Here is a 72,089-nt window from a genome sequence, read left to right as displayed (position 1 = left end):
AAAGTATCCAAGGAGCTAAAGAGACCTGCAACCCTGTAGGTGCAACATTATGAACTAACCAGTACCCCGGAGCTCTTGACTCCAGCTACATATGTATCAAAAGATGGCCTAGTTGGCCATCACTGGAAAGAGAGGCCCATTGGACACGCAAACTTTATATGCCCCAGTACAGGGGAACGCCAGGGCCAAAAAATGGGAATGGGTGGGTAGGGAAGGAGGGGGGGACTTTTGGGATAGCATTGGAAATGTAATTGAGGAAAATATGTAATAAAAAAACTATTTAAAAAAAAGAAGTTTTACAACTTGCCTATGACAAGAGAACATGGACCCTGCTCTCTAGAAACCTGGAGTCCCTTGTGCACGTCTGCTTGTGCCTGTGCTATTTTAAAATACACATCCACTCTTAATTCACCTTAGAGTCTTTTTTGCACAGATGTCCCTGTACAACGTACAGACTGTCTTTACTCAGGACTTACATGCTTTAATGAATCGTTCTTGCATACACTCACTCCTTCCAACTCTATTGAGAGGCTCTGGCCAAAGTTCTGATCATAGAATTGGGGTGACAAAGAAGGCTTGGCATCCTACTTTCAAGCGGTAGCTCTTTTTCTTTGGAATATGGAGACAGACAATTATCATAGCAACTTTACAAGTAATAGTACTGCCCATAGCAGCTTGTCCACATAGAAGACTAAAGACTCAAATATCTCCTAGCTATGTATTTTCCAAACTAGTTTGTGAGAACCTTGCACTGAAGGCTCAGGTATGTATGGGAGAAGTGGGTTATCTGTGGTCTTTTTTGCATGCTCTTTTCTGTTCCACCCTGCTTCAACAAAAGTGACGGTCTCACCATTCTCCAAAGACAAGTACACTGGACACTATGCCATTACAGGTGCATATCTCAGTCTACAGGGCACCTACTAAGATGCCCAAGCTTTTATGCCATAGAATGAAGAGATGGACTAGGAACCACACAGTTAGTGATAGAAAAAGAGGCAGTTCATGAAGGAATCGCACTCCTGAGAATGGAAGTGGACAGGAGACCTGGAACAGAACCAAGACCTGAGAAGTCACAGCCCCCTAACCCTTTATGTGCCATTTAATAGCATCCAGTTTTCCCACACTCAGAATTCAAAGAGCTATTCTAAAAACACATTCAGGTTTGTTCCATCTGTCCATTTGGCTTCTTTGACAAATTAATCTTGATGCCTCTCCATAGCCTGATTGCCTGGCCCAACTTCACTCCCCAGAGCTGTGTTTCCAGGAATCCTTTTGAATGATGAGAACCTGTCTTCTCTAATTTCTTCAGTGTTGATGAAAGGCATAGTTCCTACCTAGGGCAGCTATAACTCTCTCTTAATCTCTTGACTAGAAAGGAGAGTTTGGACTGCCTGTAATAGAATTTGGCTGGATATTCTGCATTATAGAGAATTAGTTTGAAACCATCATACCCTGGAAGACATAAATTTTAAAAGATTAGTGGTATCAGGCTTATGTAAAGGTAGCATAGTTATGCCAGTCACTGTCCCCAGAAAGGACAAGATCCAAAATAAGCCACAGCCATGCTTGTTCCAGAAAAGCTATCTTTGGTCAGGACATGGTCCCTTCAACCATGGATAAAATAAACTAGTGGTTGAGAATATGGAAAGTGGAAAGAATATGGAAAACTACAGTTTTTAAAAGGAACAGAATGGAAAAATAGATCAAAGGAAGCTAGTGTGAGATTGTAACTGTAACAGTGTGTAGCAACAGTATCAACATATGAGTGCATAAATAAAGCCAAAACACAAAGTAAGTTTACAACCACTTGTTTATTTTTAAAAATCTCATTTAAGAAGCCAAGATATCCTCTGCTTGAAGAGAAACTTTATGTCTTTAAGTCTTTAGCTAAATGTGCAAGTACCCTTGTCATTAAGGTGTTCACAAGGTTGCGGAGACTCAAAAATGTAAAGAATTCCAGAGAGTAACTATTGAGTGGTTGTTGTTTGTTTGTTTGTTTGTTTGTTTGTTTTTTAAGTCTGAGTAGGCTGAGTCTTTATGCACCCTGAGGAGGTGTCAGTAAAATCAGAGAACATTTATACTCTTTTTTGTTTGTTTGTTTTGTTTTGTTTTGGGAGGCAGTGTTTCTCTGTGTAGCCCTGGCTGTCCTGGAACTCACTCTGTAGACCAGGCTGGCCTCGAACTCAGAAATCCACCTGCCTCTGCCTCCCGAGTGCTGGGATTAAAGGCGTGCGCCACCACACCTGGCGAACATTTATACTCTTGACAAGAGTCTTCTGTCAGAATTGCTTTAGCTACTATAGTTTATAAGAACCTTAGATAGTCACTTTCTACAGATTTTAGGTGGTGAAGTAAACTATGGAAGAGTTTTGGAGCTCTGGATAAGGTGAGTCCCCCCACTGCTGTGCACTGTTATGCTTGTGTGGAGCAATCCCCAAAGCTGGCACTGGCAGCAACAGCTCCTTGGGCTTTGGGACATTTTCACTATACAAGTTCCTGAGTCAGTTTATTAAGTTAAAGAACAAAGCCCTGATATTGAGAAAGGAGTCAAATGACAGGAGGAAAGGGGATTTTCTTAGGAAACTCTGAGTGCCCCTGAACTTTGAAGGGAGCCCAGCCTCTTTTAAACAATAGGACATCTCCCTGTGTAGAGGGTGAAAAGGTGTTTCCTAGTTCCCTGCTGAGGGCAGCTCCTTTCCAGCACCCTGTTTTCCCATATCTGTGGCAAGCACTGCTCCTGTGTAATTTCTCTCCAGACCAGGGCTTTCTTGTGGTAGAAAGTGCTTATCTGTCCATGGAAATATTTTATTCCCTGGGGAAAAGCTATCAATTGAGCCCAGAACTTGTAACTTGCTTCCTCTAAGCCTAGATTGTCATTTTACTTCTGTTGTTGGAAACTTTAAATGCCAAATTTATTTACTGATTTATTTATTTCAGGTCTACCCTATTTTTACTTGTCTGTTTGTCTGTCTGTCTCTCTATGGGCACATGTATTTCAGTTCAGGTACCTGTAGAGGCCTGAAGAGGGCTTCAGATTTTCTAGAGCTAAAGTAATGGGCAGCTCTGAACTGCCCGGCCCATTGTGGGTCATCAAACTGAACTCAGTAAGAGCAATGTGTATTTAAGCCTCTTACTCATCCCTAAAGCATTCCCAAAACAAAATTTAAAAGTTAATTTGGATTATTTGGGTCTTATAATCTCTTTCAGTAATTTTTTTCCAAGACACGGGGACTTCTTCAGACTGCTTACAGACATAGGACTGAAACAGTGATCAACCAGATAATATCTTGACTAAGGCTGCTCAGTTACATAGACTTTTGTCCTCTGCTCTAAATTTTTAGTTACAATATGAATTAAAAGAGTAAAAGCAATTTGGGCTAACATGTAGAGAAAGTATATAAACATTAGGTGCACATAAAGATAGATTTTTAAATGTAAATGTTTTGTGACTTTGACTTAGATCTATCATTTGTTTCTTAGTTTAGAATGTTAATCTAATTATTTCCTAAATAGTATTAAGCAATCTTTAATGCCAAGTCTGACCTTGCAAAGATATAGCTCTTAATATAAAGTAAGAGACTTTGTATCTCATCAAAGGCATTGAACCTCAACTGATCAGTGACAAGATTCTAACTAGGCTGAGCAGGTATCAACAGCTTGTTGTCTTCTTAATGCTTTCCTGCCATTTACTTACTTGATATGTGCATATGTGTGTATGTGCATGAATGTGTGCCACAGGCTGGCGCTCTCTGGCTCTCTCTCTCTCTCTCTCTCTCTCTCTCTCTCTCTCTCTCTCTCTCTCTCTCTCTCTCATGTCTGTGTGTCTGTGCCTGTAATCTGAGTCTGTGTGTCTCTTTGTGTCTTTGTGTCAGAGGACAACTTGTGAGACTTGGTTCTCTCATTCCACAATGCAGATCATAGAAACCAATCTCAGGCCATGCCTTTATCTGCTGGACCACTTCACTAGCCCCAACAGCTTGTTTTTTAAATGACCAGGCTGTTTTTAGTTTTAACTTGGACATGAACTTTGTAACCCTATTCTTCTGGTTTTGTTGTTGCTAAAAGAAGAAAACAAAGGTATACAGGAAATAGTTTTTAATACCTCAATGTCACAACTATAAATTAGGTCTTATCTTAAAATATAAGATATTAGTTATTATTGTTTTCTTAAAGGCATAGTAACTTTAATTTTATTGAATATAGAGTAAACTTACGTAGATTCTAAATTTTATTGCTTATTGTGATTATATCACCTGAATTTTGATTGTGAAAAGGAAACTTAACATAAAGATTTTTGACAAATGTGTGCATGTAACCATCATCTTTTATATATTATAACCTTCATAAAAATATTGCATTTATCACTTGCATATTAAGAATATTCATGAAAAAGAAATCCATAGAAACTAGTCTACTAGGAGGATTTTAATGTACATTATTTGAAGGCATTTTCATTAACATAAAGTTTACATCTTTTATTTTTTTCTTACTCTTGATTTAATAGACAAAAGTATATGTAACTGAGCAGCCTTAGTCAAGATATTATCTGGTTGATCACTGTTTCAGTCCTATGTCTGTAATGATTGACTAAACATTTTTCCAGAACCTCATTTGAGTGGAAATCCTTATAAAAAATATGTATCCGATGTTAAATTTCATAGCTTAATAACTCCATTGAATGTTATTTTTATAAACAAGTAGCATTTTATAAAACATATGATAAATCAAAAAATACCATTTCAGTAGACTAGAAAAGTGCTGAAGTTTATAAGACAGCCTCTTAAGATATTTTACAAGGCCTTTAAAACAGCCCAAAACATGTGTGTGTGCAACACACACTTTTTTAAAATAGGCATGCAAAAATATCCTTAAGTCTACAATAAAAACTAATTCTTAAAAATGAAGTGACCATGTGTTTTTTTTACTCTACTATTCCTGGGAATTCTAGGAGCAGATTAGTCTTTGTCCTATGTTGTTTTAACACAAAATGACATATAAACTATGTCAAATACACAGGACACAATTTCACTAGCAAAGTGAATGGGTTTTATCCTGTCTCTTTGGAGAAAAGGAGATTGGGCTGGGGAGTCTGTAAGGATGCCTTTGGGTCTCCTGTCTGCAAGGCTGTTTCCCTGAGTACCTTTGCTTCTGTAAGATGTTCCTGCCAGGAGTTGGTCCTTTCCTTTTCTGGGCGCAGGATCAGTCCTGGATCCTTACATGGCCATGGCTATGGAGTTGGGGCACACTGAATACATACATGTGCCTGGTGGTCTGGGGCTTCATGTTTGAAGCAGGCCTGGCTTTTGTCCTCTGAGGTTCATCAAGAGATCATTTGGTAAATGGGCCTGGCAAATGGCACGGATAAGGACTAGAGAAATCATTTAGACTCCTTTCTCTGTCTTTGTTTGCTTTCCATCAATCTCAGTTATTGAAGACAGAGAAGTCAGTGTTTGTTTAGCAGTTGCGTCTCTAGTCAGAGGTCATTTCTTTGGTTTCTGAAGCTTTCTATGTTTAGCAGTTGCGTCTCTAGTCAGAGGTCATTTCTTTGGTTTCTGAAGCTTTCTATAACTGACAAAGGTTGATTGGCTAAAACATGGTGGCCCGGAAGAACTTTTCTTTTGGGGCATGAAGAGCCCAGGTTGGTGGACTTCCTAAAAGCTTCAGTTAGTCTTCAGTTGACAATGGGGCAAGTTTTATTGCCTTGAGTAACCTCTCTGATCTTATCACAGTTAACATATTTGTCAATATAGTTTTTCATTTCTGCACTAACACTTTCTGGAAGGTTATAACCCAAGCAATGGGTTTCTGATGAAGAACATTCATACTGGGCAGGCAGCCATTAGAACTTTGAGCAATAGCTCATCTGCATGCTGATTTTAAGACCTTTTTCTCTCAGACCCTCTGTTTCCTGCCCCCACCCCAGGGATATAGCACATAGTAAGAACTAAGCATAGGCAATAGACTCAGTATTCCTATCCCTGGGGCTGGAGTGGGTCTCTGGAAAATTACTGTAGGTGGAAGAGAGAAGGACGAGCTACGTCAGTATCTGAACCAAAACAGCGTGAAGTTTGTGTTTCCTGTCATCCCAGTGAGCCCTTGGGGAGGTGAGAGGAAGAAAGAAATGGGAAAAGAAGACAGGAAGTGAGTCAAATGTGGTGACACAGAAAGGCTCGGGTTCGGTGGCACTCGTGAGTTTCTGAGGTGGTACAGATCTTAAACTGCTGTGTGATCATCATCATTTTTATTAACACCATCAAAGCCATCCCCTCATGTGGCCACCAACTTAGTTGCCCTTGTGATTGCCACCTTGATTGGCCATATAACTCTTGTCCTATTTGATTGACCACATGGCTGCCTGTGAGCAGTAGTCAGCTCTGAGGATGAGTCCCCAAGAGCATCACGGCTCTGTTCCCCTCCAGACTTAGTCAGACTCAGTGTGGCTTTGCATAGGGGCCTCCCACTTTAAATGCGGATCTTCCTGGGTAGCTGCCTCTTAGTCTTAAATGTGAAGTTGGCAGCTGCTGGCTAATCCACTTCTTTACCTGGTATAAGCTCTGCCAACATGCCAAAAGGTCTGTTGGAAAGAGCACCCCTTGGTTCCCAGCTTTGCTGTTCCTTTTGGCAAAGAAAGGAAAGGCAGGGAGAGGGAAGGTTTGAACCTGGTCACCCCAGCAGCAATATAGAGATTCAAAAGCCCAGGCCATGAATGCCCCGATCCTTTATAGGCCGTTTCTATAGCTTCTTCTTCCTATTCAGAGATCGTAGGGGTTTTCTTGGCTTGGCCTCTATCTTATAACATGGTGTTGGGAGGAGTTTCCAGTCTTCCTGTGCCAAATACTTTGTCAACCTTGATTCTTTTTCCTCACTTGCCCTATCCACCTGCTTTGATACTGCCCCCAGGGCCTTTACATCAATATTTAGTTGGGAAGAATTCGTTATTCCCTATTTATCTTCAGCTCTTTGGTGAAGAGCATTATAGTTATTTCACTTAATAATGTTCCCAGGACTGAAATCTCAACACTTCCAAATTACCTATGTTACAGTAGCAACGCACCTTCTGCTACTTTCCAACACAGTCTGATTTCCTCTTTATCCTTCCCGTAATGCAAGATTCACCAGGCAGAGGTCCGAGTCTACTTTGTTTATCCATCACTAGAATGTACAAGTGTTCATGACATGTGTCAGGACATTTCTGAACAAATAAGAAGAATACTTGGCTAGTTAGTGCATCAGTCCCAGGATGAGGCATAACAACCACCTTCTCTCTCAGCAAAGTATCACTCAGGTGGTCACTAGAGTCAGAAGGTCACACTTTAGCCTATTGAGGTATCTAAGGACACCCAAGGAGGACCCAAGGCACACAAACAACAGCCTTGAGGGCATGAGTCAGCCCTCCAGAAGTCAATCCCAATCAGCATTTATGACACATTTATGACCAAAAGAGTCCAACTGGAGCATGCAGCTCTATAGAGATCTGAACTGTGATGTCTGTTCAGAATCATCAGAAAGGACTGTGTCAGCAGATGGGAGTAGTGTAGAGATAGAATCTAGTCTCCAGAAAGATAGGTACAAAGGATGGTCTGGCCATCCAGCTGTGTCTAAAAACTTGGTGTATGCACCACAACTCACTTACCTATTGCTGGGTAACAAAACAACCTAGCATTTATCAAGTTAACACAACAGTTTATCGCTTGTTCTTACCTGTGGGCTGCATTGCACATTCACATCAGCTGAAGGCACAGCTGGGTTAGATGGTTCAAGGTGGTTTCAACCACATGATTAACAGTTGGCATGGCTGTTGTTTGTGTGCCTTGGGTCCTCCTTGGGTGTCCTTAGATACCTCAATAGGCTAAAGTGTGACCTTCTGACTCTAGTGACCACCTGAGTGATACTTTGCTGAGAGAGAAGGTGGTTGTTATGGCTCCCCTTGGGGTATGAGCTCCAGAGTTTACATTGCCACACCCATGGTGTCCTGTTGTTCAAGCAAGTCACAGGACCTGGCTCAAGAGGAGTGAGTAGGGAAATAAATTCTACCTCCTGAAGGGAAGAGCTGCAAGGAATTTGTTTTCAAAGTCACTGTGAGCAAATGGGAGAGGAGAGGGCTAAGCCCAGACTGACCATCCCTGAAACTACACCTTGTTATATAATACCTTTACAAGAAGCTCAGCCATGGGTCATGCAGCAGGAAACCCTCTGTCTTTTTTATGAGTGAAGGCATGAGTCAGCCCTCCAGAAGTCAATCCCAATCAGCATTTATGACACAGTGTGTATATGTTTCAATGACCAAAGGAGATAAATAAAATAATTAAATAGGAAATTGTCAGTCAAAGCATAACTGCCCTCTATAGAACCATGTGCCTCAATTGTGACCCAACATAGCTTGCTCTGCTCAGCTCATTAGTCACAGAAGATCATGGAAAATCATCTTCATTTTGAGAAGCTGCACATTGGTCATTACTTCCTCACATACTTCCTCAAGAGAGGCAAACAGATGACCTGATAAAGAAATTCAAGGAAATGTGACTCTGAGTATTCATATCCCTTCCCAACATAACAGACAGGGAAACTGAGGAATGGGGTATTTTTTTCAGGCTGCCTACTATGAGAACAGGGGTGTAGATTTTTGGAGATGGTTCTAGGTTCTGCTGCCGACTCCTTCTCTGTTTTGGAGGTCGGCCCTTCTCCTCACTGTACTTTTTTTGTCATAGTTTGTAGTCCCAGATAGACAGCCCTTCCCAGACCTGGCCAGTCACATCCTCGAGAGTCCAGATGTTTTTGTTCCTGACAACCAAGCATGGATGTGCCAGTGCTTCTCTACGTGCAGTGTAGGTACAGGCTCCTCTTTTATCAACGTTTTTGTTATATGGCACTGGAAGATGAGTTCCAGGGCAGGTGATTTGACCCATTTTATTTATATATTCTTATAGAAGCCCTTGAACCCTTTCTAGGGATCACAGACTTTACTGTGAAACTCTTAGGGTTGCCATGCCCATTATGAAACCAAAGATTTGAATACTTATTATGACAAGTAGTTATAAATTAATGTGTGCTAAAGTGCCAATAATTTGTAAAAATTTTCTAATTGATGAGAATAAAGGTAGAAAAAGAAGTACTTTTGCTCTTTTACTCCAAACAGCCACACACTGGTAGGGCACAATGTCACCAGATAATAAAATCCATGAAGGTTCACCAAAGCCTGGCCTTTGTCAAGAAATGTGGTGTCCCCACAAATGACTTTAAATAGGGAACTGACACAGTAAGTATTGCATCCTAAAATAATTATTCTACCACTTCCTAGAGAATAGGCTTTTGGCAGTTCCATGAGAAGCCTTACAGAATGGCTTCCTGCCCCAGAGTTCATCATCTTCAGTCAGACTGAGAGGTGGTTAATGTCTGACAGTCGGTAAGATAAGTGATTTAATTTAACACATATTTAGAATAAAGACTTAATAAGTTTGGGTGCATTATTGAATGTGGTTGGAGTTTCTATGTTTGCTGTCTATTATAATATTTCTGCTAATGGTTGCTGGTCTTATTCCTGACTGGCATAACGTATAATGGAGGAGAAAGAGGATATACTGATCTTCTGATAAACCTGGGTTTTAAGTATCTCAACCTGCAGGTAGAGGTATTCTGTAGGCAAGGGCATATACATATCTGGAGAAAAATTTGGAATGCATATAAAGATTTTAGACTTTCCAGGTGATAACTTACAGAGCTTATAGAGTAAATGAAGTTTCGAGGGAGATTGGCTTAAGAGAGACAAAGACGAGGGAAAGCAGTACACAGTAAGGCTGAAAGGACAGTCAGAAATAAAATCTCAGTTCTAAGAGGTGGAAGCAAAGTCAGGAAACATGCCTTATGGGAATCCTATGGAGTAAGTTTCTCAGAGCAAGACCCATCAGTACAGAACACTGGCATAGATCAAGTCTGGTCAAGTCTAAGTGCTCACTGAACCTTGGAGGTAAGCCTGGAATGATTCCAGGAGTAAAGATGGAGGAGAACCATCTTCAGAGTACGTGAGAGTGGGACATGGTCATGTGGCATTGAGTCTCTTTAGAGATTTGGCTATAAAGGGGGGAAAGAGAAAGGGTGAAGTTAGAGGCAGCTATGAAGCTAAAGAAGGAAGGGTGTTTTCAAGATGCAACAGTTTAAAACATGTGCTTCTGAAGGGGAAATCAGAGAAAAGAAGTGGCTCTTCACTTTGGGTCAACAGTGTGAGCTCATGTGTCCAACTGAACTAACAGTCCTACATTTCTTTTTTGAATATAAATTATATTAAAATATATATTAATATATATTATATAAAATATAAATTATATTAAGATAACATTGAAAACGATCGATATTGCAGAAGCATGTGTTTTTATTGCTTCCTGGTGCATCTAAGAAAAAATTAATGGCCTTCTTCAAAATTAGTAAGAAATCTAATTTGCAGTGTTTATAGCCCTTAAAGACTTAAAAGCATCTTTTCAGTACTATTTCCAAGACAACCATTTCATTTATCAATTGCTATGGAACAAACAACTCAAATCCTAGCAGCTCAAAACAAAAAGAAGACATTTTGTTTATGAATCTGAAAGCAGCCAGAGTTCATGGGGACCTGTTACCTTTGCTCCATTGAGCATGTTCTGAGTGGGCTCAAAGGGTGGGCCTGGGAGTAGTCTGAGAATTTCTTACTCACAGGTCTGGAAGCTGATTGTGGCTGTCCATAGGAACCTCCATGAGAGAGCCAAAATACCTTCAGGTGGCCTTTTCATGCCTACTCTTCCCTGCAATATGGTGACTGGCTTTCAGAAGCAAGTGTCTGGAAAAAGCAACGGACAACACTGTCTAGCATCTGATGCCTTCTCTTCAGAACTCATTGAGTATAACTTCTCTTTCATTTCTGTTTGCTAATGCCAGCTGACATGGGAGGAAGGGGTTAGACCTACCTCTTACTGAGAAAAGTTTCAAATTTGTTGATAATGATTCAGAACCTCAAGAATATATTTTCAATTAAGACAACAGATCAAAATGATAGATTTCTTTTTCAGTGAGGGTGATAATTTCTATGGGATATAACATCAATTCTTTAGCCTCGAGTTATAATAAGATCCCTTTGTCCTTTTACTTCCAGGACATATTTCTTTTGGTCAAGATCAGAATTGGTGATAGTAATATGTATTCATTACATTCTTTATAATGTGCAGAGAGAAAGTGCTAGCTTGTGGCTGGGCTGCTCTCAGTTCAGTGGCTCTCAAATGGAGGCTTTGAACAAGTTTATGTTGCAGAACCTCATCTCTCCTACTAAAGCCGCAAGGGAGACGGGTAATCCCCGAGCTGCTGAGACTTTTTCTTCCTGTTAATTTCAAATGCTACCACTATAAGCAACATTATTTGTATGGCAAGCAAACAAGCAGGCCTTTGGACTTTGAAACAAGGATGAAATAGAATCTTACTCAGTAATAGTGAGATAAATAACATAGTACAGTTTTCTTCTAGCTTACATTATTTGAAAAAGTAGAAGCAAAACCATTACAGGCTTTAGGAAGAGGCTGAGTAAATTCACATATGCTGAGCACTCCAGGGTGCTTACTAAAATGGCTGTTTATGCTTAGTGAGTTAGCGAGATTACACAGGACACAAGACCAAAGGGTAGAGGACTTACCTTGGAGTATAGTTGCTTCCTGGTCCCATTGGATGAGATGATGGAAAGGGAAAGAGGAGAAATCCATTGTATTTAATAGAGACAGAGAAGAATGCCTTAAGTTTTTTGCTTATGACACTTTTCTCTAACTAAAGGGAGATGGGGTAGCATAGGATATTGACAAGAAGACTATTTTAAGTGTTTTCTGTGAAGATGGGGGAGCCAACCAGTTATAAAGCATTGTTAAAGCAACCACAAAGGCAGGTAAGTTTGAATAGTACCAGTGTACATGAGGCTGATCTTTCACATTCTCCTGTGGTACTCAGAGGCTTTATTACAAAATCCAAGATGGTAAACAACAGGCATCAAGCCTCTGCCTGTTATACAGTGTGAGGGAAGAGGAACCAAGCCATGGGGAATATGACAGAAGAATGGTCCAGGTAGGTAGCAGGAAGAAAGTGAAAACCGTGAAGGAGGAGGTGGGTAGGTCAAAGGACAACAGATCCCTAGGTTGTTGAAATGCATGAGTAGTGGTCCTAATGAGGGATGAAGGAAAAGCAGGGGAGCATGCCATTGAGACTCTTGGAATAGAGACCTTTGTAGTCTGAGGACACAATACTTGCATTTACCTGCTATAGAGGGGAAAAGGTCCAGAATGATGAGCCACAAACATGATGAGCAACTCTCAATGCTCTGGACGTGAATGTCGGAAGTGGAGCAACAGTGCAAGTCCCTGAGGGTGAGAAAGCCAAGGCAACTAGAGGCCTCCACACTGGTCATTCAGACGAACATCAAAGACCTGTGTGCTTTAGGATGAAGAGGAAGAATTGGTTCAAGGCGCCAAATGTTCAGTGACTAAGGGCAAGTCCAGGAAATCGGTAGCCAAATGCAACAGTGAGTGCAGGGAGTGTCAGCTTCACGGAACTGAAGCTTTTGTTTGCTTGAGTTGGCTTTGCATTTTATAAACATCAGAGAAGTTCATAATCTGCTAATGTTAGCAGACAGAAGACTACATACTCACCAATCTTCTGCAGCCTGAAATATCTAGAGGATAGGCCACCAACCAGTATTTCTTCTCTTTCCTGAGAAAACTACTGTGGACAAACAGTCCTGGAGAGAAGGTAGATTTCAGCTAAAGCAGGAGCTAGAGAAACATTCAGAAAAGAAAATAGAAAAGTGTGATTCACTCACTTAAAATTACTGTGGTGTGATAGATTCCAGGCACTAAGATATATCTGTGAATATAATGCACTATAGGGACTTACATCCATTGCTCAGAACAGGCAAAAAAAAAAAAAAAAAATCCTGAGCAAATACATACTCAGTGTTATTTCAGAAAGTGATACAGCCGATGAAGGAACAATAAGGCCATTAAATGGAGGCTGAAGAACGTGTTCAGGAAGTGAAACTTTTTTGTCACAAATTATGTTCTCCAAAGGGAATGGAGGGTGTCCTGGGGGTTGTGTAAATAGTAAGCCCAGAGAGATCATATTGGATTAATGCTGGCTAGAGTAAATAGCTTGGCTGAGTAGCAGATGGAGAAAAACACATTAAAGTTTACTAATTATTGCTGTGGGACTGATGACTTTGCAGAGTCATTACCCGGATTCTCAGAACTCTTCCTCCATTGTGGCCCCCGAGAGAAGCTGTGGTCAGCTCTGTCTGCCCTACTTGCTAAGCCCAAAGACCAAGGTCAGAAAATGCAATACCTACCCACAGGCCACATAGGTCACAGAAACACTGGAGGACAGAGCAAACATTCACAGTGCGGGGGTGGGAGCCAGCATGCAAGGCAGTTTGCACACAGCGCAGGAAGTAATGGGACTCTTAGGAGTTGAGCAAAGGGAAGTGGCTAATTCTTCAGACATGACACCCAGTGAAGCTTGGAGGAGACCTTTTTAGGGCAAAAGAAAAGGAAGTTTTGCTTCACAAGGCACTAAGTGACATAAGAAACTTACTTTCTTAATAGATGAGTAAACAAAGGCAAAGGAAGATCTGAAACATGCCTAGTACCCTACACCAGACTGGATTAGTAATAAGAAGCAGGGACAGTTGAGAATATGTTTCTACTCTAGGTGGCCCAAAACAGTGTGATTCTTGGTGCCATGGTTGGCCAGGATGTTGGAAATGCCACCAAGGCTTCAATCTTTGCTCCCTTTTCTGATTTGCCTTTATAATAAAACCCAAAGCCTGTCTCTCCTAATGGTCTCTAACTCCCTGCCTTCCATTAAGATCATAGAAAAGATAGACCTCTCTAGCTTAAGCTCCTCCGTTTAAAGTAAATGGCCAAATGAATCCATTATCCATTCACTCATTTCTACCTGCTGAACACTGACATTCAAGATACCATTTTAAAAATATAAGGGCTTAAATATATAACATTGTAACTTTACGCTGCCAGGAGGTACAGAAAGTTTGATTGATTTTGTAAAGTAATGTGGATGTTGGTGTACCCTTCATTCCACATTCTTTCTTCTGCGTCGAGGCTTCAGATATGACCCATCCGTAGGTCTCCATCCTTAAGGGACTAGCTTCTAGGTCTGTGTGGGCAGCTGCCAACTGAGCATCTCCATTTGATGTCTCTACATCTCAAACACTGCGTAATTCAAAATGAGTTCACCTTCCTCCCATTTCCTTCAAGGAGATCCTGCTCCTTTCCAATGTGCCTTCTTTCTGAGAAGTGCTCACCATTCTAACATCTCATGTGTCCAGGCTGCAAAATAAGAATATCCTTGGTCCCTACTCTCCTTCCCCATTCTTGCCTTATACAGTTACTGGGTCCTATCAAATCTACCACCACAATATTTCTACCAGCTTCTCTATCTTAGCAGCCAGCATCACTGTCTGAATTCTGTCTCCTACTCTGTGGGTCACTGAAGCAAGTTTCCATCAAGCTCCTTACTACAAAGTCTGTCCTTGTTCTAAACATTAGCCCACACTGCCTTCCACCTGGATGGATTGATGTCTTTTCTTCAGTGGCTCAGCATATACTTTTACCACAGGCATATATATCAGATCATCTATCAGTTGTCCTTGCATCTTCCTACACTCACACTGTATTTAAGAACAGCCATCACAAAACACTGGAAGGTCCCCCAGAGTCTCTCAATAGTTCCATCTGCTGCCCTGTGTTGCAGAAAATAATTTCTCTTCTATGTGTAGGCTAGTCATATTCATATTTCTGAGCTAAATCAAGGAGTCAAGCCCACTAGAACACCCTGTACATTCAGCTTATATTGCCCATTTTTTTATACAACTGTAGGGCACTGGCTCATTCCCAGTGCAGATCAATTTTTAAACCCCTTCCACTTAATGGTAAGAAAATGTGCCTGATGTGGTTTCGTAGCCACAGTGGGTTCTTTGCCAGTAGATATTCAATAAAAGCATGATAAATGAATAAATAAAATAGAAGGAAGGAAGACAAGGAGAGAGAAAAGAAGGGAGAGAGGGGGCAAGGGGGGATAGGGAGGAAGGGAAGATAGGAGAAGGAGGGGGGAAGAAATGTCTAAGCACATACTATGTGTGGGAATAAAGCAAAGCAGAAAGAAATCGGGAGTAAAAGTGTCAAAGAAGAGGTGATAAAGTTTGAGTAAAATGCTTTGGAAAAGGAGGGGTTCATTATCCAGGCAGTTAGAGCAAGGGAGTTTTTAGACAGAGGAAAGAATGCATGCCAAACCACAGAAAGAAGAAAAGTGGTGAACCATTGGTTTACTTGTCATGATTCCATGAGAAGTAATAGAAAGTACTATACCTCTGATATGTAAGATGATCTGAAAAGGAAATGTTTTCATGTGAATATCTCAGCACTCAAAGAATCTGTTGGAGAACCACAGGAATCACCATAAAGAATGGTTCCCAGCGGAGTCCTCCAGAACTGGCTTGCTTCATCTGTCACTTCAGCATCCGGAAGATGCTATTACACCTCAGGCTTCAGCTACCTGCTCTAGAGCCTGGTGCTTGACTCACACAGACGGTGACTCCAGAAAGATCCATCAGATATCAAAAAGCCACCTCTAAAAGCGCTCCAGAGTAACTAAAATCTGCATGAGGAAAATGAATGATCCTCCATAGATAGTGCATCCTAAGGACACATTGAGGGGTCTCGTGAATGTTTCGTCTTGGTAGAGCTGAAATTACAGCTGGAACTGTAGTTGTAAGAGATTCTGAAAGAAACGTGCTTGTGTGGCCTACATATGGCTTATCTCCTAAAGTGTTGTATGCTGGAACTTTGGGCCCCAGTGAGAAGGTGTTGAGGGAGTAGGACCTTAAAAGGTAGGTTTTAGGGTCTTGCCTCTCAGAGATAGATTAAGGGCTGTCTGGCTGGCATAGGTTTGTCTCTTGGGACTGGATTCATTGGCATGAGATTGGGTTGTCTTTAAGTAAGCCTACACCTCCCTTGAACCCTTTTTCTGCAAGGCTACTACTCCCCACACATGTTCTCATGGTGCTGATACCATGGAGCAGAAGCTAGTGCCACCATCTTGTACCTCCAGAGCTATGAGTAATATCAATGTATATTCTTTATAAAGTATCCAGATATAAATATGAAAGGATAACATAAACCTCATTTATCTCCATTTAAGGACCAGGCCTGATTTTGAAAAAAAAAAAAAAAAAGGCTATAAAGCACCAGCTCTAGGAACAGACCATAAGTCCCAGAAACTAGGCCATAAGATACCAGCTCCAGGGACAAACCATAGAATCCAGAACAAGATCACAAAACCCCCTAACAAAGAACAGCCTAGGGATAACAGCAAGAATGGGGAAATATCTTAGAATGAACCATCTGTGCTGGGCAGTCCTATTTCATCATATGATTAAATGGTTAATAACATAGGGATGCAGACCACTGACCACCTGTGACTCCCTAGCACCCACCAATGGAATTTTAGATTATACAATCCTTCTAGAGAGTTCCCCCAGTCCCTATAAGAAGGCTTTGTGCTTTTGTCTGGGGCCGCCATTTTAGAGAATGGTTGACCCCAGCATGCTGGATGTTTCTGCAAAATAAACACTCTTTGTTTTTGCATACTATATGAGTCTGGGGTCTCCCTTCAGTGGTTTTCGGACCCTTACAGGTATTTTTGTAACAACACAAATGATGCAAGAATAATGGTTGATTTTTTTTTTTTGATACTACAGGGACAAACTGAAAAGCTGCTGAAAGACATGGTGATGTAGCAAGCTACTCTTTTTAGTATCTTTTCCCACATTTGATGTGGTGTAAGAAGAAGAGATAACCTGTCTGTGAAAGTAGAATTCAACAGTGGTACTCAGGGTCATTTTTTCCCCTTGCATAGGATGCACTGTGCATGATTGGCTAGACATGGCTATGCTCATAGTAGAAAGTCAAGCCAAGACGTTTTACATCCCTCTCTAAGGAAGCCTGGGTACTTGTTTTCTTGGTTTCTACTTTGCAGCTGAGCATCCAGCTCAGCATCAGTGTATTTGGGTATAGTTAGTACTCATGTGACTTCTGACTCACAAAGACACCCTGATATTCACTAAGTTGGGTAGCAGATTTGCCCTTCTATGAGGTGTTCTCCTCAGTGATTGTATAATCTAATCCTGTTTGTGCTGTTTGAATAAGAATGGCCCCCATAGGCTCATATTTGAATGCTTAGCAATCAGGAAGTGTCACTATTTGAGAAGAATAAGGATTAGGAGGTGTGACCTTGTTGGAGGAAGTATCTCACTGGGAAGTATATCATCCTGTTCGTCCTTACCAGCCAGAAAATAAGACTGCACTGCAGGTAGTTATGTTCATATTCGTACCACAGGGCCCTCACAATGAGGCAGGAGCTGATAAGGCACATAGACTATAGGAGGAGGTAAGTAACACAGCCATAAAATAAAAATAGGTGAGCTTACTAGAAGCTGTACAGAGACAGAAAAGGAAGTGACCCTTTTCTACTCACAACATAAGAGCCAAAAGAAGAATTAACAAGGCAAAGGTATAATAAATCTATTTGGTCAAAATCAAAGATTAAAACCTCAATCTCAGAGTAAACTGCCCACTTTTTAAATTAGTTACATAGTAGGTTTTCATAAGACTTTTTCATATATCCCTAGTTTCGGTTAGTCCTCCAAATCCCACCTCCCCTTGGCTTTCCCACCTCCATTTAAACTTTCCACCTCCATATCCTCTCTGTGCTTCCTTGTAGCATGTGTTCTGTGCCCATACACACACACTTAGGACACCTCTCCTGGCTTTATAACTTTCTTGGCACTATATACACACACCCAAACTCAAATACCGAAAGCTAAAAATATAAAAGCTAAGATTGCACAACGATCAGCTTACTGAGGTTGTCAACTTGACTACAACTGAGCTCTAAACAGCTGGACACACTTATGAGGGGTTCTTCTTGATTGGATCATTTGAGGTGGGAAGACCTACCCTAAACCTGGATGACTTGAGCTCTGCAGGCCCACCCTAAAACTGGGCCGGCCACACCTTCATGTGGTAGTCCACATAAAAGGACAGGAAAGAAGGAAGTCTTCGCTTGCTTGCCTGCCTCACACCCAGTCTTGTGGATGGAATAACTATTGGATCCTTGGCCCTTCTATAAGGAGACAGTCATTGTTGAGCTACTCAGCCTGTAAGGCATTCTAATAAATCTCCCATATATAGTTATTCTATCAGTTCTGTTCCTCTGGAGAATCCTAATATGTGTGTCTTTCTGTGCCTGGGTAATCTTAGTCTCGTGTTTGCTAATTCCACTCATTTTCCTTACATTTTTCTTTACAGCTGGGGAAATTTCTCTGTGTGTATACTTACATTTTCATCATCCATTCACATCTAGGCTGATTCCATTTCCTGGCTGGAGTGAACAGCCCAACAAAAATCATGGATGAGCAATTATCACTATAATAGGAGATAGAGTCCTCTGGGCGTGGTATAGCTGTGTCATATGGAAGTTCTGTTTTTTAACTTTTTTTAATATTTTATTAGGTATTTTCTTCATTTACATTTCAAATGCTATCCCAAAAGTCCCCCATACCCTCCCCCCACCACTCCCCTACCCACCCACTCCAACTTCTTGGCCCTGGTGTTCCCCTGTACTGAGGCATATAAAGTTTGCAAGACCAAGGGGCCTCTCTTCCCAATGATGGCCGACTAGGCCATCTTCTGCTACATATGCAGCTAGAGACACAAGCTCTGGGGGTACTGGTTAGTTCATATTGTTGTTCCACCTATAGGGTTGCAGATCCCTTTAGCTCCTTGGGTTCTTTCTCTAGCTCCTCCATTGGGGGCCCTGTGTTCCATCCAATAGCTGACTGTGAGCATCCACTTCTGTGTTTGCCAGGCACCGGCATAGCCTCACAAGAGACAGCTATATCAGGGTTCTTTCAGCAAAATCTTGCTGGCATATGCGATGGTGTCTGCATTTGGAGGCTGATTATGGGATGGATCCCCGGGTGCAGCAGTCTCTAGATGGTCCATCCTTTCGTCTCAGCTCCAAACTGTGTCTCTGTCACTCCTTCCATGGGTGTTTTGTTCCCAATTCTAAGGAAATTCATACAATCTCTTAAGTGTTGATTTTTTTCCCCGCCAGGTCCAAGGAACCATCTTCCCAGCTCCAAATTTCAATCCCATGATGGATGCCCAAATGTTAGGCGGAGCACTCCAAGGATTTGGTAAGCCTTTTCATATGGCTAGTTAAATTCAGCTGAAGAACTTCTGTGTATCAAGTTAGCTAATTGCAGAATTGATGCAGTGGATCAAAATTCTTTTCACATCCTCAAGGCATATCCTAAATAGTGGCTACTTAAATTCTCACACTCTTCCATCTGCTTTGCTCAGATCTGTTGCGGTAAATCTCCTCCCAAATATGCACCGGCAATGAAAACACAACACAGTTAATATGATTACATGCTGTGCGCCTAGATTGGGCAGATCTACTGCTACACTACCATCTTCCACATCTATGAGCCCCGTAGAACTTGCGGTTTCTCCAGGCCATGTGCTTCTGCTCTGCTTTTCTTCTTCCTCCTCCTCCTCTGCATCCTCTCCCTCTTCCATTTTCCCTTCTTCTCTCCTTCACTTTTTGAGAAACTGATTTCCATAGTGACTGCCCTAGTCTGTACTTCCATTAATGGGGATAAGGTGAATTGTCCATCTTTTCACTGATGCTGCAGGAAGTATGACTAGTCCTAGAGAAAAGGTGGTTGGATTAGACGTGTATGATCTAATGATACTGCACCAAGCAGGAAGGCCAGGTGCCTCGAGATTCTATGTAGCCTTTGTGCAGAATTCCTTCTTCCCAAGATAAGGCACTGCCTATGACCTAGAGTTAGACAACAGGGAAGGGATCCTGTGACCTAGAGTTAATTAAGGTGGGTCAGAGTTTTTCCTGTTGGTCAATGTTAAATTGGAAAACTAGAAGGGAGAGGGGTTATACTTTAAGCTTTATGGCTTATTTGGGAGGAAATGAGTTCTCATTTTTATGACTCTGTCTCATCTTAAAAGAATTTCCAGTTGTTTGGGCTTGCCTTGAAGGGGAAGAAAGTAGATCAAGAGACAGGAGGACAGTAGAATCCCAGAGAGGAGCTACCCATTGAGGTATTGCCTTTGGAGCACATCTTCCCTGGAAAATGCAAAGTAGTGAATTTCTCTGAGAGTCTTGAAGGAGTATATTCTGTATCCCACTTGATTTGAGCTCACTATCACCTGTGCCAGACTTCTAACCTACAGAACTGCAAATGGGCCACTTGTTAAAGACATTGCTGTTGTGTAAATAACAGCAACACTTTGAAAGGGCCTTTTCACCCTTTACACTTTTCAGGTAGGTGACAGTGAATTATGACAAGTTCCTACAAGGCCTGTGCTCTCTACCAAGCTGTCTTGTTTGATTCTTAGGACATCCAAGAGGTGGCTTGTTTTATTTAGACTGCCAAGTCGGTGGCCTGGGTAAGTAGATAATAGTCTAGAAAATTGACAATAAAGCCACAGCCAGTAGTATATAGGCTCTGAACTCACCCAATCCTGTCTGATTCTAGACAGCAATTTTCATCATTATGTGGTACAGTTGCATCGATTGCACATCAAGGGAGGAAGTGAAGAGAGTCTTGACACATGACCCAGATCTCCTTGAACACATGGAAGACAGGAAAAGATAGACATCTTCTCAATAGGTGTTAGAGAAAAGGTACCACGTTGAAGGGTCCGAGGTGAAGTTCAAACAATGACAGTTGGAAAGGGGATAAGTCTCCTTTAACTGGGGATGCTCTTCAGAAGGAAAAGTTTTTCATGTTCTCAGGTCACCAGCTTCTTCAAAAGCAACAGTGTAATGTGAGCAATGACTCATTCTCGAGGTCAGAGAAGGAAGTGACAGGTTGGGCTGATAGGAGATCTGACTCCACTCTCACAGTGTCTGTTTCTGAGTTTCCTCATAGTTGGGGCAGGTGGTTTGCAAAGGGATTGCTCTAATGTCTGGGGCCTCCAAGGAGACAGGAAAAGCAGTGGCTACTTTCCAGGCATAAGAGTCTAGCTGGCTTATGGGGCTGAGGTTCTCTGGATGTTCTGCATGTTCTTTGTTGTGAGACTGAATGAATAGTCAGAGACTTGTTCTTATTCTACTCCAGTGGCTCTCAAACCTGGAAGCCTGAACAATTCTTGGATTTTAACATTGGCCAGGGGTCTTTTGAAACATGCTCTTTCTGGTTTCCATTGTGCTGGTGAAGTCCAGGGAGACTCAGTAGCAAGTTCGGGTCATGTTTAGTTAGTTAGGGTTTTACTGCTGTGAACAGACACCATGATCAATGCAAGTCTTATATAAGACAACATTTAATTGGGGCTGGCTTACAGGTTCAGAGGTTCAGTCCCATATCATCAAGGCAGGAATATGGCAGCATCCAGGCAGGCATAGTACAGGAGGAGCTGAGAGTTCTACATCTTCTTCTGAAGGCTGCTAGTGGAAGACTCACTTCCAGGCAGTTACAGTGAGAGTCTTAAGCCCATGCCCACAGTGACACACCTACTCTAACAAGGCCACACCTCCAAATAGTGCCACTCCCTAGGCCAAGCATATTCAAACCATAACATGTGTGTGTGTGTGTGTGTGTGTGTGTGTGTGTGAGCGCGCACGCACGCACATGTGCGCATAACAGCTAGAATTTGGAGTCAATGTTACTTAACTCCAAAATCTATACTTGATTCAGTTTTATCATGTACTAAGCATGGTTCTGATTTATAGAAACTCTTTTTTTTTTCTTAACCAGATAGGTTAAAAGGAAAATACAGTGAAACTTAAAAGCAAAAGGGGCATGAGAAGCCAGGGTGTGGGAACTCTAGCAGGTCAATAAGGAGAAATGTGTAAGGAAGGCTTCTCTGAGAAGACAGCCTTAAAGCTGAGGCATGTGAATATCAAACTAGCATTCCTGATAGAAGTACTTGGTAGTCAAGACCCTACAATGTATCACCCAAACAATACTATCATCATTTCATGAGGTATAACCATGTGCTCAGAACAGTTTTAAATAACCGAAGTGTTGAATGCCACTTCCATTGCCTCTAAAAACTGTGCACCTCTAGAAGGAACATCAATATGAACTAACCAGTATCCCCAGAGCTCCTTGGGACTAAACCACCAATCAAAGAAACCACTTGGTGGGACTGGTGGCTCTAGCTGCATATGTAGCAGAGGATGGCCTAGTTGGTCATCAATGGGAGGAGATGCCCTAGGTCCTGTGACCCAGTATAGGGGAATGCCAGGACCAGGAAAGGGAGTAGATGGTTTCATGAGCAGGGGAGAGGAGAAGGGATAGGAGATTTTCAGAGGGGAAACTAGAAAAGGGGATAGCATTTGAAATGTAAATAAAGAAAATAGCTCATAAAATAAATAAATATAATAAAAATAAATATCAAAGGAAAGGCTTTGATCCCATTAGAAAAGAAACTGGATTGGATTTCATGGTCAATTCCTGCTTCATTTAATGATTGGTTATTTCAAAAGGCTGAAGTCTGGAACATGCATCAAATATCTCCATTATCCAATGTTGTATTAGTCAGGGTTCTCTAGAGTCACAGAACTTATGGATAGTCTCTATATAGTAAAAGAATTTATTGATGACTTACAGTCGGCAGCCCAATTCCCAACAATGGTTCAGTCGCAGCTGTGAATGGAAGTCCAAGGATCTAGCAGTTACTCAGTCTCACACAGCAAGCAGGCGAAGGAGCAAGAGCTAAACTCCCTTCTTCCAATGTCCTTATATTGTCTCCAGCAGAAGGTGTAGCCCAGATTAAAGGTGTGTTCCATCACACCTTTAATCCCAGATGAAAGGTGTAGCCCAGATTAAATCTCCTTAAACTAGGAGATTTAATCTTCTGGAATCCATAGCCACTATGTCTCAAGATCTCCATACCAAGATCCAGATAAGGATCTCCAAGCCTCCAGATAAGGGTCACTGGTGAGCCTTCCAATTCTGGATTGTAGTTCATTCCAAATATAGTCAAGTTGACAACCAAGAATAGCCACTACAATCCACCCCTTGTCAACTTGACACAAATAATATCCCATGTTTACATGAAACAATAACAAGGTTGTGAATACGCCTAACATGATATAACTATCCCTCGTACAATCGCAAACGCATTTGTAAATTTACAATGGGGCATTCATATTACTTTATAATCCTCGTTTCTGCAACTGGTTACGTGGCCTTAATTGGTATTTATAACTACCTTCCTCTACTACCCATTCTGTATTTCCTTCACCTTCGGCCAGCACCTCAGCAGGTCTTGGCTCTTTTCCTGGAGGATTGACCCATACCTTCATTCCTGATGGGTCTGCGTCCTTTGTTATCCTGCTTGGATTAGGCTGTTATAGTTTCCCATTGACTTTAATCACAGGACATGGTAGTACTAGGAGACGCCCTAAGGGATCTCCTACTCTCCAGACATAATCTTGCTTACCTCCATTGTGAAGAGGTAATCCAATTTCCCCATGGTAATCTGGATCTATCACTCCTCCTAACACGGTTATTCCTTTTTTAGCCTGTTGGTTTAAGGGCATTAGAAGCCCAAAATGACCAGGGGGAAGTCTGAGCTTCCAATTCAATGGAATGTTTGTTGTAGCTCCTGGTAGGAGCACTCCCCTCTCTGGAGCTAAAACTTCTAAGCCAGCAGAACCTAGAGTTATGGGGACAGGAAGCAAAAATTTTCCTAGAGGGTCACTAGGAGTGATAGTAAGTGGAACTATTCCCTTTTCCACCCCTTGATTCCTGGACCCATGAATCCTGGCTATGGGTGAAACTGTACCATATATGGAGCGCTGATTCAAAGCATATACTGCCTTCTGAAGAACTCTACCCCAGCCTTCCAAGCTGTTACCACCTAATTGGCGCTGTAACTGTGTCTTCAAAAGGCCATTCCATCTTTCTATCAGGCCAGCTGCTTCAGGATGATGGGGAACGTGGTAAGACCAGTGAATTCCATGATCGTGGGCCCACTGTCGTACTTCTCTGGCTGTGAAATGAGTTCCTTGGTCAGAAGCAATACTGTGTGGAATACCATGACGATAGATAAGGCATTCTGTCAGCCCATGAATGGTGGTTTTAGCAGAGGCCTTACGTGCAGGAAAGGCAAATCCATAACCAGAATACGTATCTACTCCAGTAAGAACAAAACGCTGTCCTTTCCACGAAGGAAGTGGTCCAATGTAGTCAACCTGCCACCAGGTTGCTGGCTGGTCACCTCGAGGAATGGTGCCATATCTGGGGCTCAGTGTTGGTTTCTGCTGTTGGCAGATCTGGCAATCAGCAGCAGCTGTAGCCAGGTCAGCCTTGGTGAGTGGAAGCCCGTGTTGCTGAGCCCAAGCATAACCTCCATCTCGACCACCATGGCCACTTTGTTCATGTGCCCATTGAGCAATGACAGGGATGGCTGGGGAGAGAGGCTGACTGTCCACAGAACGGGTCATCTTATCCACTTGATTATTGAACTCCTCCTCGGCTGAAGTCACCTTTTGGTGAGCATTTACATGGGACACAAATATCTTCACATCCTTTGCCCATTTGGAGAGATCCATCCACATACTTCTCCCCCAGATGTCTTTCTCACCAATTTTCCAATCGTGATCTTTCCAAGTCCCTGACCATCCAGCCAATCCATTGGCTACAGCCCATGAGTCAGTGAATAATCGTACATCTGGCCATTATAATAACTAGGATCACCTTGTCTCCGGCGATTCAATGCTGCCACCTGGCCCTTGTTACCTCGGAATCCAACTAAACCCAGTGAATTTAATTCATCTAATTGAGCAGAAGCATCTCCAATGCTAAGATCTGGCACAAGGAAAAGGGAAAGAACAAAACCCTTCAAATGTGCTGGTGCCCCTCTCACCAATTTGCGTCTTATAGAGCTGGTGAAGGGCATATCTTCTGGACCTTCCCATTGTGGACAATTAGGCTTTACACAATATATCCACTCTAGCATTGCAATTTCCCTAAGTCTTAAAATCCCTTCATCAACACTAAGCCATGGAATATCAGGCATCTCCAAGTCATTTCCAGTAGGCCATCTTTTGATAAACACCTCAGCCAACCATTCAAACAAACTTTTGACACCTTTTTTAACCATGCGAGCTTCCGTATTAAACCTAGAATCTCTACTCAGAGGGCCCATATCAATAAACTCAGCCTGCTCTAGTTTTATGTTCCTTCCACCCTTATCCCACACCCTTAAAATCCATTCCCACACATATTCACCATGTTGCTGTTTGAATGAATTAGCAAACTCATTAAGCTCCTTAGTAGTGTAGCGAATTTCCTCATGGACTACACTTTCTACCTCCCCTCTAGGAGCCTGTTTTGCTTTGAGTCTGGTTACAGGTCTAGAAGAAACTATTGGTGGGCCTTGAGAAATATCAGTAGTGAAAGTCATTGCTGGTTTATCAGACTCTGCAAAATTAATTTCCTCATGTGGGGAAGGCATTATTTCAAGGGGTGGGGCTGAGGGTACTACTTCCTCAGGTGGGGCAAACCCTTGAGAATCTGAAGATTCAAAATTCTCAGCTTCAACATGGTCTTCCCACACATCCCCATCCCAAGTTATAGGATCCCATTCTTTGCCAATTAGTGCCCTTACTTTAACTGTCGACACATTCTGAGGCTGAGACTTAAATTTTCGCTGTAGTTCAGCCAACCTTACAATGAGGGTTTCAGTTTGATTTTCTGCAACTTGAGCTCTATTGCTGCAAGAGAGAAGATTCTCTTCAAGGACACACTTAGCAACTTTTAGATCGTTTACTTGTGTCTGGAGCCTTTCGATTTTATCACACAACTCCTTCCTTTCATTCATCATTTTTTCCCCAGATACTAAGAGCAGCCAGCCAGTAAAATCATTTTCTGATTTTTTCCCCATCTTGTAGAAAGCTTTGTGCACTGAATCACCTAATTCATTAAGAAAATCAAGGGCATTAGCTTCTTTAAGTTTGAAATATAGTTTCAACCATGGGTCTTCAAAATTCTCTGAGCTCCCAGGAGGGAGAGAATCTGGAGAGGTTTCAGTAGTTGAAAGTGCTGGTGACTCAACAAGCCAATTCCAGTATTTTAAAAGATTCATCCTTGTACTTCTGTTACTCTAGAACCACTCCTGGTACCAAATTCTGTATTAGTCAGGGTTCTCTAGAGTCACAGAACTTATGGATAGTCTCTATATAGTAAAAGAATTTATTGATGACTTACAGTCGGCAGCCCAATTCCCAACAATGGTTCAGTCGCAGCTGTGAATGGAAGTCCAAGGATCTAGCAGTTACTCAGTCTCACACAGCAAGCAGGCGAAGGAGCAAGAGCTAAACTCCCTTCTTCCAATGTCCTTATATTGTCTCCAGCAGAAGGTGTAGCCCAGATTAAAGGTGTGTTCCACCACACCTTTAATCCCAGATGAAAGGTGTAGCCCAGATTAAATCTCCTTAAACTAGGAGATTTAATCTTCTGGAATCCATAGCCACTATGTCTCAAGATCTCCATACCAAGATCCAGATAAGGATCTCCAAGCCTCCAGATAAGGGTCACTGGTGAGCCTTCCAATTCTGGATTGTAGTTCATTCCAAATATAGTCAAGTTGACAACCAAGAATAGCCACTACAAATGTAAAAAGAAAAAAAAAAAGAAAAAAGAAAAGAACTATGTACCTCAGAAATCGTCCCTCTTTAAAACCTCTGTTGGATGCATTGTTCTATACTTACCATGCAGTTTTCAGAACTGAACATTTCAAATAGCCAGATGTAGCCTGATAATTAGCCATCCTGATTTTGTACACTGAGTTCCCCTCTTCTGTTTTGCTATGTTCCTCTGTGGTGAAGGAATCATGTGAGTTTTGCCTTTTGGATTATTTTCTATGGAAACATTCCTGAAAATGGGATTAAGTTAAAAATGAATTGTTATTTTAGCCAGTCTTTTAAGCAAAATTGAGCAATGTTTTTAAGTCTTGGTATGTGTCATAAATCACCATTTGAAAAAGCTAGAACAATGATAGCATATTGCTGCACAAATTTTACTGGAATTGCAACAACATTGGAAAGAATGCTTTTCTTCACTTTGGCTAATTTATTAGGTATGAGTGTTTCAACTGTCATTCTCCTGTTTGTGGTAGAAGTTCAGCATTTTCCATATTTCTAGTTTCAATCAAATTATACCTTTTGCACTCTCTTTTATTCAGTTACTAAAATTCCAGGATCCTTTCCTTTACAGTTTGAGATTTCAAAATTATATGTAAAATATATTCCATGGTTCTTTCTTCAAATCCATATAAAATGGAGGGTAGAAATAAAAGCAGTGAGGAATAATGAAGAAAGATACAAAAATATTTATCAATTATTTACATTTCAATTATGTTTATGAAGCTCCTACAAAGAACTGGCTTTTAAACCCTTTTGAGATGACACATACTTTTGTTGAATGGCTTCCTCAAAAATGAGACAGAAATACAAGGTTCTGGGTTCCTGAAATAGTTCTATAAAACCTCTCAAGTTAAGAATCTTTGCTGTTGCTCTTCCGGTCAGAAAAGCACGGGGCAGCTGGGGCGCAGGGTCTGCTGACACTCAACAGCTACCCACAACACCCGCCACAGGATCTTAAGACTTCTGGTGAGTGGAACACAGCTTCTGCTCCAATCTTTAAACAGTGACAACGATAACAACTAACCCCAGAGATTACCAGATGGCGAAAGGTAAACGTAATAATCTTACTAACAGAAACCAAGACCACTCACCATCATCAGAACCCAGCACCCCCACTTCGCCCAGTCCAGGGCACCCCAACACACCGGAAAAGCTAGACATGGATTTAAAAGCATATCTCCTGATGATGATAGAGAACTTCAAGAAGGACTTTAATAACACACTTAAAGAAATGCAGGAGAACACTGCTAAACAGGCAGAAGACAATAAAGAGAAAGCACAAAAATCCCTTAAAGAATTGCAGGAGAACACTGCTAAAGAGTTACAAATCCTTAAAGAAAAACACGATAACATAATCAAACAGGTAGAAGTCCTTACAGAAAAACAGGAAAACACATCCAAACAGATGATGGAAATGAACAAAACCATACTAGACCTAAAAAGGGAAGTAGACACAATAAAGAAAACCCAAAATGAGGCAACACTGGAGATAGAAACCCTAGGAAAGAAATCTGGAACCATAGATACGAGCATCAGCAACAGAATACAAGAGATGGAAGAAAGAATCTCAGGTGCAGAAGATTCCATAGAGAACATCGGCACAACAATCAAGGAAAATGTAAAATGCAAAAAGATCCTAACTCAAAACATCCAAGAAATACAGGACGCAATGAGAAGACCAAACCTACGGATAATAGGAGTGGATGAGAATGAAGATTTTCAACTCAAAGGACCAGCAAACATCTTCAACAAAATTATAGAAGAAAACTTCCCAAATCTAAAGAAAGAGATGCCCATGAACATACAAGAAGCCTACAGAACTCCAAATAGACTGGACCAGAAAAGAAATACCTCCCGACACATAATAATCAGAGCAACAAATGCTCTAAATAAAGATAGAATACTAAAAGCAGTAAGAGAAAAAGGCCAAGTAACATATAAAGGCAAGCCTATCAGAATTACACCAGATTTTTCACCAGAGACTATGAAAGCCAGAAGATCCTGGACGGATGTTATACAGACACTAAAAGAACACAAATTCCAGCCCAGGCTACTATACCCAGCCAAACTCTCAATTAACATAGATGGAGAAACCAAAGTATTCCACGACAAAACCAAATTCACACATTATCTCTCCACGAATCCAGCCCTTCAAAGGATAATAACAGAAAAAAACCAATACAAGGACAGGAACCACGCCCTAGAAACAACAAGAAGGTAATCCCTCAACAAACCTAAAAGAAGACAGCCACAAGAACAAAATGCCAACTTTAACAACAAAAATAACAGGAAACAACAATTACTTTTCCTTAATATCTCTTAATATCAATGGACTCAACTCCCCGATAAAAAGACATAGACTAACAAACTGGCTACACAAACAAGACCCAACATTTTGCTGCTTACAGGAAACTCATCTCAGAGAAAAGGATAGACAGTACCTCAGAATGAAAGGCTGGAAAACAATTTTCCAAGCAAATGGCATGAAGAAACAAGCTGGAGTAGCCATTCTAATATCTGATAAGATTGACTTCCAACCCAAAGTCATTAAAAAAGACAGGGAGGGACACTTCATACTCATCAAAGGTAAAATACTCCAAGAGGAACTATCAATCCTGAATATCTATGCTCCAAATACAAAGGCAGCCACATTCATTAAAGAAACTTTAGTAAAGCTCAAAGCACACATTGCACCTCATACAATAATAGTGGGAGACTTCAACACACCACTTTCACCAATGGACAGATCATGGAAACAGAAACTAAACAGGGACACAGTGAAACTAAGAGAAATTATGAATCAAATGGATCTGGCAGATATCTACAGAACATTCTATCCTAAAACAAAAGGATATACCTTCTTCTCAGCACCTCATGGTACCTTCTCCAAAATTGACCACATAATTGGTCACAAAGCAGGCCTCAACAGATATAAAAATATTGAAATTGTCCCATGCATCCTATCAGATCACCATGGCCTAAGGCTGATCTTCAATAACAACATTAATAATAGAAAGCCAACCTTCACGTGGAAACTGAACAACACTCTTCTCAATGATACCTTGGTCAAGGAAGGAATAAAGAAAGAAATTAAGGACTTTTTAGAGTTCAATGAAAATGAAGCCACAACATACCCAAACTTATGGGACGCAATGAAAGCATTTCTAAGAGGAAAACTCATAGCTCTGAGTGCCTCCAAAAGGAAACTAGAGAGAGCACACATTAGCAGCTTGACAACACACCTAAAAGCACTAGAACAAAAGGAAGCAAATTCACCCAAGAGGAGTAGACGGCAGGAAATAATCAAACTCAGGGGTGAAATCAACCAAGTGGAAACAAGAAAAACTATTCAAAGAATCAACCAATCAAGGAGCTGGTTCTTTGAGAAAATCAACAAGATAGATAAACCCTTAGCCAGACTCACTAGAGGGCACAGGGAAAGCATCCTAATTAACAAAATCAGAAATGAAAAAGGAGACATAACAACAGATCCTGAAGACATCCAAAACACCATCAGATCCTTCTACCAAAGGCTATACTCAACAAAACTGGAGAACCTGGATGAAATGGAGAAGTTCCTAGACAGATACCAGGTACCAAAGTTGAATCAAGATCAGGTTAATGATCTAAACAGCCCTATATCCCCCAAAGAAATAGAAGCAGTCATTAATAGTCTCCCAACTAAAAAAAGCCCAGGACCAGATGGGTTTAGTGCAGAGTTCTATCAGACCTTCAAAGAAGATCTAATCCCAGTTCTTCACAAACTATTCCACAAAATAGAAACAGAAGGTACTCTACCCAACTCATTCTATGAAGCCACAATTACTCTGATACCTAAATCACAAAAAGACCCAACAAAGATAGAAAACTTCAGACCAATATCCCTTATGAATATTGATGCAAAAATCCTCAATAAAGTTCTTGCTAACCGAATCCAAGAACACATCAAAACAATCATCCATCCTGACCAAGTAGGTTTCATCCCAGGGATGCAGGGATGGTTCAATATATGGAAATCCATCAACGTAATCCAGTATATAAACAAACTCAAAGACAAAAACCACATGGTCATCTCGTTAGATGCGGAGAAAGCATTTGACAAGATCCAACACCCATTCATGATAAAAGTCTTGGAAAGATCAGGAATTCCAGGCCCATACCTAAACATGATAAAAGCAATCTACAGCAAACTAGTAGCCAACATCAAAGTAAATGGTGAGAAGCTTGAAGCAATCCCTCTAAAATCAGGGACTAGACAAGGCTGTCCACTTTCTCCATACCTATTCAACATTGTACTTGAAGTCCTAGCCAGAGCAATTCGACAACAAAAGGAGATCAAAGGGATACAAATTGGAAAAGATGAAGTCAAAATATCACTTTTTGCAGATGATATGATAGTATATATAAGTGACCCTAAAAATTCCACCAGAGAACTCCTAAGCCTGATAAACAGCTTCGGTGAAGTAGCTGGATATAAAATTAACTCAAACAAATCAATGGCCTTTCTCTACACAAAGAATAAACAGGCTGAGAAAGAAATTAGGGAAACAACACCCTTCTCAATAGTCACAAATAATATAAAATATCTTGGCGTGACTCTAACTAAGGAAGTGATAGATCTGTATAATAAAAACTTCAAGTCTCTGAAGAAAGAAATTATAGAAGATCTCAGAAGATGGAAAGATCTCCCATGCTCATGGATTGGCAGGATCAACATTGTAAAAATGGCTATCTTGCCAAAAGCAATCTACAGATTCAATGCAACCCCCATCAAAATTCCAAATCAATTCTTCAACGAATTAGAAAGTGCAATCTGCAAATTCATCTGGAATAACAAAAAACCTAGGATAGCAAAAACTCTTCTCAAGGATAAAAGAACCTCTGGTGGAATCACCATGCCGGACCTAAAGCTCTACTACAGAGCAATTGTGATAAAAACTGCATGGTACTGGTATAGTGACAGAAAAATAGACCAATGGAATAGAATTGAAGACCCAGAAATGAACCCACACACCTATGGTCACTTGATCTTCGACAAGGGAGCTAAAAACATCCAGTGGAAGAAAGACAGCATTTTCAACAAATGGTGCTGGCACAACTGGTTGTTAACATGTAGAAGAATGCGAATCGATCCATTCCTATCTCCTTGTACTAAGGTCAAGTCTAAGTGGATCAAGGAACTTTACATAAAACCAGAGACACTGAAACTTATAGAGGAGAAAGTGGGGAAAAGCCTTGAAGATATGGGCACAGGGGAAAAATTCCTGAATAGAACAGTAATGGCTTGTGCTGTAAGATCGAGAATTGACAAGTGGGACCTCATGAAACTACAAAGCTTCTGCAAGGCTAAAGACACCATCAATAAGACAAAAAAACCACCAACAGATTGGGAAAGGATCTTCACCTATCCTAAATCAGATAAGGGACTAATATCCAATATATATAAAGAACTCAAGAAGGTGGACTCCAGAAAGTCAAATAACCCCATTAAAAAATGGGGCTCAGAACTGAACAAAGAATTCTCACCTGAGGAATACCGAATGGCAGAGAAGCACCTGAAAAAATGTTCAACATCCTTAATCATCAGGGAAATGCAAATCAAAACAACCCTGAGATTCCACCTCACACCAGTCAGAATGGCTAAGATCAAAAATTCAGGTGACAGCAGATGCTGGCGAGGATGTGGAGAAAGAGGAACACTCCTCCACTGTTGGTGGGATTGCAAGCTTGTACAACCACTCTGGAAATCAGTCTGGCGGTTCCTCAGAAAATTGGACATAGTACTACCGGAGGATCCAGCAATACCTCTCCTGGGCATATATCCAGAAGATGTCCCAACCGGTAAAAAGGACACATGCTCCACTATGTTCATAGCAGCCCTATTTATAATAGCCAGAAGCTGGAAAGAACCCAGATGTCCCTCAACAGAGGAATGGATACAGAAATTATGGTACATTTACACAATGGAGTACTACTCAGCTATTAAAAAGAATGAATTTATGAAATTCCTAGCCAAATGGATGGACCTGGAGGGCATCATCTTGAGTGAAGTAACACAATCACAAAAGAACTCACACAATATGTATTCATTGATAAGTGGATATTAGCCCAAAACTTAGGATACCCAAGATATAAGATACAATTTGATAAACGCATGAAACTCAAGAAGAATGAAGACCAAAGTGTGGACACTGTGCACCTTCTTAGAATTGGGAACAAAACACCCAGGGAAGGAGTTACAGAGACAAAGTTCGTAGCTGTGATGAAAGGATGGACCATTTAGAGACTGCTGTATCCAGGGATCCGTCCCATAATCAGCTTCTAAACGCTGACACCATTGCATACACTAGCAAGATTTTGCTGAAAGGACCCAAATATAGCTGTCTCTTGTGAGACGATGCCGGGGCCTAGCAAACACAGGAGTGGATGTTCACAGTCAGCCTTTGGATGTATCACAGGGCTCCCAATGGAGAAGCTAGAGAAAGTACCCAAGGAGCTAAAGGGATCTGCAACCCTATTGTTGGAACAACATGATGTACTAACCAGAACCCTGGCGCTCTTGTCTCTAGCTGCATATGTATCGAAAGATGGCCTAGTCGGCCATCAATGGAAAGAGAGGCCCATTGGACTTGCAAACTTTATATGCCCCAATATAGGGGAATGCCAGGGCCAAAAGAATGGGAATGGGTGGGTAGGGAAGTGGGGGGCGCTATGGGGGACTTTTGGGATAGTATTGGAAATGTAATTGAGGAAAATATGTAATAAAAATATATAAAAAAAAAAGAAAAATAAAAAAAAAATCTGAAAAAAAAAAAAAGAATCTTTGCTGTTTTAACTGTGTTAACCAAAATGTTTGTTTTAAACACGTTTTATTTACTTAACAAAGACCTTGTATTAGAAGGCTGCTGTTAACAATAATTGATAATATCTTAATAATATCTTTTTTCCTTTTTTTTTTTTTGAAGTGTTCACAGTGAGTCAATGTGAAGCAGAGTTGGGATCCTACTAGGAGCAGAAAGAAAGACACCCAGGAAAAGAATAAAAGCACATCCCCAATCACGGTGTGGCCTTGCAAGAAGAGGCATACCCTATTGACATAGAGAGAACTACTCGAGAAAAGGAGTGAGAAATATCCATGTGGGTGAGAGCTGCAGGCACAAGGATCTTAGCAATAAACATAAACATTGAGAGATTTTAACTTAAGTATCAAAGGGTTGCTAAAAGACATACTTTTCTTGCCTCTCTCTTTTTGAAAAGTGAGACTATGAATGGCTTTGGAGGTGCCTTGGATGAGACCTTAATCCCACAAGGCAAAACCAGAAGTCACCAGGGTTATACAGGGGACTAATCCATGCCCATTCCAAGCAAAAGGACTTTCTGGTGAAAATCCTAGAAAATTGCAAGATTTTATCTATTAAAGGATAGAGGCCTTAAGCCATGGTTAACTGTACTGGAATTCTTTCTTTAGGGTTTACTTTTAATGAGTATATGTGTAGGGCAGACTCTGAACGTGTGGATGGGAGTACCTGCAGGGTCCATTAGATCCCTAGGAGTTGGAGTTACAGGTAGTTGTTAACACCTCAGTATGGGGCCTAGGAACTGAACTTGGATCCTCCGGAAGAGCAGTAAGTACCCCTAACTATTGAGCCATCTCTCTAACCCCCAGTCCTGGGATTCAGCTGTCTGAAACTTCAGCTAGACTCTTCAGTGAGAGACTGGCTTCCCTCTCCATGGCACCACCATATTTCCTGTCTTCTAGACTGCCTGACTCAGACCTTCAAATTCAAGCTTGAAGTGATCTCTCTCACAAACTCCGTGTTTATCAGATTCAAAATTAAGGTAACTACATTTGAAATAAAGTAAAAAAAAAAAAAAAAAGTATAATCAAGAGAAAATAATTAAATGTGCATAAATAATATAGTTGCTGAAATTGAAACTTAAATACAATGGCTTAAGCAGTAGTATAATTTTGTTTTAATTCTGCTACATTAGAAGAATTTAAAATTTCACAGAATGCCAAATTGCGGGCAGCCATGGCCTCAGCCATGGCCTTGTGGAAATTTTCTAGGTTACATAAACAATCCTGAGAGAACATTCGTGGTCATAACAGTAAGTATGTTTGTGGGTAAAGAGGACACTGTGACCATTGGTTCCAAGAGCTGAAGATTGCCACCTGACCTTCAGAGACCCCACACACACACACACACCCGGGCTCTTCCTCCCTCCCTTGCAGCCTCCTCTTGCTTATGCTTATATTGCCACTCTTGAATAAAGTTTTTCAGAGCTTGATCAGTCTAATTGACTTGCTCTCATTCTTTGTGTGTCTTGTCCCTCCCACTCTCTCTCTCCCCTGCCCTAGGTCCCCAATGATTATCTCTGCAGGTCGGGGCAAACTGGTACCCAACCTGGAACCTCTGGGTCTGGGGCCTGAGAGAGACCACTCTTTGCACTGAACCATCGCTTCTTCAGGAAGTGAGTTAAGGTCCGCTCAGAGATCGCTGCAGTGTCACCCATACAGTGAGATTGATCCAAGAAAGGTAGGTGTAGCCTCCCCCAGCCTTGAGCAGGCTGGCTCAGATCTCTTCTGCCAATGTGGTGAAGAAGACTACCTAGGGTGAAGTATTCCAACCTAGATAGGTCTATTGTTCTGCCACCTCAGCACTTTTCTCCAAGACACTGCTACCCACTGTGAGGCTGAACCTGGCTTCCTGAGATGTTCCTGAATAAGCAAAAGCCTGGCGACCCAGTGATGACAGTCTGGTGACAAAGTACCTGGAATGGTGGGGGATGGGCCTTCCCCCTTTATAAGCTCAGACTCTTAAGTAAACTTTAGGCCTTGATCAGTATCTTTGTCTTGGTCTCATATTTCTCTCGCCATCTTCTCTCCATTCAGCCCCAGCCTCCCCTTCAGGAACTCGATTCATGTGGCTGAAGACAGCTACAGGTAGGAAGAGTGGCTAGACTATGGGACAAGCATTAAGTAAACATGAATTGTTTTTAAGGGATCTCAAGGAATCCCTCAAGACACGAGGAGCACGGGTTTAGAAAATTTGTTCACAGCCAAGAGCTGCTCCAGGTGGGAGGAATGGGGTTTAAAATAAAATAAAAAGAGTAAAAAACAAACAAACAAAAACCAGATGTTAGAAAAATTCTTAGCTCAAGCACATTTATTATGTTGTCCTTAATTCCCAGAAGTAAATATATAAATGAAAGAATTGGACAAGTTGAGAAATAATTGGGAAAGTTAGAAAAGTAGGGCGCTGGGGAGCAACTATCAGTAGCTACCACTGTGCCTCCTCTTCCTTCTCTGGCAGAATTCCCAGAAGAAGGAGATAAAGACTTAGACTTTGAACATGAGAGAGAGAAAGAGAGAGAGAATAGGTTTCAGAAAAGCAGTCATCCCCTGTTCGGGACATTTTAGCAAAAGAGAAGGAAAATAGATATAAGCTATATCTATAGATATAGAGCTCTCCTAGGGACAGGAGGAAATTGGGAGACGTCCTGCCTCCTCTCTGGATCCTATGGAGATATTCTTAGTTCTGGTTAGGATATCTGGGATCCTTTGAGACATCAAGTTCTCTTCCCTCTCTGTCTATTGTCTGTCCTTGGTGCACCAATCTGTCCATATGTCTGTCAATTTATGTTTGTTTTTGTTTTGTTGTTTGAATGATTGTTCTGTGTTTCATGTTGAAAAAATAAATGGTTAAAACTTTATCTGCTGGCTGTCCATCCTTTGATTTAGTTTAACTTGTTTAAAAGGCAGTCTCAACTTGCACAGCAGAAACTGATAAGTTACACTGCACTGTGGCTGGGAGTCAAGTACAGCTGGAAAAGCCCTGCTAGAGGCTGATTATCTGCACAAGCCACTCTTAAAGGGACCAACAGGTTTTTGCTTGTAACAGAAAGTTAGCTTAAAATTGGTAACTTAGGGTTGGAGTCATTCTAAACAACATGTGGCATGAACCAACCACATAATATTGGGATAATATTTTATTTAATTCTTATTCTAGAAACTAAATCAGATTTAAAACAATGTCTCTTTAATGGTGTATTAAAAGCTGCACTGTCATGCATTCATATATAAGAGCTGGCAGCCAAACTTTGTAATATGTAAATGATGATTTAGGTATTGATTTTAAAGAGAGTGGATTGTTTAAAATTGGGTTTTACTTTCCAAAAGTTATGGATATATTCTAATATTGGGGGAAAAATTTAAATTATGGTTAAATTTGCCAGTGTTCCATTGACTGCAGTGTGCAGTTTAATCCCAAGCTCAGGATTTTTAACTTATCCATATATTGTAATTAGGATGATTACAAGAGTTTATCTTATGAGAACACTAATGCAGCTCCCTGCAGCTATCCAGCCATAGGAAGCAAAGACAGACTTATCTGGATATATTTGTCTTTGTGCAGAAATTGGACCCTCATACAATCAGTTTGGCTATGGTTGCTGCCTTGCAGGGGACAAACAATGCTTTCACAGCACTAAGGTTATAAGGAATGTTTTAAGTATAAATCATCTTAAGAAAGACTGTCCAAAAATTAGAGGCATAGACAGACAGTCGAATTGTTCCCCTGGAATCTGTCCTCACTGAAGAAGGGCCAGGACTCTGGCAGTATACTCAGATTAAAAATTTTTACTTTTGAGTTAATGCAAATCTCAGAGCTGCCTCAGCAAGGCTTATGTGTTTCTTTTGTTTTGCAAACCCTGCCTAGGGAAGTTTTAGGACCTCACCTCTCCTTGCCTCCAGGGAATTATTTTTAAGCCAAAATAACATTATTGTGGATCTATCCAGGTGTTGTTCAAAATAAAATTTAAACTTAAGATGTATGAAATATCAATGAGGCAGTGGAACTTCTAAAGGCATTACAATCTGTCCTGCCTACTCCATATAGAGTAGAGGAAGCTTCTGTATTCAATTGTTATCAATTATAATGAATGGTAATAAAACATTAGCTGCTTATTTTAGTTACTGTTACTCAGTGTGCCCACAGCAATTCTTTGGTAAAAGAGAACATTAATGTGGAATCATCTTTCTTCATCTCCAAGTAAAGTCTTAACATCCTATTATGAAGCTGTTGTGGTGTCAATCAAGAATTGTACAATAAAATCATGAAGATATTTTAGAAAAAAAAAGTCTTAAAAACCTGATGAGATGTCTATTCCTTGTTTCAAACAGCAATTAAATTGGTTATTGCAGAATATTGTAATTTGGTCTATTGCATAATAAACTTTTTAGGTAAATTTGATAATCATTATCCAAAAGATAAGTTGTTAAAAATTGCTTCTATGCATGCTTTTGTATTTCCTGTAAATTTATGCATGCATCCCATAAAGAATACATCTACTGTATTTATAATCAGTCCTTCTATGGGAGAGAAGTATATGTGATTGGATCACATGTTTATTCTTTTGAGTTTCCTCCTGTTTCAGCACAGATAATTGAACTGTATGCTGTAGCCAGTGATTTGAAATGTTGAAAAATCAAGCAGGTGGAGACATTCATAAAGGATATTATAAAATAGTAGTAGATTTGAAAGGTTGTTTCTTTCCTATTCCTTTGCATCCTCAGGATTGTGAAAGATTTGCTTTCAGTGTTCTTTCTATTAATTTTAAACAGCCAATGAAAAGGTATCAATTGATAGTTCTTTCTCAAGGCATGGCTAACAGTCCTACAGTATGTCAAAAGTTTGTGGCATAAGCCATTCAGCCTAATAGACAACAATAATCAATAATATACATTATATATTACATGTATGATATCTTATTATCAGGGAAAGATCCTCGGGACTTGCTTCTATGTTATAGAAATTTGCAACAGGCATTATCTGATAAAGAATTACAAATAGCTCCAGAAAAAGTGCAAACTCAGGATCCTTATAATGATTTAGGTTTTAGGCTTACAGATCAAGCTGGTTTTCCTCAGAAAATAATTATTCATAGGGACAATTTTAAAACTTTAAATGATTTTCAAAAGCTGTTAGCTGATATTACTTGGATTCATCCTTATTTAAAACTTACTACAGGAGAATTAAAGCCCTGATTTGATATTCTTAGGGGGAGTGCTGATCCTACCTCTCCTCAAGTTTTAACTTCAGAAAGGTTGTTGGCCTTACAAAAAGTAGAAAGATCTACTGAAAAATAATTTGTTACTTATGTTGATTATTCTTTGCCTTTATATTTGTTGATTTTTAATATGATTCATATACCTACAGGACCTTTTGAGGTCAATTGCCTCAGTCTGTGGAACTTGTCACACAGATCCTACTAGATGTGGTGTGGCACAAAACACAATTCTTGCTAAAAAAAAAATCCTTTTTATGTTGGTCATATAAGAGCTCATTCTGATCTTCCCAGACCTTTAGCTGCAATGATTGTATTGACAGAGATTTGATAGAAGCTTTAGTTTCAGATCCTATTGTTTTGGCTAAATATGGTCACAATAAAATTCATCTTTCTAGTTATACCTTAAGGCTCCTACATAAGATCGCTAAGGAGCAAGCTAGAATGATTGTAAATCAGTGTTCTGACTGTCCTACATTGTCTCAAGTTCCTCATTTAGAGGTTAATCCACAAGGTCTTATGCCCAGTCATATTTGGCAAATAGATGTAACTCATTATTCAGAATTTGGAAAATTGAAATATATACATGTTTGTAGTGACACTTGTTCAGGACTCATTTTTGCTTCTTTTCATACAGGAGAAGCTTCTAGAAATATAATTGATACTGCTTACAGGCTTTTACTGCTATGGGATTGCCTAAAATCAAGGAAGATAATGGCCATGCTTATACTGGAAATAGCTTTATACAATTTTGTAAGGAATTTGGAATTGAACTGGAATTTCTTATAATCCATGAGACAAGGAATTGTTGAACTGTGTATTGCACTCTGAAAACTGACTTTTGAATACAAAAAAGGGGAATCATATCCCTGTACACCAAAAAAAAATTTTAAAATTTCAATGCCAAAGAACTCTCTGAGTGTGGGAAAGAGGGCATGTTTCTGTTTTTTTCTGCAGGATGCTGAAGGAACATGCTAGCTGCCAGAGTGGTTAGTGAGACATGCTGATGCTGGGACAAAGAATGATCTGATTGTGAGTTTGTAGAGTGTCCTGACAATGATGATAGAGAAGCTATAATAGGCCTACATCCCTGATCCACCATTTTATACATCCAAAGTATGGGAAGGCCTAGAAGTTGTGGTAATGGTAAACAACACTAAGTTGATGGATATGCCGGCTGGAGGAAATTCCACTATCATTAGAGAAATTAATTAAAGATTTAGAACTAATGTGTCCATATGCTTTTGTGGGAGGCACAGCTACAGGCGCTTTTGCCCTAGTTTTGCAAGGAAAAAAAATGAGCTTCTTAGAACAGCAATAGGTACAGAATAGAGAAAAGAAGCTGAGTACACAGCTCTCCACAGTGTCCATGCATCACCCTTTTTCCTGGTTCTCTCTCTTAAGAGAGAGCCTGATACTTGCCAGAATTGCTGGATTAGGAAATGTCTCAGCCTGCTTCCTTTGTGCTGCATTAGGACACCCTCTATTGACAGCTGTCCCTTATCCCATCCCTTTGAATATGTCTGGTGCCAGTCCTAAGACTTTTTCCCAAGTTTTTGAAGTATCCTTGTTCTTGATCCCTGAACAACAGCAATTTAAATTCTGCTATACTAGCCCCAATGATAATTTGTGCAATCAAACTAGCTCGCCTAGTCAGGATCTGATTGCCCCTGAAGGGGCTTGGTTTGGTATGGTTTGGTTTGGTTTGGTTTGGTTTGGTTTGGTTTGGTTTGGTTTGGTGTAATGGTACCCTTACTAAAATTCTTTCCCAAAACATAGATAAAGAATTGCTGTGTCTTCCTGTGACCCTAGTTCCTCAGTTGACCTTGCTAACTCCCACCAAGAATTTGAGCTGGAATATCCCCCTGTATATTAAAATAAAGCAAGCTATTTTCCTCCTTGTAGTGGCCAGTGTTTCCTTGGTAACCTCTGTTATGGCTGCCCGTTTGGCTGGAGGAACTTTAACCCATTCTCTTCTTACCACCGCCAAATTATACCAACAATTTGCTTTGGCAGTGGAAGCCTCCATTGAATCATTAGCTTCTTTACAGAGACAATTAACTTCCCTCACTCAAGTTGCCTTACAGAATCAACGAGCACTTGATTTGCTGACCACTGAGAAAGGTGGCACCTGTCTCTTTCTGAAAAAGGAATAAGTTTCTTTTTTTTTAATTTTTAATATTTTTATTACATATTTTCCTCAATTACATTTCCAATGCTATCCCAAAAGTCCTCCATAGCGCCCCCCACTTCCCTACCCACCCATTCCCATTCTTTTGGCCCTGGCATTCCCCTATATTGGGGCATATAAAGTTTGCAAGTCCAATGGGCCTCTCTTTCCATTGATGGCCGACTAGGTCATCTTTCGATACATATGCAGCTAGAGACAAGAGCTCCGGGGTTCTGGTTAGTACATCATGTTGTTCCAACAATAGGGTTGCAGTTTTTTTTTTTTTTGGTAATATTTTTTAATTTTATTTTTTAATAAAGTGGTCTGGAGCAGTGAGTACCTGCTATGCTCCCTGTGGGTAAGTGTGCTTGCTTTTAGGCAGACTTCCTCTAAATAGTCCACAGGTGAAGGAGGCTGGCATGTTTCTGAGAGATTGTAGTATGCCTCTGCTGTGTTGGCTGAGGGTACCCCAGTGCCTTGGCAGACCTTTTCTCAGACAGCACAGCACCGGAAGATGCGTGTACTGGCTGGTTTTGTGTGTCAACTTGACACAAGCTAATGTCCTCACAGAGAAAGGAGCTGCAGTAGAGGAAATGCCTCCATGAGATCCAGCTGTAAGGCATTTCCTCAATTAGTGATCAAAGAGGGAGGGCCCAGCCCATTGTGGGTGGTGCTATCTCTGGACCCTTAGTCCTGGTGTCTGTAACAAGGCAGGCTGAGCAAGCTGATAATCAGCATCCCTGCATGGCCTCTGCATCAGCTCCAGGTTCCACTTGAGTTCCAGGTTCCAGCTTGAGTTTCTGTCCTGACTTCCTCTAGTGGTGGACTACCGAACTGGAAGTGTAAGCCAAATTAACCCTTTCCTCCCCAACTTGCTGTTTTGGCCATGTTGTTTCCTTGTAGCCATAGAAACCCTAAGACAGTGCTTTCAGCAGGACTTCCTTCTTCCTCCCTCCTTGCGTGCCTTTCTTTTTTTTTTTAATATTTTTATTACATAATTTCCTCAATTACATTTCCAATACTATCCCAAAAGTCCCCCATAGCGCCCCCCACTTCCCTACCCACCCATTCCCATTCTTTTGGCCCTGGCATTCCCCTATATTGGGGCATATAAAGTTTGCAAGTCCAATGGGCCTCTCTTTCCATTGATGGCCGACTAGGCCATCTTTCGATACATATGCAGCTAGAGACAAGAGCTCCAGGGTTCCGGTTAGTACATCATGTTGTTCCAACAATAGGGTTGCAGATCCTTTTAGCTCCTTGGGTACTTTCTCTAGCTTCTCCATTGGGAGCCCTGTGATGCATCCAATAGCTGACTGTGAACATCCACTCCTGTGTTTGCTAGGCCCCGGCATCATCTCACAAGAGACAGCTATATTTGGGTCCTTTCAGCAAGATCTTGCTAGTGTATGCAATGGTGTCAGCGTTTAGAAGCTGATTATGGGACGGATCCCTGGATACAGCAGTCTCTAAATGGTCCATCCTTTCATCACAGCTACGAACTTTGTCTCTGTAGCTCCTTCCCTGGGTGTTTTGTTCCCAATTCTAAGAAGGTGCACAGTGTCCACACTTTGGTCTTCATTCTTCTTGAGTTTCATGCGTTTAGCAAATTGTATCTTATATCTTGGGTTTCCTAAGTTTTGGGCTAATATCCACTTATCAGTGAATACATATTGTGTGAGTTCTTTTGTGATTGTGTTACTTCACTCAAGATGATGCCCTCCAGGTCCATCCATTTGGCTAGGAATTTCATAAATTCATTCTTTTTAATAGCTGAGTAGTACTCCATTGTGTAAATGTACCATAATTTCTGTATCCATTCCTCTGTTGAGGGACATTTGGGTTCTTTCCAGCTTCTGGCTATTATAAATAGGGCTGCTATGAACATAGTGGAGCATGTGTCCTTTTTACCGGTTGGGACATCTTCTGGATATATGCCCAGGAGAGGTATTGCTGGATCCTTCGGTAGTACTATGTCCAATTTTCTGAGGAACCGCCAGACTGATTTCCAGAGTGGTTGTACAAGCTTGCAATCCCACCAACAATGGAGGAGTGTTCCTCTTTCTCCACATCCTCGCCAGCATCTGCTGTCACCTGAATTTTTGATCTTAGCCATTCTGACTGGTGTGAGGTGGAATCTCAGGGTTGTTTTGATTTGCATTTCCCTGATGATTAAGGATGTTGAACATTTTTTCAGGTGCTTCTCTGCCATTCGGTATTCCTCAGGTGAGAATTCTTTGTTCAGTTCTGAGCCCCATTTTTTAATGGGGTTATTTGACTTTCTGGAGTCCACCTTCTTGAGTTCTTTATATATATTGGATATTAGTCCCTTATCTGATTTAGGATAGGTGAAGATCCTTTCCCAATCTGTTGGTGGTTTTTTTGTCTTATTGATGGTGTCTTTAGCCTTGCAGAAGCTTTGTAGTTTCATGAGGTCCCACTTGTCAATTCTCGATCTTACAGCACAAGCCATTACTGTTCTATTCAGGAATTTTTCCCCTGTGCCCATATCTTCAAGGCTTTTCCCCACTTTCTCCTCTATAAGTTTCAGTGTCTCTGGTTTTATGTGAAGTTCCTTGATCCACTTAGACTTGACCTTAGTACAAGGAGATAGGAATGGATCAATTCGCATTCTTCTACATGTTAACAACCAGTTGTGCCAGCACCATTTGTTGAAAATGCTGTCTTTCTTCCACTGGATGTTTTTAGCTCCCTTGTCGAAGATCAAGTGACCATAGGTGTGTGGGTTCATTTCTGGGTCTTCAATTCTATTCCATTGGTCTATTTGTCTGTCACTATACCAGTACCATGCAGTTTTTATCACAATTGCTCTGTAGTAGAGCTTTAGGTCCGGCATGGTGATTCCACCAGAGGTACTTTTATCCTTGAGAAGAGTTTTTGCTATCCTAGGTTTTTTGTTATTCCAGATGAATTTGCAGATTGCACTTTCTAATTCGTTGAAGAATTCATTTGGAATTTTGATGGGGATTGCATTGAATCTGTAGATTGCTTTTGGCAAGATAGCCATTTTTACAATGTTGATCCTGCCAATCCATGAGCATGGGAGATCTTTCCATCTTCTGAGATCTTCTATAATTTCTTTCTTCAGAGACTTGAAGTTTTTATTATACAGATCTTTCACTTCCTTAGTTAGAGTCACGCCAAGATATTTTATATTATTTGTGACTATTGAGAAGGGTGTTGTTTCCCTAATTTCTTTCTCAGCCTGTTTATTCTTTGTGTAGAGAAAGGCCATTGATTTGTTTGAGTTAATTTTATATCCAGCTACTTCACCGAAGCTGTTTATCAGGCTTAGGAGTTCTCTGGTGGAATTTTTAGGGTCACTTATATATACTATCATATCATCTGCAAAAAGTGATATTTTGACTTCATCTTTTCCAATTTGTATCCCTTTGATCTCCTTTTGTTGTCGAATTGCTCTGGCTAGGACTTCAAGTACAATGTTGAATAGGTATGGAGAAAGTGGACAGCCTTGTCTAGTCCCTGATTTTAGAGGGATTGCTTCAAGCTTCTCACCATTTACTTTGATGTTGGCTACTGGTTTGCTGTAGATTGCTTTTATCATGTTTAGGTATGGGCCTTGAATTCCTGATCTTTCCAAGACTTTTATCATGAATGGGTGTTGGATCTTGTCAAATGCTTTTTCTGCATCTAACGAGATGACCATGTGGTTTTTGTCTTTGAGTTTGTTTATATACTGGATTACGTTGATGGATTTCCATATATTGAACCATCCCTGCATCCCTGGGATGAAACCTACTTGGTCAGGATGGATGATTGTTTTGATGTGCTCTTGGATTCGGTTAGCAAGAACTTTATTGAGGATTTTTGCATCAATATTCATAAGGGATATTGGTCTGAAGTTTTCTATCTTTGTTGGGTCTTTTTTTGATTTAGGTATCAGAGTAATTGTGGCTTCATAGAATGAGTTGGGTAGAGTACCTTCTGTTTCTATTTTGTGGAATAGTTTGTGAAGAACTGGGATTAGATCTTCTTTGAAGGTCTGATAGAACTCTGCACTAAACCCATCTGGTCCTGGGCTTTTTTTAGTTGGGAGACTATTAATGACTGCTTCTATTTCTTTGGGGGATATAGGGCTGTTTAGATCATTAACCTGATCTTGATTCAACTTTGGTACCTGGTATCTGTCTAGGAACTTCTCCATTTCATCCAGGTTCTCCAGTTTTGTTGAGTATAGCCTTTGGTAGAAGGATCTGATGGTGTTTTGGATGTCTTCAGGATCTGTTGTTATGTCTCCTTTTTCATTTCTGATTTTGTTAATTAGGATGCTTTCCCTGTGCCCTCTAGTGAGTCTGGCTAAGGGTTTATCTATCTTGTTGATTTTCTCAAAGAACCAGCTCCTTGATTGGTTGATTCTTTGAATAGTTTTTCTTGTTTCCACTTGGTTGATTTCGCCCCTGAGTTTGATTATTTCCTGCCGTCTACTCCTCTTGGGTGAGTTTGCTTCCTTTTTTTCTAGTGCTTTTAGGTATGTTGTCAAGCTGCTAATGTGTGCTCTCTCTAGTTTCCTTTTGGAGGCACTCAGAGCTATGAGTTTTCCTCTTAGAAATGCTTTCATTGCGTCCCAATGAAAGCATTTTTTCATGGGTATGTTTGGCTTCATTTTGGGTTTGGGTATGTTTTGGCTTCATTTTCATTGAACTCTAAAAAGTCCTTAATTTCTTTTTTATTCCTTCCTTGACCAAGGTATCATTGAGAAGAGTGTTGTTCAGTTTCCATGTGAAGGTTGGCTTTCTATTATTTATTTTGTTATTGAAGATCAGCCTTAGTCCATGGTGATCTGATAGGATGCATGGGACAATTTCAATATTTTTGTATCTGTTGAGGCCTGTTTTGTGACCAATTATGTGGTCAATTTTGGAGAAGGTACCATGAGGTGCTGAGAAGAAGGTATATCCTTTTGTTTTAGGATAGAATGTTCTGTAGATATCTGCCAGATCCATTTGATTCATAATTTCTCTTAGTTTCTCTGTGTCCCTGTTTAGTTTCTGTTTCCATGATCTGTCCATTGGTGAAAGTGGTGTGTTGAAGTCTCCCACTATTATTGTATGAGGTGCAATGTGTGCTTTGAGATTTACTAAAGTTTCTTTAATGAATGTGGCTGCCTTTGTATTTGGAGCATAGATATTCAGGATTGATAGTTCCTCTTGGAGGATTTTACCTTTGATGAGTATGAAGTGTCCCTCCCTGTCTTTTTTAATGACTTTGGGTTGGAAGTCAATCTTATCAGATATTAGAATGGCTACTCCAGCTTGTTTCTTCATACCATTTGCTTGGAAAATTGTTTTCCAGCCTTTCATTCTGAGGTAGTGTCTATCTTTTTCTCTGAGATGAGTTTCCTGTAAGCAGCAAAATGTTGGGTCTTGTTTGTGTAGCCAGTTTGTTAGTCTATGTCTTTTTATCGGGGAGTTGAGTCCATTGATATTAAGAGATATTAAGGAAAAGTAATTGTTGTTTCCTGTTATTTTTGTTGTTAAAGTTGGCATTCTGTTCTTGTGGCTGTCTTCTTTTAGGTTTGTTGAGGGATTACCTTCTTGTTGTTTCTAGGGCATGGTTCCTGTCCTTGTATTGGTTTTTTTCTGTTATTATCCTTTGAAGGGCTGGATTCGTGGAGAGATAATGTGTGAATTTGGTTTTGTCGTGGAATACTTTGGTTTCTCCATCTATGTTAATTGAGAGTTTGGCTGGGTATAGTAGCCTGGGCTGGAATTTGTGTTCTTTTAGTGTCTGTATAACATCCGTCCAGGATCTTCTGGCTTTCATAGTCTCTGGTGAAAAATCTGGTGTAATTCTGATAGGCTTGCCTTTATATGTTACTTGGCCTTTTTCTCTTACTGCTTTTAGTATTCTATCTTTATTTAGAGCATTTGTTGTTCTGATTATTATGTGTCGGGAGGTATTTCTTTTCTGGTCCAGTCTATTTGGAGTTCTGTAGGCTTCTTGTATGTTCATGGGCATCTCTTTCTTTAGATTTGGGAAGTTTTCTTCTATAATTTTGTTGAAGATGTTTGCTGGTCCTTTGAGTTGAAAATCTTCATTCTCATCCACTCCTATTATCCGTAGGTTTGGTCTTCTCATTGTGTCCTGTATTTCTTGGATGTTTTGAGTTAGGATCTTTTTGCATTTTACATTTTCCTTGATTTTTGTGCCGATGTTCTCTATGGAATCTTCTGCACCTGAGATTCTCTCTTCCATCTCTTGTATTCTGTTGCTGATGCTGGTATCTATGGTTCCAGATTTCTTTCCTAGGGTTTCTATCTCCAGTGTTGCCTCATTTTGGGTTTTCTTTATTGTGTCTACTTCCCTTTTTAGGTCTAGTATGGTTTTGTTCATTTCCATCATCTGTTTGGATGTGTTTTCCTGTTTTTCATTAAGGACTTCTACCTGTTTGATTCGGTTATCCTGTTTTTCTTTAAGGATTTGAAACTCTTTAGCTGTGTTCTCCTGCAATTCTTTAAGGGATTTTTGTGCTTCCTCTTTAATGTCTTCTACCTGTTTACCAGTGTTCCTTTGTATTTCTTTAAGTGTGTTATTAAAGTCCTTCTTGAAGTCCTCTACCATCATCAGGAGATATGCTTTTAGATCCGTGTCTAGCTTTTCCGGTGTGTTGGGGTGCCCTGGACTGGGCGAAGTGGGAGTGCTGGGTTCTGATGATGGTCTTGGTTTCTGTTAGTAAGATTATTACGTTTACCTTTCGCCATCTGGTAATCTCTGGGGTTAGTTGTTGTCGTTGTCACTGTTTAAAGATTGGAGCAGAAGCTGTGTTCCACTCACCAGCAGTCTCAAAATCCTGTGGCGGGGGTCGTGGGTAGCTGGCAGTACCCTGGTGCTGGTCCAGCCGGAAGAGGCCTGTGGTCCTACTCAGGCCGGTTTTCTGCTTCCCTAACTAATGCAGTCTCAGGTCCCGCGCGCAATTGGATTGGAGCAGAAGCTGTGTTCCACTCTCCAGAAGTCTTAAGATCCTGTGGTGGGTGTTGTGGGTAGCTGGCGAGTGTCAGCCGACCCTGCGCCCTAGCTACCCTGGTGCTTTTCTGACCGGAAGAGGCTTGTGGCCCTATGTAGGCCGGATTTCTCTCTCCCCAACCAGAGCAGTCTCAGGTCCCGCGTGATTGGACTGGAGCAGAAGCTGTGTTCCACTCACCAGCAGTCTCAAAATCCTGTGGCGGGGGTCGTGGGTAGCTGGCGGGTGTCAGCCGACCCTGCGCTCTAGCTATCCAGCCGGATGAGGCCTGTGGCCCTACTCAGGCCGGTTTCTGCTTCCCTAACTAATGCAGTCTCAGGTCCCTCGCGCAATTGGATTGGAGCAGAAGCTGTGTTCCACTCACCAGAAGTCTTAAGATCCTGTGGAGGGTGTTGTGGGTAGCTGGCGAGGGTCAGCCGACCCTGCGCCCTCGCTACCCCGTGCTTTTCTGACCGGAAGAGGCTTGTCAGGAATAAGTTTCTATATGAATGAGTAAAGACTCAAATCCAACAGTTACATAAACTTCATTTGGAGCTCCAGAAAAAACAAAACAAAACAAAACAAAACAAAAAAAAAAAGTTTTCAGCCACTCTGATAATTGGTGGAAGTCTTCTATGTTCAGCCTCTTGATACCCTCCTTGGACCTTTAATAAGCATTTTATTATTAGTAACTTTGGGGCCTTTCATTTTTAACAGAATTACTGGTTTTATAAAACAGAAGATTGATTCCATGTCATCAAGTCCCTTGCAGATTCATTATCATAGACCTGATTTGGCTGATGGAGGCCTTGCTGAACCAGGGGTTGATAATTTTCCTTTAGGAGCTGCATAAGACTCAGACCTGTGCATACTGGTTCTTGATAGAATCCAGTATGGGCATCAGCATGGGCTGCAAGGCTAAGCACCACAGGGGAAGGTCTAACACAGACAATCTCTGAATTCCCTGTGAGACAAACCTGGTTTGCAAGGAGGTTGGTATCTGTTTTTCAACCTTATCCTAAGGATTTTTCTAAGACTCTGCCTCCCCTCCCCAAAAGATACCAAGAGCCATGACTGTCGGTCATGATGGTGCCCACGGGAGGAATCAGGTCAATGCTCCCCCAACTGGTTAATGCCCAAGGATGAGATGATTTTTGATCACCCCAGTACTGTGGGGCCTTAGTGAAAATAATTAAAAGGGAGGAGATGCCAGGAGCCATGGCCTCAGCCATGGCCTTGTAGAAATTTTCTAGCTTACATAAACAATCCTTAGAGAACATAACAGTAAGTATGTCATAAGAGTAAGTATATTTGTGGGTAAAGAGGACACTGTGACTGTTGGTTCCAGGAACTGAAGATTGCCATTTGACCTTCAGAGAGCCCCCAGGCTCTTCCCCTGTCCCTTGAAGCCTCCTCTTCCTTAATGTTTTCCAGAGCTTGTTCGGTCTACTTGACTTGCTCTCATTTTTTGTGTTTCTTGTCCCTCCTACTCTCTCTCTCCCCTGCACTAGGTCCCCACTGATTATCCCTGCAGGTCAGGGCACAAAATCAATTCAAGGATCCTAGAATAGTACAAACTTTACACAGAATAAAAATAAGCAGGAAATTTTTGTTCATATATACCTTAGACTTAATCTGTAAAATACCAAAGTTAAAGAGATTGCTTGGTATACAGTATGCTGACAGAGGACATACCCCATAGTAATGGAAGCCAGGAGATCATTGAAGACCATCTTCAAAATACTTCAAGAAAAATTAGCTGTGATTAGCAGAACAATAATAGGAAAATGATCTTTTAAGAAGTGCAATAAATATATTTCCAGATTGACTACACATGAGCTTTCTTTCCAAAGAAATACATAAAGGATATTTTTAGAAAATACATGATCCCCCAAGTGGAAGCTTGATGGGACTTGGTGACTTAAAATAATATAAAATGGGCTGGCATGGCACAGTGGGTCAAAGCTCTTGCTTCCTGAGTTCAGTCTCCAGGGCTCTTGGAAAAAGGAGAGAACCAACTCCTGAAAGTTGCCCTCTGAGTTGCACACACACACACACACACACACACACACACACACACACATCACCCTTACCCCAGTTTGACACAAGCCTCACTAAGTTCTATCAACAGGGTTCTTGGAGGCTATAAGAGACTATCCACCTTTTCTACCCCCCAGAGGAACCCCACATTCCTTAGTTTGTGGACCACTCCATCATCTTTAATACCAATCGTGGTTCTTTAATCATCTTCACAACTTCTCTATGGACTCTTCTGCTCTTGTTCTCCACCGTAGATTATCACTATTAAATCAGGCACACCCAAGTAATCCAAGAAAACCTCCCTATTTTAAAGTCATCTGAGTAATATTTAATTCTTCCTTTACCATGTGACTAACATGGCCTTATGGAACAGTTTGTGGACATACTGAAGATGGAAAGTGCAGTGGTTTGATGGCTTGACTATGGCTCCTATAGGCTCATATATTTGAATGTTTGTTCCCCAGTTGGTGGAACAGGATGGGAAGGACTATAAAGTGTGGCCTAGTTGGAGAAGGTGTGTCACTGAGGTTGAGCCTTGAGGGTTCCTACTTAATGTTCTCTCTCTCTCTCTCTCTCTCTCTCTCTCTCTCTCTCTCTCTCTCTCTCTCTCTCTCTCTCTCTCTTCCTCCCTCCCTCCCTCCCTCCCTCCCTCCCTCCCTCCCTCCCTCCCTCTCTCCTTCTCTCCCCCCCTCTCTGCCCCATGCTTATGAATCAGAATGCAAGTTCTCAGCTACTGTTCCGTTGCCATGTCTTCCTGCCTTGTGCCATAATCTCTACCATGATGATCATGTACTCTAACCTTCTGGAACTGTGAGCTCCAAAATGTTGTCTTTTAATAAAGTGCTTTGAACATGGTGTTTTATCACAGTAATCAAAAAAAATAACTAAGACAGGGGAGAAGTATTTTTTGCTGCTTACCACCGATCTGGGCTTTAAGTAGGGGAACAGGAAACATCAGTAAACATGTAGGAGAATGGCACAGGTTGTCTTATGTTAAAAGAAAAAGTTTAGGTGTGAAGTTAGAAAAAGTAAAGACCTAAAATGTCATTAATTAATACTATTAAGTGATAAATGATTGAAATTTTTTAAAAGTCTATTCTATAAAAAGCAAGCTGCAGATTCAATATGAATCCCATCAAAATTACAAAACAGTTCTTCACAAATTTGAAAAAATAAAGTTAAATAACAAAGAACTCAGTATCATTTTTAACAATTCTGAACTTTCTTGGGTTGATTTTGAAATCATCACTCCAGATTTCAAATTATACTACATAGCTATAATAATAAAAACAGCATGGTACTGGCACACATTGATCATTGGATTAGGACTGAGGATACAAATATTTACAGTGTAAAAGCCACCTGATTTTTGACAGAGGTCAAAACTACACATTGGAGAAAAGATGGCTTTCAACAAATAGTGGTCAGACCACTATTCATAGAAAAATGAAACTCATTTCTCATCTCTCAGTGTACACAAAACTCAACTCCAGATGGGTCCAGGATGTTAACATAAGACCTGATAACTTTAATCTGATTCATCAGGAATATATAAAAGATGTTTGAACTCATTGGCCCAGGAAAGAACTTTCTAAACAGGATCCTGATAATGCAGGCATTGATACCAATAATGAGCAGATGGAATTTCATAAAACTATAAAGTTTCTTACAGAAAGGGCACTTTCACCCTAGTGAAGAGGCAGCCTACAGAATGGGAAAATATATTTACCAGCTACACATCAGAAAGAGGGTTGATGTCTAGAAGACATCAGAATTCAAATGGCTAAATAGCTAGGAAGAAGATAATTCAATTTAAAAATCGGGCATATAACTAAACATAATTCTCAAAAAATACAATACAAAAGGCCGAGAAACAGCTGTTTGTTTTTATATTCAAAATCCATAGCCACCAACGAAATACAAATCAAAGCTCCATTGAGATTTCATCTCACTGCAGTCAGAATAGCTGAAATCAAAGAAGCAAATGACAAGCAATGTTGATAAGAATATGGGAAAGGGGACACTTATTCACCACTGGGGGTAGTACAAACTGGTGCAGCTACTACAGACATTCTTGTGAAGGTTCTTCAAAAAGCTAAAAGTAGACATACCACATGATCCAGCCACACCACTCTTCAAATATCCCCAAAGGACTCCATATGCTACTGTGGAGATACTTGCTTGTCCATGTTTGTTGCTGCTTTGTTTTTAATGTCCAGGAAATTGAAACAGTCTAAATGCCCATCAACTCATGAATGAATATTGAAAATGATTTTAGCCAGTGAAGTACCCATAGACCCCAAATGATATAGGCTATTGCCAACATTCTTCATTCCTCTAGATTTTGATGGATCCTGTTGCTAAAAACACCACATACTTGAGCCATAAAATGTGGAGAAATCAAGCTGATACTGACCTCAATGTTGTATCCCTACTGGTTCGCTTTCATGGGCTTTTAGGTGCTATACACACTACTAGAGAAGGAAAGAAACCATCTGTATTAGCAGCTATTAACCCATGAAGAGATACTTCATGCCTGAACTACAATAGTCTCAATTGATGTAAATATGTATACTTCAACATGTGACCATTTATGAATGCTGCTCCCAAAATAGATGAGCCTGTGTGTTAGCAGACAGAGGAGCAAAGAGAATCGGGGGACAAAATGTCCTCCTACATCTGGGTACCCTTCTACATGTGCTAGACCCCGTGGTTTCATACTATGACCTGAGAATACAACGATGAGCTAACCAGATGTGGCATTAACCACAGCTTGTCCAAGTAGTCAGATATGATGCAAAGAATCACACACATGAAACATCTGAGTTGAGGAATTGAGGGTTAGGAAGAGAAGGATGTTATAGTCACATACTTATACTAAGTTGAGGATCTGAGGCAAGAGAACGAGGCAACTGGGAAACTAGGGGAAGGCCCATATGACTAGAGTTCAGAGAAGAGGAGTGACTGACACTGCAGCAGGCTGTTCAGACTCCATAGACTTACCTCCACCCAAGGGAAAGCACTCAAGAGTGCAGTCATCAGAACTGTGAAATCAATTCATCTCTTCCCAAAGCTATGAACACCATAGCAGGAAACAAGGTGCCCTAGGGACTTCTTACCCTTGGCTGCAAAGATGGGAGCTAAGCTCTCAGTCTCCACGTGACTTGGGGTCTCTGCTGCTAAGTCCAGCCCATTTCCAGACTTCCTTTTGGGAAAATAGAGAAAGCCTCTCTTTGTAAGCTTTAGGGCCTCTGATATCAGAAGGGACCTCGTCTGAAATTGTCTCAAACCAAGAGAGGGGTTCTAACATCTAAACCTCAGTAGCTGTCTCCACTTTCCTGATGTTTTTTCTCCTTGATACCTCTTGTCTCCCACCTTCCTTCCTGTGATGGTTTGTATATGATGGGGCCAGGGAGTGACACTATTAAGAGACGTGGCATTGTTGGAGTAGGTGAGACACTGTGGGCATGGAAGTCAGTATTCTGCTAGCAGCCTTCAGAATGAAGATGTAGAACTCTCAGCTCCCCCTGCACCATGCCTGCCTGGATGCTGTCATGTTCCTGCCTTGATGATAATGGAGTGAACTTCTGAACCTGTAAGCCAGCCCCAATTAAATGTTGTCCTTATAAGAGTTGCCTTGGTCATAGTGTCTGTTCACAGCAGTAAAACCCTAAGACACCTCCTATTGATCCCTCTTCCCCTTTCCACACAGCAAGCTAGTAAGGAAAATCACTTACCTAGGGTCCACGGTGTTCTTTTTAAAAGTGTCCCCATAGCCACAGGTACACAGATATCTAGAGTCCCCAAGATCATAAGCACCAGTTATCCACTCTTGCCAATCTTAGTACTGGGACACCAGACTTCAGGCTTCTTAGGTTTTCTTAACATCCTATACCAGAACACTAATCTCTTCAGAGCTTTGGGTCATGAGCCTTGAAGAAGGTTCAAGGGTGAGCAATGGGAGACTGAGGTTCTCATATGTCATCCCTCCCTCAGGGTTAGGTCACCAGTTTTTTGGGGTCTGATCAAACTGCAATCCTCTGGACATGGCTGAAAGCCTAGTTCATTCTCTTGACGGGACTGAGCATGTATGTACCAGGCTTCAGCTTTCTCATTATGTAGAACAACTATTCAGTTCAAACCTGTGATAATTTTAGCTAATACTTCTGTATCTTCAGAGGACTGGTTCTAGAAATCTCTGTGGATATCAGAATCCATGGATACCTAGCTTCTTGTATAAAATGTACAAAGTTCCAGAAAGCTTAGGTACATCTTCCTGTATACTTTAAATCCTCCCTAGATATATAATACTAAATTCAATGTTAAGCATTATGTACATAGTTACATTGTATTAATTAGGGAATAATGACAAAAAAAAGTCAACATGAAGGTGTGGGTGCATTTGCTCACGTGTGTGTGTGTTCATTTGTACATGTTCAGACAGGTACACAGTGGCACATTTGTGGAGGTCAGAGAACAATCTCAGGTAATGTCCCTTGCCTTCCACCCCATTTTTTGAGAAAGTGTATCTTCCATTTGCCACAGTATATGCAGAGCCAGCTGGCCAGCAAGATTTTAAGTGATTCTCCTATCTCTGACTCCCATCTATAATAGAAGTAGGCTGCAATTACAGATCTGTACTACTGTATCTAGTTTTATTAGAGTTCTGGGGAATCCAAACTCAGGTTTCACAGCAAGCACTTTACTGGCTGAGTCATCTCTCTAGCCCCAAGAGACAATTAAAAAATTTTCTGATCCATAGATGGTTGAACCTACAAGTTCAGATCCTGTATCCACAGAAACTGGGGCCAGTTGTAGTTACTCTGTTCTAAACATCTTCCATGTGTTACTTCAGTCCCCCTCACAAGTCACTCCCAAAATAAGGTGGCAAGAGCCTGATCTTCATTCAACAGATGTTTCCAAAGTCACCAAGATACAGTTTACAAAGCTGATATTTGAAGCTCTGAATGCCAGACCTTGCAGCACCACATGACCTCCTCTTGTCATATCAGATATGCACACTAGACAGGCTTCCCCAACAACTTCCAGACTTCCCTCACAAAGCAGCTTCCCAGGTTTGCAAAGCTGGAGTTTGTAGAGTTTCCAGATTTGCAAAGCTAGTTCCTGATTCTTCACAAACATTTCTCTACAAAAGCTCCTTTCTAATTCCTAGTTAAGGCTGAAAGACCTAGACAGTCTAGCTTGGTAAGCCTAAACTAACAAGAGCAGGAAGTTAGGGCCCAATGGGAAGTCCCTGCGGTTCAGAGTGCCAGGCAGGGATCCTTTCTCACGTCAGGGCCTCAGTGCCTCCCACACACATGTCAGTCCCAATAGAGAGACCTTGGGAATGACTCCAGAGGAACAAACAGCTAGAGGAAAAGCAGAGGACTTTGGCCAGGTCATTCAAGTGAGGGTGAGCTGTCCTGTCCCATCCGCAGAGACAGACTTGCAGGTGGCAAGATTGCAGGCAGCATTATGTCTGCCTGCCTTCTCCTTCATCTTTGTATTAAGGCATTGCCTGGAGCAAGGCCTGGTTTTAAGTGCACACAATTTATAAACCATTTTATGGTCTGCATATCAGTCTAAGGCTGGGCAGGGAGTGTCAGGCTTTTTTGCTTCCATTAAAGTAAGGCCTAGAGGGGAAAATGACATGCCCAGGCTCTCTCAAAGAGTTACTGTCAGCCCAAGGGATCACAGGTTGCTGTTACCCACCTATCAGCCTAATGGTTTTTAAGCACACAAGAGTTGTCCACTCCTTGGTGGGAGGGCACGAGGCAGGAAGCCAGAGCAAGTTGTTTCTGAGCTACAGAGGAAGAGGAGTCAGAGAATTGAGAACTTCCAGAGAAAGTTGAGAGAGTGCATCTAGGCTTCTGGAGTCAGTCTTGAGAGTGGTACATGGGTGAAATGCAAGCATACTTGGAAAATGGGGTAAACCTCTAAGTGATGCTGTGGTCACATAGTAGTAGTAGTAGTAGTTAGCATAATACTCAGATCATTAAATATCCCATCCCAAGTCCTCGTCCTTGCTGTTTCCTGTGGTTGTAACATTCTTTCCCTTCCCCAGCTCAAATGCCACCATTCTCAAAGAGGCTTCCCTGGTCACCTTCTAAGATATCTACCTGGGTACCTCATAGACATTTGATTTCTCCTGTGAGCTTTACCCCCATAGAGAATTAGCTTATTTTATTCTTTCCCTCTCCACTTTCTCTCATTAGAACACAGTTGCCTTTGTTTGGCTTGCAACCGGTGTTTGTGAGAGCACTTGTAAGTACCACAGGCAGGACTAAGTCAGAATGTGTTTTAAACAAATTTGTGCACACATAATGGTCTCATAACAGCTGGGTTTGAGGTGATACAAAGGTCCCACCTCATAAATCCAGCTCCTTTCCCACATGTGACCTCCAGGTTTACATATATAAGAACCAGTTTGGCTTCTGCTAGACTGAGTCACGCCTCTGGAAGCTGGGCCTGGCTTGGCTTCAGTCATCAGCAACCAACCTCCTAGGGCTGACTGGCCTGTGTAGGAGTATGGGAGTGGCCAGCTCCCCCCTTTTATTCTGCTTAGGTAGCTGGGAAGGAGGGGCAGTTACACCCTGGGAAGGTCTGTGCCATAGACACTGCCTGGGTGCTCCTTTATACACAGCAAGTCTCTCTGGAGTGAGACGTTGGGAGGCAGTGGAAGACCTTGTGTCCTGTTTAGCTCACCCATGGCTTCAGGTAAGGTCTTTGAGGTCATATGAAAAGTAAGGGAGTAATTGCTCACCACTAGTGTTGACTCAATGCTCAATGCCAGACGCATGGAGCACTAGGCTATCAGGAAAATCTGGCCAATGGGAAGCCACAAAATCCCAGGAAACTACCTAGATATGCTGGGGCAGAGGGGGTATGCCCGATATGAGAAAAGTCATCATTGAATAGTGTTGGCCATTCTCCACTGTTTGTGAAAACAAGAAATAGATGAAATGTCTCTGCAAGATGGTAGAAAGAAGTATGTGTGTAATGAAAACTGCTGATATAAAGTCATCTGTGTCCAAGGTTGAAGTGTGATAGAGAAAGATAGAGTCTGCAGAGGATTAACAGATTGACACTAGGCAACATGTTTGCCATAGAGAATATAGGCTCAGGTGGACATTCTTAAAGGGAAAGCCAAATATTATCATGTATTGGGTTGAATTCAGGAACCAGTGCAAGCAAGCACAATATAGACACCATAGTCTCTGAAAGAAGGAATCAGAAACACCATCAAAATCCAAAGAGATGGGAGCTTCCAATTGTGACCAAGCAGAAACCATGGCTCTAAGAATGGAGAGGTTAAGCATGTGACTTGATGGGGGGCTTGCAGAGTAAGAACAGGAGCAAGGGTGTACCATGTGCTTCCCTGGGACTTTACTGTCTCTCTCCATGGAGTCTGGCTTCTTGCCTCACAGATGATGCTTGTAAAGAAGGGAGGGAGAAAGAGAAGGAGAAAGCAATGGTGATGGGAAGTATAAATCCTGTTTAGGGCCCGCATCTGAAGATAGTTTAAGAATGCTAGACACTAACATTGTCTTAAGATAAATGGCTTAACTTGGAATGAATCAATGGTGGATGTGAGCATTCTTTTATTTACTATGGTCTCTTCCTGGGTGGGAAGTTCATTTTTGGCTTTTGTATATATTTCAGTTATCTATTTGTCTGTCTGTCTGTCTGTCTGTCTTATTTATAATCTATGAATTCGTCTATCATCTAAACTGCATACCATCTATCCAAATGGATCGTATCTTTGCCAATAATAACAAGCTAAATTATCAAGTGACAGTCATTAAGTCATTGTGTTTGCAATTTGTGGCACCATCCACCAGGATTCACAATTTAGAGTGACCAATCATGCTAGGTTTTCGAAGACTGAGGAGGTCACTGAAGTATAGAATGTTCAGTAATGAAGCTAAAATAGTCTTTGACAAACCAAGGCAGTTTGCCATCCTAGTTCATAACCAAGTAAAATGGCTTTTATTATAGCCTATACAAAGGTTTTAAATCATTTTTCCTTACATTCCACATGCTTTTCCATATTTCCAAGCAGTTATGAACTAAATAGTTACTCCATAGGCTAATGAGCCAGAGCCAAAAATTTAAATCATAAGTAAAGGTCTTGCTCGTGTTGACCTTACAATGAAGCAAAGAAGGTAAACGCCTGTGGCACAGCTGTCTGTTGTATGGGAAAGAACAAAACCCAGAATTTAAACCTTGCCTTAGACAGCGTCTAAAAGAAATGTAGTCTTTCTGGGCCTTGAGTTTTTTTCTGCAAGCTATCCAGGTTCATTCCGATCATGAAAGTGTGTTCTATGATGTCCACCTTACACAGAGTAGATTGGTATGAAGAGTGTAGTACAAGATGGGGTATCACTCAGTGGGAGACTATACTACCTGTGGTAGTTTGAATGAGAAATGTTCTCTATAAATGCTTGGACATTTGACCATTTGGTGCCCAGTTGGCGGGCTGTCTGGGGAATTTAGGAGATGCAGCCTTGCTTGAGGAGAGTATTACAGTGGGTAGGACCATTTAACACCTCAGTCCACTTCGAGTTCATTTCTGCTTTGTGTCTGTGGTTGAAAATGTGAACTCCCAACAGCCTGCTCCAGCCACCATGCTTTCCATGCAATGTAGACTCGTATCCCTTCTTGAGCCATGTAAACTCTTTTTTTTTCTATAAGTTTCTTCAAATTATGGTGTTTTATCACTGCAGCATAAAAGTAATGAATGTGAAAACAGAGGTGGGCACGGCAAATGACAGCACAGCTGTGCCCTCTCTCAGAATTCCTGTCCATCTCCAAATTCTCTTGCCTTATGAAGTTAACCATCAGAGAAAAGAGTCAGCATGTACCTCTGAAAATGTAATAACTATAAAAACGATGACATTCAGAGCCAATACATATCACCCACACACCATGGAATTAAAAGCCATCTAGGAAGACTTAACCTCAGAAAGGATTCAGGGAAGGTTTCCTATCTGGATCTGGGAAGAAATTGAGCCTCTTGAAAAGCACTGATCCACAATTGTTGGTTTATGCCCTGTCTCCTGAATGACCTTTACTAGCTATGAGAGTATACATGGTCACCTTGACATCAGAAAGCTAGAGGGCTAAAACTTAGGTAGAGAGAGCCAGGAGCACAGATGTTTCCCTGGGGAGCTTCCAACAAGGTGTATTATTAAGATGAGCTCAAATACCTGACATGATTAGGAAGGATCAGATGGACAAAAAAAAATATCAGGCTATACCATCAGGTGTTCTTTTTTCCCCCTACTTCCTCTCATACTAGTATATTTATATGTGACTTGGAAGGAACAACTTTGACCCACTGTTTTAGTAAGAATTAGCAAAGTTAGGATAATATTGTCACAACTGTGTGGTTCATACCACACAGCTAAGCTATTAGAGAGTTGGCTAGAGGGCTACGAGGTGATTTTGTTACAACTTAGGGTGCATACTTATTCACCCAAGGCCAAATGCACGCATCTCACAAATGGTGCCTAGTGGCACAAGCTTAGCTCCAACAGGCAGGGGCAATGCTCACATCAGTATTCATTAAAGTTTTCTGGAAATATATATTCAAAAGCTCAAGTCCAAGTGGATCAAGGACCTCCACATAAAACCAGAGACACTGAAACTTATAGAGGAGAAAGTGGGGAAGAGACTTGAACATATGGGCACAGGGGAAATTTTCCTGAATAGAATACTAATGGCTTGTGCTGTACGATCAAGAATCGACAAATGGGACCTCATAAAATTGCCCAGCTTCTGAAAGGCAAAGAACACTGTCAATAAGACAAAAAGGCAACCAACAGATTGTGAAAAAATCTTTAGCAACCCTAAATTCAATAGAGGGTTAATATCCAATATATACAAAGAACTCAAGAAGTTAGACTCCAAAAAGTCAAATAATAACCCTTTTTCAAAATGGGGAACAAAGCTAAACAAAAAATTCTCAACTGAGGAATACCGAATGGCTGAGAAGCACCTAAAACAATGTTCAACATCCTTAGTCATCAGGGAAATGCAAATCATAACAACCCTGAGATTCCACCTCACACCAGTCTGAATGGCTAAGATTAAAAACTCAGGTGACAGCAGATGCTGGTGAGGATGTGGAGAAAGAGGAACACTCCTCCATTGTTGGTGGGATTGCAAGCTTATACAACCACTCTGGAAATCAGTCTGGCGGTTCCTCAGAAAATTGGACATAGTACTACAGGAGTTACAGTGGTAACTCCTGGGCATATATCCAGAAGATGCTCCAACATGTAATAAGGACACATGTTCCACTATATTCACAGTAGCCTTATTTATAATAGCCAGATGCTGGGAAGAACCCAGATGCCCCTCAACAGAGGAATGGATACAGAAAATGTGGTACATTTACACAATGGAGTACTACTCAGCTATTACAAACAATGAATTTATTAAATTCTTAGGCAAATGGATGGACCTGGAGGGCATCATCCTGAGTGAGGTAACCCAATCACAAAAGAACTCAAATGATATATATACTCACTGATAAGTGGATATTAGCCCAGAAGCTCAAAATACCCAAGATACAATTTGTAAAACACATGAAGCTCAAGAAGAAAGAAGATCAAAGTGTGGATACTTCTATCCTTCTTAGAAGGGGAAACAAAACACCCATGGAAGGAGTTACAGAGACAAAGTGTGGAGCAGAGATTGACGGTAAGGTCATCCAGAAACTGCCCCCACCTGGGGATCCATCCCATATACAATCACCAAACCCAGACACTATTGTGGATGCCAACAACTGCTTGCTGACAGGAGCCTGATATAGCTGTCTCCTGAGAGGCTCTGCCAGGATCTGACAAATAAAGAAGTGGATGCTCACACCTATCCATGGTACTGAGCAGAGTCCCCAATGAAGGCGCTAGAGAAAGTACCCAAGGAGTTAAAGGATTTTGCAGACCCATAGGAAGAACAACAATATGAACTAACCAGTACTCTCAGAGCTCCCAGGGAATAAACCACCAACCAAAGAGTACACATGGTGGGACTCATGGATCCAGCTGCATATGTAGCAGAGGATAGCCTAATTGATATCAATGAGAGAAGAGGCCTTTGGTTCTGTGAAGGCTCTATGCCCCAGTGTAGGGGAATGACAGGGCCAGGAAGCGGGAGTGGGTGGGTTGGTGAGAGGGCAGGGGAGAGGGGGAATGGGATGGGGAGACGGGATTTTGGAGCAGAAACCAGCAAAGGGGATAACATTTTAAATGTAAATAAAGAAAATATTCAATAAAGTCAAAGGAGGAGGAGAAGAAGAAGGAGAAGGAGTGGATCAGTAGCAGGGAGAGGAGAAGTTGTACAAGCTGCACATGTAGGCCAGGGCTGTAGGGGTGGTGGGCACTGTGACTCATCCCTCCCATTTTGCCTGAAGTAAGGAACTGTGCACAATCACTACTGTTTGAGTAATTCCCACGTGCCAGTACATCATCTCAGAGTCTTACTGAATTCTCATAGCAACCCACATCGTGGTTTCCAGTACTAAACCTGGTTAATGAGTAATGAAACTGAGATCTAGAGAGTCTGGGCACCTTGTCTGAGGCAGTGATGTCTTAGAATGATGTAAGAGGATTGAAACATGAGGTCAGCCCAAGAACTCCTTTCCTGCACACTCAGAAAGAGCATACTGCTGGCCTTTGTGGAGGTGAAAGTGGTCATGGGAAGAAGGCACAGACCAGGGGAGTCTGGGAGCCCAATGTGTCCAACCTCTAGGAATAGACTCTTCCCATCTGAATTTGGGCTGAGGTCAGAGAAATATTACTCATCAGCTATCATGTGGGAGTAGGGGGAGGATTTCACTTGGATAGCTGTCCTGGGGCAGCTATGGAGCCTCGCCATTCACCTGCCAAGTCACATCTCTTCCACAGTCTTCAAGAATGTTTGAGATGATGTTACTGATCAGATGTTCTAGCAAAGTCTCACCAGTTTGCCAAAGTTTGGCTCCTTTAGACATTTATCCTCATTAAGAATCTCTGGTTTCCATTCACCGCTATATCAGCAGCCACCAAAACTTTGGTTTTCAAAAAACAACATTCTATAAAAATCTGAAAATGGAATGAAAAGAATAACAAGGGCTGGTGAGATGGCTCAGTGGGTAAGAGCACCCGACTGCTCTTCCAAAGGTCCAGAGTTCAAATCCCAGCAACCACATGGTGGCTAACAACCATCCGTAATGAGATCTGGCGCCCTCTTCTGGAGTGTCTGAAGACAGCTACAGTGTACTTACATATAAGAAAGAAAGAAAGAAAGAAAGAAAGAAAGAAAGAAAGAAAGAAAGAAAGAAAGAAAGAAAGAAAGAAAGAAAGAATAACAAACCCTAATATGGTAAATTACATATTAAGAAACTGAAAGCATGTATAACTTAATGATATTCTTGTATCCTGCATATAGAAATCACATCACTTGTAAATATCATATTTACAGGACAATGTGATATAAATATTTGTGCTTCACTTCAACTAAATTGTCTTGTATTTCTTGTGTTAATTTTTGTCTTCCTATGAATGCATAATTAATAAGAAGTTGAATATATATAAGACATAGACTTAACATCGTGTTATAAATTGTAGAATATTCACCACAATCAGGCTAATTAACACATCTTCCTCCTCGCATAGATCCCATTTTCTTTCTCCTTCCTTTTTCCTCCCTCCCTTTCCCCTTCTGTCCCTCTCATTTTCCTTCTCCTTTCCTTTTAGAGGGGAGAGGTAGTGAGGCTACTCAGCAACCACTCTTGCAAGTTTCAGTGTTTAGTAAACAGTGCTATCACTGTCATATGATTCCCCAGATAACGCTCATCTTAGCACCTTGGCATGCATTAGATCTGTGAAGTAGCACAGAGGCAGAAGAGAGACAGGCATCTGACCTTCAACCGATGGGGTAGCCTCTCTCCCTCAGAGAACTGGATGGTCTACCAGGAGGCAAAGATACTGCAATCCTTTATAGGGATGGGGTGAGGAGCTTGGGAACGAGGAAACTGTTCCTGCTGTAGTGGCCTACACATCTCTGGTTCCTGACATTGTTGGCTCAAAGCCAGACAGGCTGTCCTTTCTGGGACAACTGGTAACAGTTGAGCAAAGTCATCTGCACTCTCTTAGGAATCCTGCTACACATACAACTGAGGCTCTAATCCTCGCATTTAACTCTATGCATTCCTTAGTCATCTCCTGCCTCTGGCAACCATCAACCTATTGTCTATTTCTGAGTTTTAATGTGAATTTTATTGATATATAAAATGTAGCATATGTACAAATAAATAAGTAATAAAAGAGTCCAGAGTGGCTTCAAAATCACATTAAACAAGCATAAGAGCTTCTGGGAGCAGGATGGCAGCTGCTTCTCCTTTCAGCAGCTGTGATAGCAACAGTTTGTACCTGGTGACTAATAAACCTTTCAGAAACTTTAAAGCTTAATTAATTCAACAGTTTCTGGATGTTGTAAATAGCTAGGCAAGTTTATGCACATCCTCTCTTTCAGCCAGCTTCACAAAAGATTTTCAAAACAAGAAATTAGCAAATAGAATAGTCCCTTGACTGTCACAAGTAGATATAGCATTTTTCTACAGTCACTCAAGAAAGATATGTACTTGCCATTTTGACTCTCAAAAATTATCATCCAGCATTATAGTAGCAGACATGTCCCATTTTGGAGGGCTGGGGACAGAAGAACTTCTTAAAGACTTGATAGTTCTTTAGCTTTTTCCATGAAAGGATTTAACTCTTCTTTGAAGATACTCTGCTTTCTTGGGATGAAATAAGGTCAGATGCATCCATTGAGCAGTGGTGGGCACACCTTTAATCCCAGCATGAGTGAAGCAGAGACAGGAGGATCTCTGAGTTCAAAGTCAGCCTGGTCTACAAAGCATGTTCCAGGACACCCACGGCTATACAGAGAAACCCTGTCTCAAAAACAAAAAGAAGAAAGAAAATGAGGTCAAATTCGTCGAGATCAATGAGTGCCATAAGAGCTGGGGTTTGATCCTCTGCCATTAACAATCTCTACAACTTTTCCTAATGTCTCTTTCTGCATCTCTTTAAAGTAGTGAGAAGTTGAAATAAGGTGACCACTATGCTCCAACCCAGTTCTGAAAATCCTATGCCTGTGCTCCCGACAGCACTCTCCCTTGTTGGAACTCACAAGGACTCTCTTCACCTTTTGATAACATAAACTAGGAAAAGCTTACCTTTCCCCCAACTGTCCAGAAAACTGTGTGAAGGGAACTTAATGCTTTTTAATGCTCACTTGGGATCAAAATTTAACTCCCTTCTTTCCTACTACCTCCAAGAAAGACATGATCCTCCTCATTCTGAGAATAAAGAAGCAGAGACAAAAATAAAAGATTTTTTCAAGGTCACACAGATGATAGTGACAAGCAGCAAAGACCAGTTGCTGCCCACACACTTAATCCACTTTTCCATGATTTGGGAATGAAGTCACCTCTAAAGGACTCCAACTTCACAGAGGACCACCACACTAGGCTCTTGCCTGCAAACATAACAGAGTATCATTAATGATGTCAGGGATTGATGGTTACCCATGGGACGGTCTCAAGTTGGGCCAATTATGGTTGGCCATTCCTTCAGTCTCTGTTCCATCGTTGTTCTGCATTTTTAGGGGAGACAAATTTTGAACCAAAAGTTTTATAGTTTTGTGTGCATTTGGAATGTAAATAAATAAGATAATTAATTTTACAAAAGAGACTTCAACTTTTCAGATGCAGAATTGGGGAAAGATGGCCAATTTTAACACACCTCTTGGGAGGACTCATTTCTCTAGGGCAGAGGTCAACAAACTTCTACGCTACGGGTGACCTGTCCTGTTTTGTAAACAAGGCATGTTGGAGCAGAGTTGACTTTTCTGGCTTACAAATTGCTTGTGAGTGCTTTTGTACCATGATAGCCGAGCTGAGTATTATGTTAGATTGGATAGTTCACAAAATACCAAATATTTACCATCCGGTTCTGGGCAGAATGTTTATGTCTAGCCAGCTGTCCCTTCTCCAAAGAACACAATAACAGTGACATGACACTGTCCTTTGTTCACCAGGCCCTATTGCTTGCCTTCAAATGAAAAGGGGACATTTCTATTCAGATTTGTTTTGGGGGGGGGAGTGGAACAGGGGGGATCAGCAAATAGACTCAGAGTACCTGTCATGCAAATGAGGGAGTCTGGTTTTCATTGTGCTCTTCTTCCCAGGAACACCATGAAGGGGAAACAGAGAACTTAATTTTGGGGAAATTACACAGGGTAAGGGGGAGGAGATCAGTTACAACACACCATTGCGACACTTTCAGGGTTGACAGTGACAGCAGTAAAGGTTTCTCTTTTTGGAAATATGAGGGTTTTTCCGCTTCTGACAGTGGAACGGAATGACAGCAGCACAAGCCGGTGAATGACTACTTTCTTTATAAGCAACCACCTTGAGCCTGAAATGGCAGTCGCTAGTCTCGTCTATTGCCTTGCTGCGGCCTCGAGATGGAAATCTGCTGGGGACCCTACAGTCAGCTAATCTCTCTCCTTCTCATCCTTCTGTTTCATTCAGAGGCAGCCTGCCGCCCTTCCGGAAAAAGACCCTGCAAGATGCAAGCCTTCAGGTAAGTCTTCCAAAGACATAGGATTGCATAGACCAAGGACCAGAGACACATGCCATATGTCCAGGGCATATGCAGGAATAGGATATATGTGTGTGTGTGTGTGTGTGTGTGTGTGTGTGTGTGTGTGTGTGTGTATGTGTGTGTGTGTGTGTATGTGTATATATATACACATATGTATGTATGTGTGTGTGTGTGTGTGTATATATATATATATATATCCTTGATTCAAGAACAGCATGCTAAATGCAGTCTTTAAGTCTTATGTTTTAAAATATTCCATGCATGGACAACAGGACAGTTAACTGTGCTCACTTTCTCAGACACCTAAATGTTCAGTAAGTGATGGACAGGCACCCGGAAATAACGCTAGCTTTGGGATCTAGCAAAGAGGAATACTTCAGCAAGACACAGTCAAAGGCTCAGACCAACAGTCTACACTCCGTATCTGTGTTGACTTGGAAGATATCTCTCTTTGGAGTCCCCAGTTTCCTTATCTGTAACATGATACTGCTCTGATGATAACCCCTTGTGTGCCTTACAGGGTGAACACTAAATACATGAGTGACACTGTAACCATGTTCTGAGACCTGTGCTCTGAGAACTGTAAAGTGCCTGAAAAATGGCCTGAGTTTTAAAAATTGGATCAAAAGCCTTAGGAGATGCCATCAACCTTATAGTAAAAATGGAAGGCCTCGATTTTGATTTTAAAATGAATAAAGAGATTGTTGGTGCATATGATCTGTTCTTGATCCTTCCTGAGAGTGAAGTCTGTGTTGAGTCACTTCCCCTTTGACCCTGTCTGCTTTGGATCCACAGCTGGAGGCTGGGACTCTTAACTGTGAGTCTATGCATCTATCCCAAGGCAAGTCTGTCCTATAGATCCAGTAACTGCTCCGTGAGATTTACCATCATCACATCCTCTTAGCAGCCTCAAGAGAGGTCCCTGGAGTCCTGTTAGCAAGACTATTGAGCCCCTTCAGTTTGAAGCTCACCAGAGATGTAGAGACCAGTCACAAAGGCACAAATACTCTTTCACGTGCAGAGTACTTGGTTTGTCCTCCACCCATCCCTGAGCTCCTAGGCTGCTCCAAGCTACTCAAAAATTCCTGTCAGCTCTGCTGACCAGGTAAAGAGATAAGGGACAGATCCAAGATCATATCATCAGGTCTCCCTTACCACACCTCACAGGTGCCTGCCTCTCTAGAAGCCAGAGGGCCTTTCACCAAGAAGTCAGAGAGTAACAAACAGGCCCTGGGTGAGCTAGACAGGAAGCTGACTTATTTCCAAGGATAGCTATCCCTGTCAGACCCAGAGCAGATGGTCCCACAAGAGGTTTTAGTTGTAGACTTGCAGGTATAAGTAGAGTAGCTTGAAGTAGGAGTAGTGAAGCCATACTAGCCTGGCTACAATACATTCTAACCCTTGAACCTGTAACACTATGATGTGGTGGCCATGAACTACAGGTGGCCATCTAAATTTACACATAAACGCATGAAAGGAGAAGAAAGTCCTGTACCTGGCAGCTCTATTTAGTGGAGTGATGATACGATGTGTTTGCATCGCCTAAGTTTCTATCAGATGCTGACGCTCTATAGAAAATTCTGCTAAAGTCATGGATGTCCATGCTGGGATTCTGAGGTGAGGAACAAGAAAAAGAGGTTTTCTGTTCACCAGATGTGAGAGATGGGCTCATCTCTTACATAGTATTTGCTTAAATCTTCTCATTTGTGTTATGAACTTGGTAAGTACCACATTTCTAGCAAGTCTAGATGTAAATTAGGTGACTCTGAGGAAGTTGGAAAGGGCTCTGTACTGTCTACTCGAACTAGGCCATTTTGCTTTTCAGAATCTGGGATACTAACCAGAAGACCTTCTACCTGAGAAACAACCAGCTCATTGCTGGGTACTTACAAGGACCAAATATCAAACTAGAAGGTGAGTAGATAACAGGGAAGCTGGTGTAATATGGACATAGAGTCCTTTGCCCTGCTCCTTTGCCTAAAAGTGGGATGTCCTCATTTCTGTTGAGTTGGAAATGAGAGATTTGACCACCAGGGGACATATGGGAGTGGCCTCAAGAGAGCAGAAAAGATAAAGACTGGGTCACAATGCCCCAGGGACACAGCTGAGAGGAACAGAGGCCAGAAGGCACCACGGCACCTCCTTAGTCCTTCTGTGCTGATAGACCACTATACCCCAGTGTTATTCAAACTCTACCTTTGCCCTAGGCTAATATAACATGTACATGGGCTGGGTAGTATTTTTACTGTGGACACCACCCTCATCATGTACCCTCTAAACTAGGACAAAGCCACATGAATTTGGAGGAGCATTACCCACAGATTCTTCAGTTTTTCTTTTAGAAAAATGAGGGCACTTAGTTGACAGAATTTGAGTTTCCCCTTAGCCCTGGAGTTTAAAGTTCCCACATCTCTGTTTGTGAGGGAACGAAGCATTACTTGTATCTCCTCAGGATCCCCCAAGCCTTCTGCTTTCCTGTATCACTCAGCAGTTATGCAACTGGCTTTTCCTGTCTTTCTAGTAATTCTCCCATGAGCACACTCAAGCATAAAAGGTGCTGGCCTTTCTATTGCTACCCAGTAACAAGATGGAAAGGTGAACGGTGTGGAACCTAATTCATGGGCCTTGTGAGCTTTTGTGCCTCTGCCTACTAACAGCAAATCTGTTGACTTGGAGGTCTGGTTCACTGTAGAAAGTAAAGGAAACTTGGGAACAGTGTAGAATCTAGGAAGCTGGTCCTTACATAGAGTGTGCTCATTTGGATCTTTTGCTTGGAGGCAGACTAGAAAGATAGAGCCTTCCTGACCTTCTGACCTTATAGTTTTAGTTTAAAAAGAGAGACAGAAAATACAGACTCTCCCCTACCCTTGCCTCCTCTTCTCTCTTTCTGACACCATCCTCTACTCTTCTCCAGAAAAGATAGACATGGTGCCTATTGACCTTCATAATGTGTTCTTGGGCATCCACGGGGGCAAGCTGTGCCTGTCTTGTGCCAAGTCTGGAGATGATATCAAGCTCCAGCTGGAGGTAAGAATCTGGTTTAGCTATCAAATCATTCTAAAACCCAATGGTTATGACAACTACAGGTGTTTCTCATAACCCTGAGCATGCAAAGATGAGGGAGGCTTTTCCTTCTTCACAGAGTACTATTTTGAGGTCACTCCTGAAGCAGTTTCCACAATGTTCTTGGTTGGTATTGGGTGTCCAAGGTGTTTTCTCATCCTCTAAATTACCCTTTACGTAACTTCTTTGCATTCAGTCAACACTCTGAGCTCCCTTATAGTGTGGTGGCCAACTTTTATGAGAGATTGTTCCAGAAAGACAGGCCTCAATGTGAAAGTGCTTATTAAGCTTGGGTTTATGTAAGTCTATTGGCAGAAGCCTGTGACGTGGTTGATATGGATTCATTGTAGAAACGTACTGCACAAGGATCTAAACTTTAGGAGGAGACATGGTCATAGAGGAGCATGACCTGAACCACCATGGGTCTTGTGCCTCCTAAACCAGTTGAACCTAACTTCTTCTAGCAAGGTCAATTCTCAAGACTATATACTCTCAATCATTATCTATGCTACTAGCTATTTATTATCTACATTACTAATTTGCGTCCCACACAGACCTGTGTCACTCACTCCTTTACCTAGTCAGTAGTAATGGGCTGTTCAAACATTATCTTTAGGGGTAGCTGGACAAACTTTTAATCCAACTGCAAATAGTCACAAGCATGAGTTTGTTGCTAACTCTTACCAATGGACAGGAACACCTTTTAGAGGACTTTCTCAGCCCTCAGCAATTACCTGACCATTTCTTGACTTCCAGGAAGTAAACATCACTGATCTGAGCAAGAACAAAGAAGAAGACAAGCGCTTTACCTTCATCCGCTCTGAGAAAGGCCCCACCACCAGCTTTGAGTCAGCTGCCTGTCCAGGATGGTTCCTCTGCACAACACTAGAGGCTGACCGTCCTGTGAGCCTCACCAACACACCGGAAGAGCCCCTTATAGTCACGAAGTTCTACTTCCAGGAAGACCAATAGTACTGCCTAGGCCTGTAATGATCACCAACTGCCTGATCACTCTGGCCATCATTGGGGCCTGAGGAACAACTTTTGCAGGGTGTACAGTAGAAGGAGACAGAAGAGTTCTGATGATAGATCTCTGCCTCAGTCAGTTGGCTGACCTAATCCCCATGATGATTCCAGAATAATCTTGCAAATTGGATCATGGCAGGCGCTTGTTCAAAGCCCTTTCTTGTTGCCTCTGCCATCTGGGTGAAGTCTAGACCACTTGCTTGGCCTAGGTGTCTTCTGCTCTACCACCCACCCCACCCTGCCACAAACACACACTTTTTTTTGTTTTTTCCATTGTTCTGCACTTCCACAGTCCAGACCAATCAAGTCACTTGACAATATGCCCCAAGTGACTCCCTTACCCTGTTTTATAAACCTGTGCCTGTCTATGGAGAAGGTTTTAATTCTCCTTGTTATTCATTTTGGGGTTTTTTGATGAAACCACCAGGGCATTACATATACTAAGAATGTGCTCTACCATCATGCTATGTTTCCAGCTCAGGGAGGCACTTTTAAGGATCTAGAAAACAGAAATTAAGGATCTCATAGTTATTTTATTATGCCAGTCTTATTCCATGTGGGCAAGAGGCTTCTTGTGGAAATTATGTCCTTTCTGAGAGGAGCTGGGGATTAGATGCTCCTGCATTTGTGAAATGGTTATAAGCATAGAAAAATAGTTGGTAAGCTTTCTTTCTTTCCTTATTTTGTGTGATGCCTTAAACTGAAAAGTTAAAATTTGATGGATTATAGGATTCCCATAATCTCCCCCTTCCTTTTTTTCTTCTTTGGAAATGTCCAATAGTCTATATTCCTCTGTCCCGCCCAAACACCATCTTCACTCCAAACCTACCACAGCTGCCCGAAGAAGTTCCCCACAATCTGCAAATGTGGCTCTCGGGCCTTTCCTGATGTGATGAATGAATCTACTGATCATTTCTTGACCATTCATTTTATCACTTCTAACCTTGAAACGTATGGAAGTAGCTATGTTCCTGACTGTTTCCTCTGCCAGACTATGAACTCTGGAGATCAGGGAGCTTCGTGTGTGTGTGTGTGTGTGTGTGTGTGTGTGTGTGTGTGTGTGTGTGCAAGCGCTACATATTGGGTCCCTCCAAGGATGAACCCCCTCTTTGGCTCTTAGAAGGCACTCAGAGAATATGTGTTATACGTGCTCACAGAAAGTTTCTTACTCCTCCCTGTGACTTTGGCTTTATTTTACAATAAAACATTGAAAATGTCCACTTTGTTGGTTGTGAACAGGAGCCCAGGTCTAAGGTGCTGGGGAAAGAGAAAGGGTGGGAGATTTTTCTTTATTCTATGGCTAGAAAATAGTTACCTCCTCTCTGAAAGTCTTCTTCCTCATTTCTGGGTAACAGAATATCAAACACCTTGCTTATAAGTTATAAAGTATTGTTGTCCACCATGAACCCACCAAGTAAAAACAACGCAAATACCTATCATGGATGAATAATCATGCAAGAATCAGATCTGCACTCAACGCCACACAATGACAAAGATAGCAGCAAATGAGCCACAGACGGCTCCACCCAACCCAATAGATGAACACTTGGTTCAAAATCACTAAAGCTCAAATACTCCCAGGTCAAATACCAGGTAACAAGTTAATACTCAACAAAGGGGGAAAACAAATGTTCCACTGAATCCTGTGATCCTGTGGACGTGGTTCATCTCCTGTGTTGTTTGGCATGTGTGCTCAGGATGAGCTGATTAAAACTCTTCTCAGGGGTTCAGTTTTCCCATCTCTGCTTGTAAATAAAAAGCTTATGCAGAATACTGATCTACCACTGCCTTTAATTGATGCAATACCCTTCTCTAATGAGTAGTAATATGGTTACTATTATCAGTCCTGGAAGAGTTAGTGCACAAGGACTCTATTTCAAAGCTTCCTTGCTTCAAGTATGACCCACAATGTGCAACCCCATCATTTGGGAATAACATGACAGCTCCTTGTGCTTCATACCAGACTTCCTGGCTTAGAAGTTCACCTTAACAAGACCCCCAGGCTAAGCATACAGACTAAAATTTGAAAAGCACTGCTTTAGACAAGTATGGAGGTGCACACACTTAGACCCAGAACTCACAAATAGAAATGGATCTCTGAGTTTGAGGCCAGCCCGGCATGGTCTACAAAGAGAGTTCCAAGACAACCGGGGCTACACAGAAAAACTTTGTTTCAAAGAGTGGAGGAGGAGGAGGAGGAGGAGGAGGAGAGAGAAAGAAGGAAAGAAGGGAGGGAGGGAGGGAGGGAAGGAGGGAAAAGAAAGAGAAACACTGCTTTCCCAAACTGCTGCCATATAGTGTGTAAGCTCTAGCACATTTACCAACAGGA

The 72,089-nt window shown here is 41.4% G+C and overlaps 1 protein-coding gene across 3 annotated transcripts; it reads left to right on the top strand.

Moving 5' to 3' along the window:
- The first annotated feature begins 56,597 nt into the window (after positions 1–56,597).
- On the top strand, positions 56,598–70,978 carry Il1rn (interleukin 1 receptor antagonist). Of its 3 annotated transcripts, none has more exons than XM_021155602.3 (5): positions 56,598–56,729; positions 65,599–65,650; positions 67,497–67,585; positions 68,586–68,698; positions 69,491–70,978. In XM_021155602.3, exons 1-5 carry the CDS (start codon positions 56,720–56,722, stop codon positions 69,704–69,706), a joined length of 480 nt encoding a protein of 159 aa, XP_021011261.1. In that variant the 5' UTR covers positions 56,598–56,719; the 3' UTR covers positions 69,707–70,978. The 3 variants fall into 3 exon arrangements, with proteins under 3 accessions (XP_021011261.1, XP_021011259.1, XP_021011258.1); XM_021155600.2 differs by lacking the exon at positions 56,598–56,729 and adding an exon at positions 65,366–65,444; XM_021155599.2 differs by lacking the exon at positions 56,598–56,729 and having other exon boundaries at positions 65,380–65,650.
- The last annotated feature ends 1,111 nt before the right edge of the window (positions 70,979–72,089 follow it).

This window comes from Mus caroli, unplaced genomic scaffold (assembly GCF_978045245.1).
Source record: "Mus caroli unplaced genomic scaffold, Mus_caroli_1 scaffold_2, whole genome shotgun sequence".
NCBI classification, from domain to species: domain Eukaryota; kingdom Metazoa; phylum Chordata; class Mammalia; order Rodentia; family Muridae; genus Mus; species Mus caroli.
Note: the sequence above shows the minus strand (reverse complement) of the source record. Positions and strands in the feature narration are given on the sequence as shown.

What these genes read in the sequence shown, in the direction of transcription:
- Il1rn (XM_021155599.2), top strand. Translation starts at nt 65,532, where the DNA reads ATGGAAATCTGCTGGGGACCCTACAGTCAGCTAATCTCTCTCCTTCTC. An exon ending in ACCAAATATCAAACTAGAAG is followed by an intron (nt 67,586 to 68,585) that starts GTGAGTAGATAA and finishes ACTCTTCTCCAG; the next exon opens with AAAAGATAGACATGGTGCCT. An exon ending in ATATCAAGCTCCAGCTGGAG is followed by an intron (nt 68,699 to 69,490) that starts GTAAGAATCTGG and finishes CTTGACTTCCAG; the next exon opens with GAAGTAAACATCACTGATCT.